Below are 72,089 nucleotides of genomic sequence, written 5' to 3'. Positions count from 1 at the left end.
GTACTTAAGACAGTCTCTTTAAAACACTTCAGACAGACGAGCAGGAAATGGTGACGGGTTCGATTTCTTCAGATAAATATCCAACTTAACTAAAGTTAACTGCATTTCTAATTTTATGTAAAGCACTCACTTTAAATTGAAACAATGCATTATTGTTCTAATGGTGAATTTTAAATTAAGAAGAAAGGTCTGGTTATTTTATGGGTAATCTCGTAATAATCTGCATATGGGTTGCTAGAATCTCATTATATTAACATGCATCAATTATGCTTAACCACACAACATGTAAATACATGTAAACACATATTTTATGAGTTAAAGATTATAAAAACAGCTTCAGCAAAAGTTTACATTGCTATTCAAAAGGTTTTTTTTTTTTTACTTAAAAAAAAACAGTAAAAACAGTCAAACTTAGAAAAATTATTACTATTTCAAATATCTGTTTTCTCTGGAAGCACATTTCCACCACTAAATCAAAAAAGGTAATTGCAACTTGTCATCTCATAATTCTGACTTTTATTCTCGCATTTGCGAGTTTTTACAAGTATTTATATACGGTAAGTCAGAATTGCGAGATTGCAAATTCACAATTACCTTTTATTTAAGTGCACAGACTTGTGAACTGAGACTTTTGTTGTGCAGAGAATATAGTTTTTCATGCTTTACACACCTAAAAACACTTAAAAATTAGGTTTTACTATCATCCTTTTAAAACTTTGATGCATTGCATTTGCTTAAGAACACATTTTTTGCCGTGTAACTCACTCTGTTCATATGAAACCACATCCGCGTCTCTGTGAAATAACAAAGAAGGAACAAGTCAGAAGTTCTGATCTGAACACAAGCATCATTTTTCACATTGTAAGAGACGAGGTTTCTTGGAGAAGAAGGGTTTAGCTGCTCGTACAGCACACGGGGAATGCCAGCAACTTGTGTTGGACAAAAAAAGACAGCGAGAGAAAAGGGAATACAATTTTTTGATAAGAAAGAGAGAAAGGAGAGGAAAGGAGCAGAGGAAGAACATGCTCAGTTAGCACCTCAGAGGAATATCATAAGACCGCAGTACAGCCGGCCGTTTCTCCTGACAGCAAAGCAAAAGTTATAGAGTTATTGAACAGCACACAAACTCTTTTTCTGTGTGTGTGTGTGAGAGAGAGAGAGAGAGAGAGAGAGAGAAAACAATAGCATTACCAGACTTACCAGACATTTTTGTTGGTTGCTTGGTTGTTTGTTTTGCAGGATGGAGTTTGGGTGAGTGACATCATGATGACTGAGGGCAGATTTAAGCAGTTCCCTTCAGTTGTGCTGGCCTCGCTTTTCTTTCTTTCTTTCGTTCCCATTTGCCAGAGAGTGAATGTGCTGTCTTGATTGCTCTAATTTACAGTCATGGCTCTTAATTTGGTGATATAGCTTCACATACGCACTGGGTGGAGCACGATATTGACGTTGGGGATGCTGAGCCCATTCACCAGCATTTTAACCGGGTGTCCCTAAATAAACTCATGCATCTTAAGGCTGAAGTTAAGTATATGCTGGAAAATGACATTGCACGACCATCATCTTCTAGCTGGGCGTCCCCACTCCTTGCTCTTCCTCGTATTGTGTTGACAGAGTTGGGTCTGAGATAATATTTGTCAGTGAATTCGATCTGCTCAAGGGCTATTGGCAGGTTCTGGTGACCCAAAGAGCTCAAGAGATTCCTGCCTTTATTACATCCGAGGGGTTATTTTCTTATAACGTTATGAGTTTTGGCCTCAGAAATGCACCTGCAACTTTTCGGTGAATTATGAATAAGATTGTGAGTTTTTGGTCAAATTCACATGCAAATTATTATTTTTTAATTATTATGTTTGACTCACTTTTCCTCCCCTTTGAAGGAATGAATAAATTTTTTTAATATATTCAAATGCAATTATTTAAAACTGTCAAATGGGAGCATAAGTGACTTCTTTCGAAAACAGTAAAGTACTGTATATCTCAGCACAGATTCAGATCCAAAACAAATGTCTATCAATTACTGGACACACCCCCTCTCTAACAAGCTTTGATTGGTGTAAACCAGTCGAGGAGCGATGACCATCAGCTGATTCACATTAGATTAATTGAGTTGAGTGAATCTTAAGGGTACCAGATCTCAAACTGCTCAAATTGCCAATATCTCAATATGAATTCAAACATTTCTCATTAAATGATCTGAGCTGCTATTAAAGCTAGAGCTCTATTGCATAACAACTGTTGACTCATTTAGTGAGAAATAACCTCTGAGCAATAACATTTTCCTCCAGCACTTTTCCATTCATGGTCTATTCTGTTTCCCATCATCCATTTCAGTCCAATGCATGGAAATAATGAGAACGACACAATTTCAAGGTGATGCGTTCATCAGAAAACAGGTAGGTTATATGATGTTCAATATTTAATAAATGCTGTCGCCGTAAGCACTTTGTTTAATGATCTTACGACAGACTCATTTAAAAATCGAGATCGGGCTTTCTGCTCCTCTGCATTTCAAACAGGTTATTATTGTTAACCAAAACTAAAATGCTTGTTAATCGAAATAAAGCTGAAATAAAATATAAAAAAATGTAGATTTAGAGAATATAAATATTTATTTAGAAATTAAGAATGTTTCCTTGGCAATTAACAAAACAAGTAAAAGAAAAGACTAATATTTCTGGAAACTAGAAAATAAAAGTAGAACTGAAACTGAAACTGAAATAAAAATTAATTAAACTTAAATGGTAATATTTAAAACAAAAACTAATAAAAATGACAAAGCACATATCAAAAATTGAAAAATAATATATAAATAAAATAGCAATAATTATAAATATTTATAAATAATATTTATTTAAATATAAATATAAATATTTATTCAAAATATTTAGTATAAATATCAAATATAAAAGCTTTTTCAAGGTAATTAATTAAAACTAAAAATAAAACTATAGAGAAAAATCATTATTAAAAATATAATAAAGTAAAATTAAATTAAATATATACCAAAAAAAAAAAAAAACTTAAATGTATTTAATTTCAGCTAGTTGCCAAGGAAACTTTCTCAATTTCATTTAGTTTAACCTGATGCATAACAAAACAAATAAAAAGCACAAAGGAAAAAAAGGACAAAAACACAACAAAATTACTAAAACTTACTAAAACTAACTAAATTTAAATGAAAAATACATTAATATATCAGTGATACTAAAATAACACAGCTGAGATCATTTATGTGGGCTATTTTTCAGGAAAAACATTTATTTCTCTATTTAATGTCAGTGCTCTGTGAGATACAATATGCCTTTGTAAACAACACGTCAAGATGAATAGACTCACAAACACAGATCTCAGAAATCACCCGCACATTCATCGTCGTCAGGGTCCATTACCCACAATCCATCAGCTGCAGATCTGGAGAGCGCACATATAATCACACGACATCGTCTTCATGAGCGATAGAAAGAGAGAAGAGCAAGTGATGAGAGAGAGAAGGTTTGACACTGACTTAATGTGTTTATTGTGATCTAAAATCTTGAATGTTGCAAATAAAAAATCTAAAATAACAATAAGCAAACAACAACAACAAAATATATTATTTGCAATCCAAGGTACTTTTTCTATGGACTATGTATAATGAAAGTTCTCTTTCTTCAGTTTTGTTTTTCTTAATGCACATAAGGCTTACATACCAAATAAATAAACGCACAGACTTAAAATACTGATTTGATTTAAAAACACTTTATCATACTTGCAGACTACTAAGAAAAAAACATCCCAATACTGGATAAAAACTTGTCTAGCAACAATATATATTTTTTTAATCATCAAATATATTTTTTTGCAATTAAAGTCACTTTTTCTGAGCCCTAGTTCCATTGTGTTCCTAAACGTTTTAAGTTTTCTCTCATGCAGAATTTTGTGTTTCTTATTGCACTTATTATATGACTACTTACCAAATAAACACATGGACTTAAAATATTGATTTGAATTTAAAAAGTGTAATCATACTTATATACCAAGCTGCTTCAAAGAAAAACAGTCTGTTACAGTGTAGCAACAAGACAAACTGCAAAAATATTAACAGATAATTTTAAAATATTACAGTATTTACAGTCCAAGTTTCTTTTTATTTAACAAACAAGTTACGTGCGTTATTATGTTTTACTTTCTCTCATGCATCTTTTTTCTACTTGCCAAATAAGTAAACATATGGACTTAAAATACTTTTATCATACTTGTAGAAAAACAGTCCAATACAGTATAATAACAGAAATATTACAAAACAATTTTATTTGCAACCAGCCACTTTCTATGCCCTAGTTACATGCTAACTACTACTAATAACTACTAATTTTATGCAAAAAAAACAAAAGCCCAATTGCAAAGATATTAGCAAATAATTGTATATATTATTTGCATCTCAAATTAGTCTATTGCCTAGTTGCATGTGTTCCTAATGCATATGTTTATAATTTCCTCTCTTCCAGCTCTTTGTGTTTCTTTCAACCGATGTTTTAAATTTATGTTTTTAGATTCCTGAACTTCCAGATATCCATTGAAGGATTTATTCCCCCACATATGTAAAAAATAAAATAAAAATGAAAGTCCTCCATTTTATCTAGTTAGTAGTTGCAGTATATCATGACATTTTCATGGAAGTGTGCGTGCATGAACTGATAAAAATGTAGGGCTTGGTTGCAATATGAGTCTCTTTGAATAAAAGCAAATGTGTAACTGAATGATGCCTTGGATGCCATTGCTCTTGTTGAAGTATGTTTCTTTGACAGGAACGCAGTAAGTAACATTGCTGGCCAAGAAACAGAATCTCAAAGTATTGACCAACATTTCAACATCGTCCACTCGGTTCCCAACAGTCGTTCTGATAATGACGGTGAAGTGAAACGAGAGCCAGAGAGACAGTTTCCTCAGGAGTGGGAGAGGACTGTGCCAGTTTTCAGGAATTCATTTCGACTATGGAAAGTATTAGAGAAGCAACTATCAGAACACACTGTGGCAGCCTGCAGGGAGACGCTCATAATATTGTGACTTGCTGAGATGAAATTTCTACCTCTATGGGAACCTGCCTAATTATGCTTTTCTAGTGCACTTAAAAATACATCACAAACACACACCAAACTCTTAACCTTGGGAAATAGTAAAAGAGTTGAGGCCGGTTAATTTGTGTTTTTGCATATATGGGAACATATGTCTGTCTAATGTTCTGCACTGTAAAAAATGACGGTAAAATTTAACGGTAAAAAACTGTGAAAATGCTACAGTGGTTAACAAAACGGTTAACTGTAATTTCCTGTAAAAATTATCCCCAGAATTCTCTGCATTGCATTTCAAATTTAGTTTGAATTTGATGGGTTTTTTTTTAAGTAACTATGTATCTTCTTATTTTTTTTCTTATTTGTTATGTTATTATGTTATTAGGGTTGTATGCTACATATAATGTTGTTTTTAAATTAATATTTATTGCATATTTCAGTTTAACGGTGTTTACTAGTGTATAACAAAGGTACAAGTTGGTACATTAACACTATATCAGTTAAATTAGGTATTAAACTGTAAATTTAAGGTTAAAAAGGTAAACCTGAAACTATATTTTTTACCTATTTTTTATGGTATGATTCTGGAAACCACAGCTTTCTACCGTATATTTTACAGATTTTTTTTACAGTGTGTTATGTTAAGTTTTACAGGGGTTTCTGTTTTGTAGGGTCACCATTGTGTGAAGAGTAGAGTCTGTGGTTAGTTTGAGGATGGCCTGCAAAACTTTAAGTTCCCGATCTGGTTTGCCAGCCACCCAAAAATCCCTAAGAATGAGGAAAAGAGGTATGGTGCATGTTGCTTAACTACTGAGCATCTGTGATAGTTAATCATTTGCACATTCTAGTGTGCTTTTGCAAACTAGGACTTAATATTTCATAATATTTCAGCATGAATTTTGTAGTACAAAATGCAAATTAAAAGTCCTCGAGTTAGAGCATAGAAGCATCATCAAACTTCCCAGAGAAGATGCCACCGCCACAAGATCTTTTACAGAAACTACATGAATGCTCTTTTCCATTGAGCCTTTGTTAATCGAATAAGAGGCCGTTGATTGATCATCATTTCTCTGTCTTGAATGCACTTTTAGCAGCCTTCACGTTCATTGGACCTGCTCTTTATAGTTGCAGTTACAACATGACATACTGGGAGAGAGTTTATCTGACAAACATATATCATAGCGGCATTCATGATCAACAAAATTTATTCTGAACACTTATTTTTAAAGCAAAACTGAAACTAGCCAAATGAAAAGCACGGTAAACTTGTGCTCGCATACCTCTTCCACGCGGCACAAAATCAAAAGTTTTATGTGCTTGTCTCTTTAATAAGTCACAACACTTTTCAGATGATAAAAATCATGACATATACCAAAAAATACTGTATTTATTCTCATTGAACCTATATACACAAAAAAATGCTGGGTTGTTTCAACCAAACTTTGGTTCAAATATGGACTTACCAATTTAATTTTTAATCCAAAAGTTGAGTTAGTCCGTATTTGACTCAAAGTTGGGGTTGAAACTGCCCAGCATTTTTCAGACTGTGTGAAAAAGCTTGACATATAGATGTTTATTTCCTTTACTGACATATTTATTATTAAAACAGAAAGTTGGGTTGGTGTACACTGAAAAGAAAAAAGGGGAAAAAACTAAAAGAAGCACTATGGGCAAATAGTCTCCATATTTAGTTAAAATAATAGCTAATACGAAAATGACAATTCTGTCACCATTTATTCACCGTCATGCAATTTCAAACCTGTGATACACAAAAGAAGATATTTTGAAAAAGTTATTTTTTTGGTCCCTACATTGAACAGAGATGTTCTTTTGTGTCTTGCGTTAAAAGGGGGGGGTGAAATGCTCATATTCACTCAATCTCCTGTTAATCTTGAGTACCTATAGAGTAGTACTGCATCCTTCATAACTCCAAAAAGTCTTTAGTTTTATTATATTCATAAGAGAAAGATAGTCTGTACCGATTTTTCCCGGAAAAACACGACCGGCTGGAGGCGTGACGTGTGGGCGGAGCTAAAGAATCACGAGCGCCAGTAGGCTTTTGAGTTGAGAGCGTTTGGAAGCTGACATTACCTTGAGGAAAAAAAACCATCATCCAAAACAAACCATGGCTAACAGTCAGATTCAGCCGTTTATTTATGATCCAGAATCAGATGCAGAGGCTGAAACTGAACGAGAGCAGCAGCAGCAACGACTACAGCAGGACGTCTCTATGTGGTATGTATTGAAACTGTATATATTTGCTTAGCGGTTTTGGAAAATGACTAAGTTCCACTTTATGTCGTCTTTTTTTTTTCTTTAAAGGTGTACAAGGTTTACTTGATGTGCTTACATGCAGATGGCTAAGTTAACAACACAGAGATATTTTAAGCAGTTTTACTCACCGCCTGTGGTTCCAACACACGATCGTGACCCTTTTCCGTTGGGATTACATCATCCTTAAGAAATAAACGATGTGCAAATCCAGCGTCAACCTGGGCCTTGTTTGTAAAACAAGCATCTTCGAAATGCAGGGAACAAACACAAACACTTGCACAACTCAGTTGATGCTCTGTAAAAATAAACTCCATCCACTGGTCCCTTAATGCTGTTTCTCTTTTGGTAATCTGTGCAGGGTTGTCTTGTCCTGGCAACCAAAAACACACTCCTTTTGTGACATTTCGCGACGCTTCCGGCAGACGCGCCCTTAGAACCTATATAGGGAAATTCCGCTCCATCTAACGTCACACAGAGCCATACTCGAAAAAAACGGAAGAGGTTTTTTTGGAACAGAAATACTCCTTCAAACGTACAACTTAATTTTTGAAACTTTGTCCATGTTTAGCATGGGAATCCAACTCTTTAACAGTGTAAAAAACTCAGTATGCATGAAATAGCATTTCACCAACCCCCCTTTAAGCACAAATGATGCAAGTAAGGCCTACCGAAGTACTGGCCTACGACCAAATTAAATAATCTGAAATTTACATTGCAGTTAAGGAAGAACTGCAACCTCGTGAGGAAACGCGAGCGGAGGCTTAAACGAGCTTTTGGGCTTCAGGTGTTTGGATCTGAGGGTGAACCGAAGGCTAAACTACTCTGTGTCTATCGCTAATTGAATTGATTTTTGTAAATGTCACAGTTATCGTTAACCCGCTGTTGCTGCAGAAGCTATTATGAGTTTGACTGTGGGGTGAATGTTCAGATTATCCTTTAAATTGATTTATCAAGGTTTCAGACAGCAAAACAAATAGTGTAACCACCCCAAAAAGAATATAATGGTGATCTTACATCATCTCCCAAACGATCCTGAACTCATTTTCCCTGTAACCAACACTATGATATGAAGGACAACGATGAAAAGGGTTTTAATGCTACAAAACCATTCAAGTTTAATAATGCTTTAAATGCCTTAAAATACACATTTTAAAAACTTGCATTGTAATGCACCATACATGCATTGTATGTTCTTAAAAATCACTATTACCACATTTATAATACATTATAATAAAGCTTTATATTGGTATTTTATATCGATTTTACTATATAAGTATAATGCATTAGAACACGTGACAAACAACCTTCAAATATTATAATGCATTTTATCCTTTGTTACTAACATATATATAAAAACGTATAATGCATGTTATACATAAACATAAAGGCTTTAAATAAGGTGTTACCAAAAAGTCAAAAGCATCATAAAGCACCATAAAATAGTCCTTTTGGCTTAAAGTTTTTTGAATGAACAAAGCATAATACTAAATCCATTATTTCAGTCGTATTGTATATTATATCTGCATGTTTAAATTGAAACATCAGGTTTGACTTTAAAGTAGCATATAAGAAATAAAGTTTGGAAAGACAAGAAGGTGACACTTTTCTTTAAAATAATGCTATTCGGATGGTTTTCTGTAATGTAGTTATGCTAAACCAATCTGTTATTTCTATGTAATGATTCAGGTAGTCCTCTACATATCCGATCTCAAAATAAAACCAAATCTAAATTCATTAAAGAGATGGAAAACATAAAATGAGCACTCAAAGTACTTAAACCCAAGCTGGTTTATGTGTGTTTGTGAGTGTATTTGTATAAAGGTATAAATATGAAACAACATTTCCCCCATTGGCCATAATTTTATGATTCATTAGATTTTATGCAATAACAAATCTAGCCGCTCAGACTCAAAATCGATCTCGGTGTAATCTGGAGAAGCATCAGATCCACAATCCTCCTGACAGCGAAGATCAAGCTCTCATTTAAAGTTTGTCGAGAGCATGAGGAGTAATTAATCACAGGAACTTCAGCAACAGCCACTTTCAACGGTTAGACTTAGACGAACAACAAACTAGAAACCTCGTCTCTGTGTGCTGAATACAAATATATATCTAGAAAAAAAACGTCTGATGGCGTCAGATAAAAAAGATGTTTTAGAAGCTGGGCAAATTATTACATTTTGATTAAAGGCATTAAAAAAAGAAATAACATGCACATCAAACACTCTTTTTCCTCAATAAACTCCAGACATGGTCATCTCTGATACTGAACACTTCATTCTCTGCAGTTAGCAGTGGTACTAGCTATGGTTTCCCAGCATGCCTTGCTGCTGCCATTAAGAGAAAGCTGCTAAATTAATTGTGTGTGTGAGAATGAGAGAGAAAAAGAGAGAGAGAGAAAGAAAGAGAAAGAGAATCCAGATTACAGTAAATAAATACAACTTTTATTTGTTTATAATGAAATGTATAATGTTGTACATGATTTCTATTTCAAATAAATGCTGTTCTTTTGAACTTTCTATTCATCAAAGAATCCTAAAAAATTTGTTTCCACAAAAATAATACATGTCCCAAATTTTGGTAAGAAGAAGACCGAGCGAGAGACAGTAAGTGGGTCATCCAGCCTACAGAGACTGAACCACTCACTGATGTGGAGCAAAAAGAAAAAAGTTAACACACACACACACACACACACACACTGGGCTGATGTTCACTGGTTGTGTGTGAATTGCAGCATGTTTCTCCGGGCGTCAGGTGTGTGATCAGAGCTAACACACTGCACAAACACCAAAACTGTTTCCAACATTGACAATAATTTAGAAATGTAGTAAATCATCATATCACAATGATTTCTGAAGATCATGTGACACTGAAGACTGGAGGAATGATGCTGAAAATACAGCTGTGCATCACAGGAATAAATGACAATTTACAATATATTCACACTTTTAAACTGTAATAATATTTCAGGTATATTACAGTTTTTTTCTGTATTTTTGATGGAATAAATGCAGCCTTGGTGAGCAGAAGAGACGTTCTTCAAAAAACAGATAGATAGATAGATAGATAGATAGATAGATAGATAGATAGATAGATAGATAGATAGATAGATAGATAGATAGATAGATAGATAGATAGATAGATAGATAGATAGATTTCTGTTTTTTTGACATGCAATCCTCCATCTGAATTAGTGTTGAAATTGTCTCCTCAGGGCCTTAAAGTTCAAAGAGCCCAAATAAAGTCTTTTTGTCTGGGGAAGTCGAGAAAGCCTAATTTTCTCACATTTCCACTTAAAAAAAAACTAAAAGAAAAAACAGATGCCAGAGGCTTCTGGAGGTCAACATAAGAGAGTAGCAGGTGGCCTTGAGTCTCAAAAAGCATGAATATATGTAGATGCAAAATGCATACAAGTGTGCATTCAATAAATTATTCATAAAGATGAAAATGAACATCTTAAATACCCTGTGGGACGCAGACGCATTAATGCACGCAGGTGTGAAGGTTTCATTTCTTCATTTGGTCCCTCGTGCACATGCAAGGAAAAGCACTGATTTCTAACACTGATTCATGTGCATCAAACTCTGGTAATGATTTCCAATACAGCCATAAATATACAGCCTACAAATGAAAATACAGTATCAAGTTATGAATCAAGTCGGTGGTTTTGAGATATTTAAAGAAATTTCGTCAAGCAAATCACTTTTACTATTGCTGGTATTTTAGTTCAAATTAAATGCAAACTTCAGCCACAACAAGATCTCATGTTTCAGACATGCATACAGTGATTCCTCAAAATCATGTGTCTCTTTGAGGAGATTGTTGTGCTTTTCTAAGTGATCAAACACAACATTTTAACCTGACTGACCACTAAACAGGTAAAAACCCACTTTGGATGTTCATTTTAGTTTTGAACAACACATGATAACAATTACAAGCAATTATATGTCAGTAATGACAATAAAATCATATGCAGCACATGCACACTCCTGCACTGAAAAAAATGGGTGTAGAAATTCATTTTAAACTATTTTCATGCAGAAATAATTAGAGAAACGTCATGTAACACATGAAATTAAATGTAAAAAAATAATAATAATAATAATAAGCAGAAAGACTGAAATATCGAATTTTTCTGTAAACCATAATTGAATAATGTTTTATTTACAACTTTGCTTCAAATGACAGGCAGTGTAATTATACATTGCCTAATTTTGTTCATTAGTATTGCATGCATCCTTCACTGAACGCACTGCAACAAGCTCAATTAAGAAATTCAAGAGAAATTATTTAATTCAATCCAAGTTTCAGCTATTTTCGAATAACCACCCCTGTATTGCAAAAGTGCATGATTTGTTTTGTTCAATACTGACCTGGTGTGAGTTTGCAATATAGTACTGTACAAAGAGTGTTTGTGGGTGAAAAAAAAGATATTTTTGCAAATGCATTTGATGAAATGAGTGGTTAAAGAAATTATACATTTCACTTTAAACAAAAACATATGGTGAATTATTGTGTGCCAAGAACATTTGAAATTACAGAGATGTTTAGAAAACTCTTAAATGGATCGATTTCAATATTCCAGCAGAGGTTTTTAATCAACAGAAAGTTCTGAGATGGTCTTGAGTCGCCACTTGATGTGCAGTGAAAATGATGGGTTCTGCAGCAAATCAAACTGAAGGCTCGCTCACATTCTAGAATCTCTTTCTGTCTTTTATAAAAGTCCCTTTAAAGCATAAGGAAGAGTGTCTGTGTCCTCATGTTTAATTCACAGCAGGTGGTGTTCTTCAGGAACAAATACACACCATCTGAAAGAGAGAGAGAGAGCGAGAGAGAGATCAAAACATGGCTGGCGTTAACCTACTGTAGCCTTCCTCTTACTCCTGCTGATACTTTTAAAAAACCAACGTTTGATGCAGCCGACAGAGGAGACGTCTTGCTGTAACGACACTCACTTTAATTGTCAAGAAGAGTCATTCCCTCAGCTTAACGGTCCCCGGCGTCTCTGCAGGAAACATTCAGGACGTCGAAGCAGATGTGAGCTGCATGCAATGCATTAACAAAAAGACAAAATAAGCAGCAAACGGAGCAATCAGCAGCTCTCAGAATAACTGCTCTTCTTCTGTCTCTCTCTCTCTCTCTCTCTCTCTCTGAGGAATATCTGCTATTGTAGTTGCTCTCCTAAAAACACCAGCCGTGATGCATTTCAGAAGAAGAGCCGTGGGGAACCTCAGTTCCAAAGCTTAAAGGGATAGTTCATCCGAAAACAATCCTATCATCATGTTCTCACATTTTTGTTTCATTTACTCGTCACTCCACATTTTTTTTTTATTTATTTAATGTAAAACACAACAAATGCTTGTTAAAATAAATAAATAAATAAATGCATACAATTAAAATAAATTCAATACATACATAGATAATTAAAGATTGAATTTAAATAATTTAAAATAAATAAATACACATGCATACATAAAAATACAATAAAATTTAAATACATTTAAATATTAATTACATAAATGCATGAATTAAATTAAAATAAATACACTTAATAAATAAATAAAATGAAACCACATGCATACATAAATATAGTAAATTGTGTTGGTGAGTTGTATATGGGCAAACACCTCTTAAAGTTTCTTTAAAAATTATAAACTATAGTTATTTTACTGGTATTACTTTGCATTTGGTGTAATACAGTGAGGAAAGGTCTAAAATAATATATTATAATCTACAATAATGTTAAAACAAGCTGACCACAATTTAAGTCATGATGGCATGTATGAAGCAGCTTGCTTTTCTGTAACAGAAAATTTGATAATTCAGTGAATAATGACTCAAATTTCCATTAACAAATCTATTGTACAACTTGATATGATGCTATTCTGGTCATTTTTAAAAACCTCCAGAATAACTATCACTTGTTCGGAAAACTTGTGAATCCCTTACATTTTTTCCAAATAAACGATTAGACTTTTATTTGTATAATATGACGTAAAGCGAAAGGCTCCACACAACTTGTCCTATTCCTCACAATTAGAATTCCAGTTCCTGAATTCCTCTTTCAGATTAAATCTCATCCTGTGTAAAACTTCCATACAGTAAGTGAGAGCCAGAATGGAAATGCATGCAAAACCACAGGGGAATGAGAACATCCCTTACTTACCGCTCATCTAACACTGACAACACTCAATAAGCTCTAATAGTAACAAATGAACCACCTGCACCTCAGCAGACGCTCCAAACTTTCCAGCCGTACAGTAATGACTCTGGCTCAGCAGAAGCCGTCCTGAAACTGGCTTCGGTGTGGAGCAGCAGTAGCTTTATGAGCTGTGAGAGGCCCGTGAGCTTAAGTCTTTATGATGATTAATGACCCGCTGGGAAACTGAGGAACCAGCGCAGGCCGAAACCGAAGCCAAGCGCACATACAGTAATCTGCACTCCATCTAATGCTGCTGAGAAACTCCAGAACATCTCCATTAATGAGTTAATGAGTGATCATTAACGAGTGAATTAAGCTGATCCATCCCAAAGTTAATACATCTCCATCTGAACGAACGACGGGGAGTAAATAATGAGGTGAATCTCGCAAATGTAAAATATGTGTGTGTGTGTGTGTGTGTGTGTGTGTGTGTGTGTGTGTGTGTGTGTGTGTGTGTGTGTGTGTGTGTGTGTGTGTGTGTGTGTGTGTGAGTGTGTGAGTGTGTGTGTGTGTGTGTTTGTGTGTGTGTGTGTGTGTGTGTGTGTGTTTTTTTTCACACAAAAATAAAAAAGAAATAAGAAAATATATTTTACATAATGGAAATTACACATATTTTGGAAACACCAATTTTATTTATTTTTTATTTTTATTTTTATTTTTTTTTAGACATTATTTTCAGGATAACCACATTTTTTAGCATAACAATTCTCATTAATGTAATGTCATCTCTGTATTTTGTATTTTATATACCAGTGTATATATATATATATATATTACATGATGGCAAATTATATATTTACCGTAGTATATATACACACATACACGCACACACATACATATTATATCTATTAAATCTTTTTGAACACTGAGAAGAATTCTTCAAAAATGTTTTTCACAGAAAACACATCCGCATATGGGTATGAAATCTGACAAAATCTTAATTTCTCTATTCCTTTCCACACACACTTGTGTTATAGTTCAGTTGTGGCTCTCAATCGTGATGCCATCTGTTCAATTCAGCAGGAGCAGAACAAGGCCAATTGCTTTTTTGTGAGTGTGTGTGTGTGTGTGTGTGTGTGTGTCAGTGAAGACCTATAATCACACACACACATTAAGAGACAGACAGAGGCTGATCCTTTAATCCAGCTCTGTCAATATCATGTCATGCTGACTCCAAATGGACAAGACTGTCTCAAACAGTGACTGTAAGCCACAGACCCAACATTCACACAACAGTCTCCAGCTTCATCTGATTCATGCATGCATCTGCTTCTATCATCAGACACGAGCCACGAGCTGGAAACAGCTGAATAAACAGCTACGAAATCCGTCGAGCGCAACCTGTGTGAGTGCATCAACACACACATAAACACACTCACACATGACGTAACAAACGTAATCCATACGGGTCATGTTCTGGTGGAAATAAAACACATACTGTATGTTTGTAGAGCATTGAATTATGGGTGAGTTTCAGGGCTCATGATAAATATCACAGATTAAATACTGACCAATTAACACTACTTTATATGGCAGTACCAAAAAGTGACGAACCAAACAAATAAATATATAAATCTTATTGTTGAACAAAATAATCTAGACAAATTTCTGAACAAGAATTTTTTACATTTTTTTTTAAACAATTAGTCTCCTCAAGTAAACTGAATTAGCCTTTAATTTTATATTTTCAGTTTTATTTTAGACACTTTTTTTCTCAACATTTTTAGTTTATTTCTCACAGTTCTGACTTTATTTGTAGCAGCTGAGCGTTTATATTTGGCTTTTTTTTTTTCTTCGAAATGAGAATTTTTAGTTTGTATTAAAGTTTAAGTCGCACAATTCTGAATTCAGAGATAAAAAAGTCGCAAATTTAATTTTATATTCCTGAAAAAAATAAAGAAATTATGAATATAAAATTCTTAAAAATATAAACTAAAATAAAAACTGAAAATATACAAATAAAACACAGTATACACACACACACACACACACACACACACACACATATATATACATATATATATATATATATATATATATATTTTTTTTTTTTTTTTTTTTTTTACTGAAATAAATAGTTGGAGTTGGAGCACTAAAATGACTAAATAAGGGGGGAAAAAATTTAACTTTTTTTGTTTTCAAAATTTCAAGTTTATATATTTTTGCTCCACCATGGAATAAAAATAAATAAATAAAATGGCAATTGTGATTTTTCTTCCCAAAATTCTGACTTTATTTCTAGCAGTTGAGAGTTTATATTTCACACAATTCAGAGTTTTATTCTTAGAAATGTGTTTATATCTCGCAATACTTACTTATTTCTCAGAATTTCAAGGTTATATCTCTCAAATATAAAATACTATACTTTTTTTCTTGCAATTCAGAACTTTAAATGTAGGATTCGCGATAAAATAAATCTAAATTATGAGATTAAAAATGTGCAATAAGCTTTTTAAATATCATGTCTTTCATATATGCATCTTTGAAAGACCTGGAACTACTGAGCTTACAAACTCTCTCAAACTAATTCAGTTTTTATAACCCTTAAGAGTATCTAAAGTGCAAAATGCGTTGAACGATCTCATCTGAGAGTAAGTGCACAACAACCACCAACTGCACACAAGCTTCATTTCTCAAATGAAAACAGCTGTGATTTTGTAAAGGTTCATTTTAACTTCTTTTGATTTCTGAGAGCCATACAGAAGATGAGCAAACTCATTCACACTTTTCATGTGTGTGTTTTCTTTGTCAGCTGTATTTTCTGCATGCGATCAGGACACAAGAGGCTGTGAATCGTTTTATCCTTTCATTCGAAAGCACTGATCCTCTAATCTCTCTTCTCTCCACCACCTCAGTTTTCATTCTTGACGGATGCACAACCGCAGGACGCCCAAGTGACAGGCTTTTCATTACACTTCCAGGCTGAGCCACGAATTAAAGACTTCATATTACCGCCCAACTTTACACACACAGGTAGCCATGCATGAACACACACATTCAGCATCAGTGCATTGAACTCTGTATCTGAGATGTTACAGTCAAATAGTATTAGAGCTTTCTGAAGCACTTTATCAGTTGGAAAGTCAAGGGAACTTGGTCTTTAGGGGACAGAATCCTCCTGTATTTCTATATAATCCTCCTGTAATGGCATTTGATGTTTTTTAACGCTTACAGAGCACTTTCAATACTGATACATCTCAATACATCTCTTGGGCTTACAGGAGTAAGAAAAAAATAAATCAATTAACAAAATCTGTCACGCACCAAAAGGACAAAAAATACCATTTAAATTCATACAATTTGTCCAACTCCTGTTTCTTAAAACTATTATTTATTTATTTATTTATTTGCATAAATTCAAATAAAGTGGAAAGCTATACATAACTAAAACATGAAAGACTTAAACTAAAAAAAAAAAAAAAACGTAAGTTTAACTTGAAAAGCTAAAATTATTATTTATTTATTTGCATTAAATCAAATAAAGCGGAAAAAAATATACATAACTATAACATCAAAAACTTAAAAATTCGTAAGTTTAACTTGAAAAGCTAAAATTATTAACTGGAAAAGATTTTTTTTTTTTATTAAAGCCGAAAAAATCTAAAATCAAATTAAACCTAGATATATATATATATAAACCATACTAAAAAAAATAATAATAAAAAAATAAAAAATAAAAACTGAAATAAAAATAAATTAAACCAAAATAGTAATACATATATAAAAAAGAATACAAATAACAAAAGAATGTAACAAAATGCAAAAACAACTAAAGTAAAAATAAAAAAACAATAAAAGCCAAATCATTTTTGATAAATTAAATATGAAATAAATATACATTTTCGATACAAATTTACTAAACTGAATCTGAAACTCAAATAAAGAATAAATGAAACCTAAGCATGAATATTAAAAAATAATAATTATAATCACAAAAGAACATAACAAAATTTCAACAAAAAAACTAAAACTAAACTGAAAATATAAATATAAAAGCCACAAATATAAACTTGACACCGCTATATGAATGAAGAACTCATATATTCAAAGTGCACAGGTCAAATCTATTATGCTTCTATGCAGTTAGTTGTTTATGATCACTTCAATTCAACATGATATAACAAAGAAGATTAGTTTTACTGCAACATCATTTCATCTTACTTTCTTCACCTTAAAGCATGACTGATCAAAATGTTCAAAAAAACAACACCTTCAAGTGTTTCAATCACTTCTAAATGATGCCATTTACCCAAAGCTGGTTTGAAAGACTAAACTCATGACCTGCACGAGCCTCAGGCGGAGACATTTACATCTGAACGACTTTGACAGGGTTTCGTTCCATTTATCAGCGGCTTGTTAAGCAGTTTGCAGAAATGCTGATGTGAGCGTTTGAGCAGGCAGTAATTACCAGTACACATGGGAACGCATTGGGTGAGAGAAGCCAGCAGATTTCAGAAACTGAGCTGATCTGTATGAGGTCTGTTCTCTCGTGACCAGCGACTTCAGCTGTCTTCAGTCGAGTCTGACAAACACAGAAGGATTCTCGCTTTACTGCTGAGAGGAGCAATGGTGGGTCATTCGGAGAAAATGGGGCCATTTGTGTGCCTTTCTAAGTTATTGTGGCTTACTTTTCTTAGAAATATCAAGTGATTTGCATGTAAAAATCTGATATCAAATATTAGATATTTTTGCACATATTTTTACCGCTAGAACAGGGTATGATGATGAATTATTAGTTAAAAAAAAATCATAATAATAATTTAAATCTAAATAAATAGAAGACATTTTTTTGCCTTTGCAACAAACTGAAGTTACATTTAAGTTGATGCACTGATATTAATAACTATAATAAATAAAATCTAAATATAATCCGGAAATAAAAATCTATTTCACCTAAATAGTAATTTAAAAAAAAACATAAATATAAGAAAAAGACTAAAAATTAACTTCGAACTGAAAATATAAACATAACACGGGATTGAAATAATGTCAAGCATTATTAATAAATGCTGAAATTAGAATGATGAATTTAAAACAGAGCAGATTTTACCAGAATTTTCTGCTAAATATAAATATTAGATAATAAAAATAAAAAAAATACATACTTTGGAACCAACTAAATTACTTCAAGTTGATGCACTGAAATAAATGAAAATTAAAACATACAGATATTTAACAAAATTAATCAAAACTAAATAGTAATAATTAATTAATAACTAATAAAAATTACTAAAACATAACAGAATTACTAAATGTAATTTATTTATTTATTATATATAATTTATTTCAAATTTTAGTAAAACAATCCAACAGTTAAGATAGCATTAATGGCAGTTTCCTGAGAATGACCCAGTTTTTGTGCATGCTATATCAGTATAGCTATATTATTAAATCAATCTCTAAATCATCACCGAAACACAATCACTACAAAAAGAAGATCAGCAATATATTACCCTTCTGACATTGAATACAAGCCCCTGAAGAAGCTGAACTAATCTTTAACCAAACGACAGATAATTGATCTGACAGCTTCACAGACTCAGCTGTCAAGAGAATCAATCAAACAGGGTTTCACTGTCACAGGAAGCTGAGCAGCCAAAACTTTCACCCGACAGGAAACTCTTCAAAGTGATTTTTCAACAACAATAATCAGAAGTAAAGAGCTTTTAACAGTTGTAAACCAATGCAAACTCAAACTGAGTCACAGCTTTCTTTCCAGACCCTTTAACTGTAAAGAAGCATTCTGCATAAATGCATGACACATGCAGTGATTCAACGACAAACAAATGTCACGTTAGCTAGCATAAGACTTGATTTTTTTAGTCTCTGGAAGCGTCTGCATGAGGAATAGCTCATAACTCACTCATATCTTGCCTTGCAATGTTTATTTTGGATTATGAACCAACATTTTAAAGCATTTGACAGCCATTAAATCGCTCGAGGTCAGCGAGACACTTCTGTTGGTTTCTAGAAGGTGGATCTACTTGAATGCTGTATCACCAGTGTTTTGAATAATTAATTATAAGCTTTTGACATTTAACAATACAAACAATAGTGGAGCTAAACCCAACGAACCTCTGAGTGAAAGCAAAAGACCAGAGCTCATATATTTTTGGACAAAACCAAAATAAAAAAGATAATGGTCAGTATTGTTATTGTTAACTAATGGTTAAAGCTGTAGTAGGTAACTTTTGTAAAAAATATATTTTTTACATATTTGTTAAACCTGTCATTATGTCCTGACAGTAGAATATGAGACAGATAATCTGTGAAAAAATCAAGCTCCTCTGGCTCCTCCCAGTGTCCTATTGCCATTTGCAGAAAATCCATCGCTCCCTGTAAAAAACAACCAATCAAAGATGCGGTCTGTAACTTTGTGTTCAAATGTAGAAAAATATATATAATAAGCGAGTACACCATGAATCCATTTTCCAAACCGTGTTTTTAGCTTGTCCTGAATCACTAGGGTGCACCTATAATAAGTGTTTATATTCGGACTATTTTAGATTGCTTCGGGGGTACCGCGGCGGAGTAACCCAGTACCTTTGTGATTCTTCATAGACATAAACAGAGAGAAGTAGTTCCGGCTACGATGTTCTTCCGCAAGACGCAAGCAGTTCTGTTTATTAACCGCTAGAGCGTCAAAAGTTCCCTACCGCAGCTTTAACTAAAGCTATTTAAAATAGTTTTCATTCATTGATGAATTAGAAGAAAAATTAAATAAATAAACTTTGGGGAAAAAATGGCAAGTTGAAATGTTGCTTTGGAAACGGACAGAAATAAAAGTTTAAGCTAAATATAAATATAAAAAAAAGATAAAAGCACATAACAAAATCGATAAATATTAATAAAAAAAATAATATAAATATATTAAAAATATAAACAATTATTATTATCTTTTTTTTTACAAATATATATTTTTAAATAGTATCTTGATACTAAAATAACCCAGAATAGTGATTAATCTTATGCAGATTTATATATTGATTCCTAAAAATGTTAGTAAATACTACAATAATAATATTAAAATAATATGTTGTATTATAGGTTGTTCATATAAAGCAGGTCAAACCTGACCGAAGCACAGCTACACCCTTCATTAGTGACACATTAACTGCTTTTCTCATACTGTTACATGCATCACATAAAGGTCTTTTATTAAGCTCATTTTTATTTAGCAGCACCCACATTATGTATTAATGAAATGCAAATACAAATCTGAACTCCCGCTCAAAAATTATACAATGAGACGGCATCATAAATGTGATTTAAGAAGGTAATCTCAGAACCCAAATGCTTATGAATTACTAATGACGCCTAATGAAGCTCGCAGATTCATTCGCAGTTGAAAATGACCCGAGAGCAGCGCTGAGGTCACAGTGGCTCTCTTTCAGCTCTGAGATCTTCAGTAAATCGCCACAGGACATGAATCTGAAGGGAGTGGCTGTGTGTTTCTGAAGATGCTGCTCGTTTAGAAACACTAGGGCTCTACTGCCACCTGGAGACCAACACAAACCAGTTGCATTTTCATTCAAACAAATCAATCCAGCATTTGCATGTGAAACTGATGTGCTAATGTAAACTACAAACGAACTGTGACGTTTTTCTTCTCATTAGATATTAGTCTGACATTTCATAGTGCTTTCATACAACAAAAGATTTACAGTAATTATCAACAACAAAGTCAGTCACACAAGTTTAGAGCAACAAGTAAATGCATTATTTTTTTATAAGACATTCGCACAAAGATAAAAGACTCTTTCTTAGAAAAAATGTAAATCAGAAGCACAAAAAAATCTTTATCATTAAGTTCTTTATCAACGGCATGAATAAGCACATTAAGTTAAACTAATTTAAAATGCATACACACACACACACACACACACATAACAACATGGTAACAAGCACATAGTCAAAGATTTCATGGTGCTAAATTAAATTTGACACTCAAATTGTAAAGCTGAAAATGACCCTTATTTAACAAAAATATATTGCAGTATATTGGAAAATATCATGTAATATATTAGGCATATATTCTCATATATATTAATTTTTTCCAATATATTGCAATATATTGAAAGCGGCAATCATTTGTATATTTTGCAATATATTATATAATATATGTATCATCAATATATTATTAAATGTATTCAAATATATATAAAATATTAGAAAATAAAAAGAAAAAATATATATTTTAATAAATATATTGGTAAATATATATTTCCTTTCGTAAGGAGAAAGATGACCAATTTTGCTTTTGAAAAAATGCAAAACAGAAGGATTTTCGCTAATGCTCTCAGATTTCTGTACTGTGCATTACATGAAAAGCTTGTACTATTCCACACACACATTGTATCAGATTACTTTCAGCTTGTTTGTCCGTGCATCATATATTGTGGACTGAGGATTACTGACACACCGGATTATTGCAGCAGTGACATCGAAAAGCACAGAAACGTCAAATACACATAAAAAAAATAAGCATTAAAACATGGCGTGTGCACAATATCCACACAAGCACCAGGGTCAGTGTGTTTCTGTACATGAAACGATCTGTAACTCAGTACATCGGCTCTCTAGAGGCTCAATTACTGCTGTGACATGCAGGACTGGACACTTACTGGCCACTACACCTGCCTCCCTACATCTGAAAAACACTGCTCATAAATCCTGCGACAGAGCAGGACACACACAGAGCTACACACACACCTTCAGCCCACCACGTTTGACTGAAACATACAGTGCTGTGTGCTAGGTCACGCTTTACTATTACTGTTTAGATTCGAACAAACCCCTAACACCAGTTTACTAAGTGATCAGACTTAGACTTTTTAAATGGCATTAAAAATAGGTCAATAAGAAACCACTCATAACACACTAGCAACTGCGTAACATGCTAAAAGCATGCGGATCTCCCTACCCACTCACATTCACTTCTATAAAATGTAAAAAATAAAAAATTACAAAAAGCTTTTATGGACTTCTGACTTTGAGCACAAACTACCAGGGGGTGTTTGTGACAAGTGATGAACCTCAGAGCTCCATGATATACAGTGCATATAAACTTTAAGACGAAGCATGCATGTATAAAACATCACAATAGTCAATTATAGACATAAAAGTGGCAGCAACCAGCCTCTTAAAAGCCTTTCCGGTTAAACTTTTCATTCACATGCTGTTCTGCCATGCATTTTGTGAAATTTAACAGGATGCGTGCAGCTCTTAAAGCAACAGGCGCCTAATTAAAGGGATACTCACTCTCATTTTGTCCCAAACCCGTATGAATTTCTTTCTTGTGCTGAACACAAAAGAAGATATTTTGGGTAATCAAACAGTTGCTGGTTCCCAATAACTTTGATAGAAGGATTTAAAAAAAATACTATTGAAGACATTCCATATTTTTTTACGTTCAATAGAAGACAGAATCTCTTCAGGTTGGCAGCTTTCTTAAATGTATCTCTAAAATCACATCAAAGCTGATGCATGATCACTCAGAAGTGCTGTTAACTGAATGTCAGGGATTGGATTTGGTTCTGTAGATAAAGCAGATGTTTATCACCATAAGCATTTGAGAAACCACACTAAAGCGTCAAGAGTTTTGCTGAAAGGCTCAGCGCCTAAATATCATCATTCTGAAGTCAGGAATTCTCTGGTTGCTTCAGGTCACTAAACCCTTCTAGAAATCCATCTCACGATGATAGCTGATCCACCAGCCAAAAAACAACCTGGTTTATTGTAGACTCAGGACCAGCTAACATGTTTGTTTAAACTTGACTTGTTGCCTGCAACTTGTTTTAGAAAGCCAGAATCGAAAGCATTAATCAGTCTGAGCACATACAGAAAACCACGACCCTGCTTTAGTGAATACAAATGTAATGTTTCTAGCAGATTACCACAGTCATCTGTCACTAAGCAGCACACAGCCATGATTAATAGTGTTTAAATCATGGTAAAAGAGCGACATCAATCAAACTGTGCATCTGCTCCACTAACCCTGCTGAACAGAGCAGATTAGACCAGAATGAATTTCAATCCTCATTCAATCTGGGTCACATAGATGTTGCACAATGATTCAGGTTCTATAATAAGCTCCATTGACAGCATTTATGGCATAATATTTATTGTCACAGAAATAGCCTGAAGAATAGAAATGTCTTTAGAGTATTTAAAAGCAGATTAACCTAAATATTTAAAGCCCTAAATAAATACACATTTGTGAAGCCTACATTTTTGTGTTTTATATATATGCTGCATTTAAAAATATTAATGTATTTTATATATTAGCTGTTATTTATTAATAATCTACATACACAAATTTCCAAATTATGTACATATGTAAAGCCAACATATGTATTTCATATATTAGTTTGTACTTAACAGTTGTTTCTATATACTGTACATACATAATATCTGTTTTGGTTTTATTTTATGCAAATTGTATTTTTATTCATTTATATTTTTAATGTAAATTTTAATTGGGATATTTTTGCATAAATCACATGATTGCCAGCTTTACATGGTCATGAAAGGAGTCATATTGGATAATGCACAGATTGGTGATTTTACCACAGTATTCTCATATTGTCAAGCATATTGCATGAGTTTACAGTCAAAACTGTGTATTTTAACATTATATATTGCACCATGTGTTTTCATGATAAGGGTCATAAATGCAACTGCAACAGTTTTTTAATGTTTTTTGTTTGTTTGTTTTTGCAGTCTTGTATTTTATTTAATTTGTTAAGGTATAGTTAAAAAATAATTGACTGTATAGTTTAACATTATACCACAAATGCTGTCGGTAGAGCTAAAACTTGCATTGCACCAGGTATGGTCCCTTAAGATATTCAACAGTCTGGGGTTGACAAGCAAAATAGGATTGCAGGCCACAGCCAATCAATCAATATTCTCATTTCTGGCATCAAACACAAAGTCATAAGCTTCATGTGTGCCTTATAATTGCCAGGGGCAGCAGACAGAGCAAAGACTGCTGCCTAATGAGTGATAAATGTGCTCTGCGTTTGAGAATAAAGTTATTTAGGATTTATGAAAGCAGTAATATGTAACAAGAAGTTGAGGGAAACACATACTCACATGGTCTGCAATGTCATTCAATGGTTGGCTTGTGCAATGCATTCTGGGTAATCCCTGCAGAAGGTCAGGACACACTGATCAGGTTCCTCATGTTTTGGTTTCTTGTTCATCAGATTGAGTCCCTTTGAAAACTAAAGGACTCATCTGTTTTTCAGATGCAATCGATGCATCAGCTTAAACTGGTTGCCCAGATCAAGCCATTTTCACTCTCCAGAGTTTCTTTTTGGGGTGAGACAACGTAATGGTTGTTTTTTTTTGGAGAACAGTGTCTCGTTGGCATTTATAAAAAATGCAGCAGTTTCACAGCTTCAGGGGAAGAACGCGGCTGCTTGAGTCTGTTCTGCTTCTGAGATAAAAGTTTCTTAGAAAAACACACTTAAGACGAAAGTTGCAAACAATTAGATGACGTAAACAAGCTCAATAACATATCAAAAGCTGGATCAAGGCCTACAGCGAGTACATTCTCACTGGGCAAGGCCAAATGCATCCACCAATCAAAGTTATCATCCAAGTTCTTGGTTTTGCTGGTTGCATATTCTAGTTAGTCCCTGCTGGTAGATGTCACAACTTAACAACACAATCTGGTTATATAATATTATATGGAATTATATATACACAGTATATAGCATTATGCATATAGTAAACAAACAATGCAAACAACATTAAGAAAGAGGACCAAAAAAAGCAGTAATTGTTTTCATCTCTCTCTCTCTCTCTCTCTCTCTCTCTCTCTCTCTCTCTCTCTCTATCTATCTATCTATCTATATATATATATATATATAAAATTAACTTTATGGCAGATTATGATATCATGTTATTGTGAACATAGTTGGTCATGTGGGTATTAAATGCATGCAGAGAATCTGCTTACTGTGCACAATGTGCATGCAGCAAAACAGCAAGAGCAAGTATGTTAATGTGCTTCTCCAAAAAAAACTGTTATTACTGATTATCTTCCACCTTAAACAATTTTATCTCTTGCAGGTCTCAGTTCAAATAGTAAAACATCTACTCGATCCGTCACTGCAGTGTGTGTGTGTGTGTGTGTATAATGACATGGGTATGACACAGGTATTACAAGGAGAGGGTGACTTATCACATAACCCATGTCCCCATTTTTCAAAACGCTTATAAATCATACAGAATGAGTTTTTTTGAGAAAGTAAAAATGCACAAAGTTTCCTGTGAGGGTTAGGGTTAGGTGTAGGGTTGGTGAAGGGCCATAGAATATACAGTTTATATAAAAACCATTAGACCTATGGGATGAACACACTTTACACAAAAACAAACGTGTGTGTGTGTGTGTGTGTGTGCGTGCGTGTGCGTGCGTTTGTGTGCCTGTGTGTGTGTGTGTGTGTGTGTGTGTGCGTGTGTGTGTGTGTGTGTGTGTGTGTGTGTGTGTGTGTGTGTGTGTGTTTCAGGTCATTTAGTGAGCGTGTGTATTGCTACAGGCCAGTGTTTCCAGCCTGGTCTCGAGGGAAGTGCCGTCTTTTTAGTTTTAAGGAAGAACTGACAGCAGCAGAAATCTCCACCTGTTCTTTCTCCACTCCATTTCCTCTCTGTCCATCATCCTCCTTTAATGACCCCAGATGTCAGGCCTGCTATACTGCATTTAATACCTGTCACATGACATCTTTACCCATGAGTCCCCTTACAACTCTTCACACCAGCTTCAAGCCTCAGCAGCACAAATGAATCCCATCCTAAGATGCTTTTATACATCCACTGGCTTACGAGCTCAAACCATGAGACTGAAATCTGAATGATCATTAGGACATTATACTAGTACTATTTTTATTATGTAAGGAACCAGCAACCAAAAATTGATGCCTAATGAATTTAAGTGAACTCAATGCAGTACAATTAATGTTTCTGGAGCTAATTCAAAAACTTTGATTGCATTTAGTCAATGCACACAAAGTTCCTTCATACGGCCATCATACTGCAATGTCGAATTATGAGCTGTAAGTCGAGAAAAGATATATGACAAGTTAATGTAATATTAGGTTCATTAAATGTCCCTTAAAATATACATGAAGCACAGAGGCTTTATGAATCACATTCGCTCGGATATTTATCTAGGGTGAGTTGTACACCATGCATAGACTACAATCCATGCGCAACACAAGACACTGTGTCTCATTAAGTACAAAAATTAAATACTTTACTGTTTTTTGCACAGAGAAACAATTCACTCTTTAACTGTTTAAAACTCTAACTGACAAGGTTTAATGCTAGAGCTGTTTTAACTGAGAGAAACTTGTACTGGTTGACCCCTAAAATACATCAGTGCCCTTGTTTTGTCTCAGGATGCACACCGGCATGTTTATAAAAATTAATTAAATGTCCTAATTGAATTATGGCCTAATTCTGGTTTAGGCTAATATTAGTCTATTTTATATATATTTTAAAAAAAATGCATGTATGAATTACAAAAAAAATCTATTTTTATAACACAGAAAATAACTGCATAACAGCTAATTAAACATATAAAACTGATTGCAAAAGCAGCTTTCTGTGAGTGTGCATGTGTAAGATTTAGATACATATATTTAGTATATAAACTACTGTATACATAATTTCTAAAATATAAATATTTTTATTAATAACATTAAGATATATATTCATGTATTATATTAATCTCCAAGGTTAGTCTACACTAGAATAACAATAATCTATAATGAGGGCTTGATTTAAGATAAAAACACATAAATAGTGGATGAAGAGCATAAGTGAGTCTGAAATGTTTCACCATTGTGCTTTAGAGCAAGACAATGAATCACAGAATTTATCCCTTTTTTTTTGTGACGAAAAGCTTCTGCTAAATAACATAAGTAAACTCTTCAGGCAGCTTAGGTTTTTTTATGCCAAATATCAGATTTGGATTTCAACGATGATGAATTGGCCAGAAAGAGAGGTTCTGGAATAACGAATGTGAGAGGCTAATAATGCTCTTTTTTGCTCTTCTGTAAGCCAAATTCAATAAAACATGCTACAGCGGGTGGAAGAGAAAATAACAGAGCCAAGAAACTGTCCTGAACTAGATCTGCATTTCCCAAAGGAAATAAAAGTGCTTTCAAAGCATTAAAAGATTGTGTTGAAGTTTTAAATAAGTTCGGGTTTCAGTCTTTGAGTTTCTAGGTTAAAAGAGCCACTTTAGTTCTTGTTTCCTGTCAACTGCATTTAAAAACCAATATACTTTTGTCAGTTGTGGAAAGCCTGGAAGTCAGCCAGGTTTTATATGAAGGTGAGTAAATATTTCTGAGTGAACTGTTCCCTTAAAAAGCAACATTATGGAAACTTTCTTCCACTGGTTTGTCATTATACGCTGAAAGAGAGAGATCAGTAAACCACAACAACGCCAGAAGCGACATAACGCTCCAGGAAAATGTCAGCACACATCTTTAAAAACTTAAAAGCCAGCGGCATCCCTGAAGGTCAAACCAGACACATCCGAGAATACTGAAATTGACATTTTAACAGAGGAAATGTTGTCCCCTGAAACTCTGAGCTTAGAAACTGTGATTGGATGAAGGAATTGAAAGCGAGTTGTTGATGTAGAAGAGAAAAACACAATCTCACAGTCTGGATTAGAACCTAATACAAATCTCACACATGTATATATGAACAGAGGCTGCACCGGAAACATGCTGAAGACATCCAGAAATTTAAGTTGCATGCTTTTTCTGTCATTATCAGTCATGCAATTAACACACATTTAATAATGTTGCTTGAAAACACCTCAGACTTACACTGAAGCACAACTAAATGTTTTTGTTATGTTGGTGTCACAGTAAAACACTGACAGTGTGTTATCAGCTGAAGGTGCAGCCAGGCAGCTGTCACTGATTTGTCAAGTAGATTCCTAGCAGACGTTCCACAATGTTCCCTCTATCCGTCTCAGCAGGGTCATCTAATCCCCAACACTCGATACAGGCTTCAAATGCAATCATATGCTGCTCTACACACAGAGGTTTAGGTATTAGAGATGCCTGGATCATATGAGGAAAGGACGAAATGCACAGCAACTGCATCAAAACTTCATAAAGTTTAGTTAAAAAATGTGTTTTTAGAGTCACTGTAGAACCAGTTTGTGTTTTATATTCTAAGTGTGTGAAGGCTGACTTTAAGATCAGATCAGTGCACGGTGTTCACGTTCTCTACCTCTGATATGAAGAAACTGGAATCCCATATCACATTTTCAGAGAGTGCAATCATCCGTCACTCCAGAGACAATCTGTGCAAACTATTGCTTCTGTCCTCAACCCAGTCCAGCATGAACAGGTCGTATGTGCTGTTTGACCAAAGACATAATAATAATAATAATAATAATCAACTACACATATCTACAGTTATTCATTATGCATATGCTTTTGTCTAAAATGACAAAACATTAACACGTATGGAACCAACAAGTAGTGCAAAAATACTATATTTCAAGAGCAGCCAAGAATAAAACAAGTTAAATTATTTCTTTGCAGTCTCCCACTGTTGTTTTCATATTTCTTTGTCAGTCAGCTTGATGCAAATTAATGCATCTTGCAAGGTCTTTGTTAAATATTATTCATTTCCATTGTCTGTTGATTTTGCAAAATCATTCCCAATTTTGGTGTTTCTGTCCATGGAATAACATTAATAGAAAGATGCTCTCCATCAGTCTCTGCCACACCCACGCAACAAAACAACAAAACGACTCAATGGCATCATCTACTGGCATTTATAAACATTTACAACTCCACAGTGTTCATTAGTGGGGTTTCATCACTGTTGCTTATGCTAAGGTTAATCAATTTTATGTAAACTACTGTGTACCTTTCAGATTTGCACCCATGGATGATACAGCTTGCTAAAAAACTAAACAAAACAAAACAATAAAAAACATCCAGAACACCTTTAAAAAATAGAAATATATAGTTTTGTAAAATGCAACTAATCACAGGATGTAGCTGCATATCCCGACTGATCTGAAATCAGTTTTATGGTTTATTTGAAGCAGATTTGGCTTATTTGTAGTTAGATTATGTCAACCTAGACATGATGTCATTCCAGCGGATGGGCTGCTCCCATTTATCTATCACAGATCATTACACACTCATGATTGATTATTGGGGTTGATCTTCTATGAGAAGGAGAAACCCGTCTAGAACGCTTTCCGATATGACTCCCGATGCCTTTAACCTGACAATGACAAATGATCCCTGTGGCACAGTTACAGGACCAAACTACTGCAGAATGTCATGATTCGTTCAGCTTGAAGAGTGTAGAGATAAAGCAGCAGCATCATTTATCATATTCACCAGCAGAACACTTTAGAAACTCACACGAGAGCTTATAATTAATTGTTAGGCTTTGACAGAATAGTGGATCTGATAGACCTACCTGAGTATGTGTGTGGGTGTGTGTGTGTGTGAGAGAGAGAGAGAGAGAGTGTGTGTGCATAAAGATATCAGAAAGGGAATAGGAATAAGTTTACAAAAGAAAAATATTTTTCAAAACAATTTATGGACACTTTTAATAGTTTTATTAACTTTTATTTACTTAATTTTTTCCTCATATTTTTGTTTGTTGGCCTAATTTGAGGAATTTTCAAAAAATTGAGAAAAAAAAAAACGGGGCCAAACGCAATTTATTTTAATAAGTCTTAATAATAATAATAATAACTACAAAACGACTTATATTGACAGAATTATATATTTTTTTATTATTTAAATTAGTCTAATTTTCAAATTGTTGGTCGTAAAAAAAAACATCTCAGAAAAATGTAAAGAGGTTTCAAATCGAAATATGATTTTTTTTTTTAATATCATGGTAATATTTCGATAGCTATGATTTTTTTACTGCATGCGTCATATGCAAATGTGGAATCTCCAACATTATTGGGTAATTAAACTTTAATTAATTATTACTTTAATGAAAAGTAAACAGTTATCAGTATAAAGACCTAAATTTTTCTGATAATCTGAATATTTTACACATAAAAAGCACTAAACATATAAGGAAACCATTCTATTAGTCATATCTAGTTTGTCTAATGGACGTTTTTCTCTGAAACGTCCTTTAACGCGCGCATAACGTTAGGTCTGCCGTCACGCGCCGATTCGCGCCACTTTAACATTCAAAACTTAAATAACGAATATAACGAAGTAACCCTAAACCGCTGTCTGCTGATGAGCTTCTCGGTCGAGATGAGTGAAAGTAACTCAAGTGGCCCGAGGAAAACACGATTTTCGGGCCTTAAAGATGTCCTACACGGAAGACGAGCGGTGAACACTAGAAGGAACGAAAATGAAGAGAAAAAGGACGTTCAAACTTCTCGATGGGTGATTCATCCCCGGAGTCGCAGCAGGTAACACGGACTTAACTAACGTTAACGTTACTCTTCCTCAAGTAAACCATTATCGTGTCCACTACACTTTTTAATTATTTAACATATGCTATTTATAAATGTGATCGTTTGTGATTGATATGTTTTCAAAATGAATAAATAATACGCCCTCTATTTTTATTTCCAGGTCATTAAAACTTTTTTTTTTTTTTTTTGAGGAATGATCACACAACATTTCTTCAATGTAAATCCCTTTTGTTTGCCAAAAAAAAAACATTTCATAAGGCTATTTTAAGAATAAATGTGAATAAATAAAGTTGTTTTTATGCATTAAAATAATTAGACATGCTGCAACACAGAATTTGGTAACAATAAAACATATGGTGAAAATAAAATAAAAGATTTCATATGGCCCTAAACATGTCATTTTTATAAATCTTTTAATAAACTGATGTGACATCGTATAATTAATTAATTACATGATTAATAACATGTAATTTATCCATTAAAAAGGATTCTAGAAAATTTTTAATGGAATTTGGAAAAAATAAAACAGATTTCATAGGGCCCTATATTTAACACACAATTACAATAGTATATGGTTTGTATGTTATTTTTTTTACAATAAAGATGATCAGAATGGTACAACCTCCACCTTATTTTGAGCCAGGAAAAAACCTGTTTTGCCATTTAAATTACATTTATAATGTATTTAAATGCAAATAATGTATATAGATGCTGTAAATTAATGTTTATAATGCATATAAATGCTCACCAAATGTTGCAATTGCTACTAATGATACTTTTATATTTGGGAGGCTACTAAATGATCTTCATATACCATTTTATTTGCATGGTATGGCTTTATTACTAAATAAAAACCATGTTGAGCATGCATGTCATTGTTTCATTAATGCCATCACACTTATACTTAAAAATGTGTTTGCTTTTTTCTGTCTTACAGGCACTACTATCTTACGTTCATGGTGATCTTAACATTCGTGAACCTTATAACAATTCCTCTAGACATGGCATTTTCTGGGGATATGCAAGAGAGTGGCCACAAATACTGGGTGACCTTCAATGTGTTCTCAGATGTCATTTTTTGTCTTGATGTGGCCGTAAATTTTCAGATGGGTATTTTCAGTGACGACGGTCAGGTAGGAATGTGTCTTCATTTCCTCTATATTATAACGTTAGTTATAAATGGCTTTCCAGTTCTAAAATATTGTTGACTATTAAAATAAATACACTGCAGACCTGTTTCTGTCTAGGCCATCCTGGATCCAAAAATAATAAGGCAGGATTATTTGAGAAGTTGGTTTGGTCCGGATGTGGTGGCTGCCTTTCCGGTTGACATTATCATTATTATTGTGGTAATTATATTCATATAATCGGTTAATATCGCTCACACTGTTCATATTGTAGAGATACTTAACTTCTCACAGTACAGCCTCCAATGAAAGCACGTCTAATTGACCACAGGAGCACTATTATCATGCCGACACTGATGTACTGATGGCTTCGAAGCTGGTGCGGATACTCATGTTCGCCAGGATTTTCAGTTTGATCCGTTTACTCCGTGTGCCGAAGCTGCTGAGATTCTGCTTTGAATTGGAAAGCGTAAGTTTCAGTATCATGTGTCTGCATGAAATGATCAATGGCAGTACTGTTTTTTTTTTTTTTTTTGCTTTTAAGAATATAGTTCGATAAGATCCCCAAGATGAATTTAAGAAGACAGTAGATATAATTTTTTGTAGTGTTGTCTTACATTTTTCCAGTTAACCAACAAGCAACATGTTGTAGTTGTATGAGATTTGAAGTTCTGACATTGTCTGTGTCATCGGTCATTCCAGGTCACTGACATACAGCTTGAAGAAGTCAAGAGGTTTTTCAGGGTGTTTTTCATGTTCCTGTTGATGATCCTCATTTGGCACTGGAACACATGCGTTCAGTACTTCATATCTCAGCTGGAGGAGTTTCCCCAAGACTGCTGGGTCATGCAAGAGAATATCAAGGTATGTCTCCATTTGTATTGTGCATATGCAGCCATTTATCAATGTGATGCGTAACATTTGATCTGTTTTCTTTGATGTTTTGCAGAATGCCTCAATTGGGGAAAAGTACTCCTATTCTTCCTTCAGAGCTTTCTCTCAGTTGGCCTGGATTTCAGCTAAATCAATTCTACCACCAACACGTATATCACACAACATTCTTTCAAAATTGAGCAATTTCGAGAGAAGATAATTCAATTTTATAAATAACTCCTGAAAAAACTTTAATTGGGGCATTTTGCTATCAGGATTAGGGGTAAAAATAGCAACAAATGAACTGGTAGCTTTGCGGCTTCAGGTTTTGCATGAGCAAACACCACCAAATAAAATGCAAAAATGTTGTTAAAATGATTCTCTTTCGTTTTTTAGGCATGGCAGAACGGTGGACGGCTGTGGTTAGCATGGTGATTGGATATTTAATGTGTTTCGGTCTTATTACCTGCTTGATCTCAACAGTCGGAGGGATGTCTGTGTCTGGCAATGAATACAAGAAAAAGGTGCTCTTAAGTTATTTTTATTTTTTTTAACTAAAGCTGATATTTATTCTACAAATAACTACATGAATTAAAAGCATGATATGTAAATATTACAGATCAGCCAGCTACAATCCTCCAAAATGTTCAAAAAGCTTCCCAGGGCGTTGCGTCAGCGCACCACTGCCCAGTGCAAGTGGCAGTATGATAAGAAGAACATCCTTGATCTGGTGTCAAAACGGCTGAGAAAGGTTTCTAACTCATTCATATGTGCCTAGAATAAGCAAAGGTCAGCACAGACAACGTACATGTACCTCAGTGTCACGCTCACTGGTTTACTCATATGAGCCAATCAGTGTCCTGTTTGGAACTAAAGAATCTTTTAATATAGAAATCGTTCTAATAGTGCTCTGTTTTCTCTTTCAAAGGATATTATGGCAGATATGTGTCCCAACCTGCTGAGCAAAGGCTCCATGTTTATAAAGCACGACAGAGAATTCACTGAAGCCATCTTGGTGAAGTTGGAGTACGAGTTATTCAACCAAGGAGACATCATCATTCATCAGAATGCTAAAGCTGACCACATGTTCTTCATCGAGCATGGACGGGTGCTCGTGAAGAATGAATCCTTCCAAATGGAGCTGCGCGATGGAGATCATATTGGAGGTGATGTATGAGAAACCTGCTGGAGTATGATTCAGTCCTCAGTTCAGTTCTGCCTTTGAAAGAGATATCAGAGTTACCATTTGATGTGCCATTTAGCGATGGTTTTATCTGAAAGAGATGTTAGAACAGCTTTAGACTGGTACATGGAAAAAATCTAATAATTAATGTAATGGTGATGATATCAGAAATTCACTCGTGATAAGTAAACACTTACAATCAAAACCGTTCTTCTTTCTTTCAAACCTAAGGAATTTAGAACAAGTATTTATTTTGCGACCATTAAAAAGTAGATTCGATATAATAGTGTATGTCATTATAAACGAAATCTGGACATCATACATCTGCCATGTTGTCAAGTGTCCATCAGTTGCTCTCAGGAAGTAGCAGGTCATTCTGCTACATTTCGCCTGCTGTTTTCTGAACAGCTACTATCGTTTCAAACACACCATTTTCACATGTTCTTCAAATTACTGTATAGAAGTGACCCAGGGCCAGTGATTAGTTCAAAGATGATCTTATTATTGAGAGATATCGAGGTCCATGGCTCTACTAACTTTGCTGTGAAACTCCCATGTGTTTCAAAAGGGAGTAACCAGCCACAAAATCACAATTTTAAGACCTTGTGTGTTTCTGCAGAGATCAGCTTCCTGTTCGGTGGAAGGCAGTTGGCCACAGTTTCTGCTCTGACCGCCTGCAGCCTTTTCTCCCTGTCGTTACAACAGTTTCAGAAGATTGAGGAAGAGTTTCCGCATGTTGTGAACGAACTGAGAACAGCGGCTCAACAGCTTAAAAATGATCTTGAGGGTAAGTCTAGACATTACTAGTTGCTTTCATATAGATGACAGAAACATAAAATGCTCTTCACAATTTCACTTCTGAAATGTTACATATTTCCAAGAGAAACTGGATTTTAATACTACCAATGGGTTTAACATTTGACTATTGAAGACTAGAAAGAAAGACTAATGATTAAGTAAATACAGTGCATTTTGATTGCATAATGATTTTAAGACTTTTGTTTATTAAAGGTGTTGAGCTGGAACTTCAAGTTACATCGACATCGAACCGTCTGTGAGACCACAGACCAGGCCCTAGTGTTTAGTCAATTAGTCATCTACTGAAGAAGATTATAAAAATAATTAAATACAATTTTAACTGGGTTTTTATATTTTTATGTATAGTTTCAACGCTTAAGGTGGTGTTATTATATTATTTAAATTATATAATATTTATTTGAATGATTAATATACTTGACAATACAATAATTTTAAATAAAATTAAATAGAATAAAATTTTCAATACAATAAATTATATGTATAAAGTTCTGTATAAAGTGTATAAATGTTCTCATTCAGTCTATTTCTGTATTATCACAATAAATTATCAGTGTACTTTTGTGTTTAATCTCTTTATTATATCCATAAAGATATGACACAAAGAAGTCCAGTGAGAGATGTTAAAGGAATATTTAAAAAATTCATTATTTGCTAATGACCTTAAGTAACCACACGGTCCCCATCTGTCAAAAAAAAAGGACAAAACAAAACAAGCGGACAATAAAAGTCCTTATAACTTGTCCACTATTCTCCAAAACATACATAAACAGTGTGAATGCAAGTCTTAAAGCCAAGATGTTTTTACACTGTTTGGTCCATTGAGATGTTTTAATATAAGGGCTCAAGTGTGAAAACGAAGACTACATTTTCAGCAAAAGACAGAAATCAGCTCCAATAATCTGTAAAACAGATTAAATCTGCTGTATTCAGGACTCTGGGTCTGTGATTAGTTCATTCTGACCAGAGTAAAGCACCAGGTTAGTAATAATATATAGAGAGAGAGAGTTTCTGTGGCTCAGTGGTAGAGCTTTCCGTTAGCAGCACAAAAGGTCATGGGTTCAATTCCCAGGTAGCATATATACTGGTAAAAAAAAAAAAAAAAAATTATAGCCAGATTGCACTGTAAGTTGCTTTGAATGAAAGCATCTGCTAAATACATAATATATGCACACGCATTTATTATTATTATTAATCAAGTAAGCAGAGAAAAAAAAAACGTAACAAGCAGCAAGGGATATGAAACATTCTATCCACCTATTCTTTTTGTTTTCTGTTATTCTGGTTGTCTTAGATGGAGACAAAAGGATAAAGATTGTAAGCGCATTGCTAAACTAAAAACAGAAGCTTTTAGTGAAGCAATCGATGCATTATGAAATAACAACAAAGCCAGGGTCATCTGAGTCTGCTGCAATTTCAGATTTCATCAGACACCAGTATTTCAACACGTCATCTGAAAAAAGTGCATGCCACAATATCATAATAAATAATAAAATAGATTTATTTTTTCAAATAGAGTTTCAGTATTTGGCACAAAGACAGTGTTTGGCACTGATTCAGTGTTACAGGCAATACAGTAGAATAAAGCACTTTGGAAATGATTCTGAAAACAAACCCAAAATGTCCACAGAAGATTAAAAACATTCACTCAAAACTCATCTGCTTTGCTTTTTGTTAGACTATAAAGAGACGAGATGAACAAAATCTACTGGCACTGTACAACCAATTATTTTTTTTTTTTTTTAAATATGACCATAGTTTATATTAGTAGTATAGATGTGGATATTTAATCTAAACTACATTCCAAATTAAATCCTGTGTTTAAATGCCAATAGATCTACGCAGAAAAACCACAACCAACACCTGGTGAATGTCTAAACAAACGTACAATACAAATCAACCACTAACCTACAAATGAATACAATAACAGCTAAATTCTTATTTTATTTGTCTCGGACATCTACACGACTACAGATAACACAGTAACACTTAAAGTGTTAACTAGTAACTAAAAAGTGTTAAATTCTACAAACTTGTTAAAAAGTGGCATAGAAGTGCTATTCACCATCAGTCCACTAGAGAGGGACAACCAGCACAAATTATCACAGGAGCAGATTTTAACCTTCATGCCATTTCCACTATAGATGGTTTTTTTGTTTTAGTTTTTGAGAAAGTGACAGGATCTTAATATTTTGCGTGTATATATGTGTGTGTGTGTTTAAAATATAAACATTTGAAACAAATATTTAAAAAATATCTAACTTTTTTTTCTTTCTTTTTTATCAGATTTTCTGTGATATAATGTGTTTTTTATTTAGAAATCAACACAAAACTCTAACAATCAGAGAACTGCAGTGATGCATGCATGGGTCTAGTTTTAATAATAGATGTGCACTAATAGTGAAACAGTGAGAGAAATCAAGCCCTAGAAACATCTGACGCATTAAGGCTTCTGAATGCAGGATTGGGTGTAAAGTGCTCTCAAAACATGAAGACTTGAATCTAGGTGGCTTCAGCCCATCCATTCTGAAAAACAACAACAACAGTTTAACACGTTGAGGGTCTCTTATCCTCTTTATCCACTGAATTAAACTGTAAACTAAACTAGTACTCATTAAAAGGATTCAGAGAGCCTCGGCTACGTCTTGAATGGAATGATTCTTACGGCATTAGCAGCCGCACTTGCTCTGCTCGGCGTCACGTGGCTCTGCCAGGTCGCTGGTGCTGTGGCCGTTGGTGCGAACCATCCCGTCAGGGATCCAGGATTTGTCCACACATCTCTCCATGCGCTTCATGATCAGATCCAGCAGGACCTCCACGGCACGACTCACGTTCTCACCGTTCGCAGCGCTCGTCTCGAAGTACGGGACTCTGGAAGAAGAGAATAAAACAGATTAGAACACAAACCACAATTCCAATAGAGTTTTGGGCACTAGCTAAACCATTAATGCAATACTCGATGCACAAAAATGTTGGGTAAAATAGTCAATTTATCATTAGCCAGCTGCTTTCACTGATGCATTTCATTTAGTACTAAGTATATTATTACACATCTCAGAATAATTTTCTTTTAAATGGCTGTAAATGATGCATGTGATAGAAGACAGCATTGGTTTGCTGCAGAACAGCCTCCGCACTCACTGATGAGCACTAAAATGTTGCCTACATAGGTGGCAGAAATCGGTCTCATAAACTTCAATTCACCTGCTTTTACATGCTTCTCTTGTGATCACATAAATACTCAGCTTATATAGTAAAAAAAAAAAAAAAATTAGTAGTTAAAATAAAATTCTAAGCATTTTTATATAGCTAGTAGTTAATTTTATTTTTTAATATTATTATTATTATTATTATTATATGATCAACTGCTTTGAGTTGCTACTTATATATATATATATATATATATATATATATATATATATATATATATATATAAAATATGTGTGTGTGTGTGTATATAAACACACACACACACACATACATGCATATATAATTTAAATTTAAAAAAAATTATTAATCATGTATAATATGATATCATTTATAATAATTAGTAGTAGTAATAGTATTAGAAAGTAAAAAAAAATTAATTGAATGGGAAAATTTGTTATATCTACACTTCCAGTATAGAAAGTCTGGAATAAAGAGGTCTCTTCTGCTCACCAGAGCTGCATTTACTTGATCGAAGATACAGTAAAATTGTGAAATACTATTATTTAAATTAACGGTTTTCTATGTGAATTTAGCTGAATTTTCAGCATCATTACTCCAGTCTTGATCGTCACATGATCCTTCAGAAATCATTTTCTGATAATCATCCATTTTTTTAATCAATGTTTGTACAAAGACACACCTGGATGAGTTTAGTTGTGAAGATCAGTCAACAGAATATAAACAATCTGATGACATTCAATGAGTCACTGCAAACTTACTGAGCAAATATTTTACCTGTCAATCTCGTAAGACCTAACGTGACAGAATCACTCTTCATATTAGCTGAGCAGAGCATTTTCATGTAATCACACTGAAGTATTCACGAGGCCGAAACCTTTTTAGTTGCCTCAAAAGACTGATTCTGTCTAAACTGAAGACTCACATGAACAGTCAATATTAGTTTTCAGCATACTTACCGCATCACATTTAACAAGAGCTGTCCTCATCTTAGGCAAACACACTACAAACACTGCCCTTAAAACAAACATCCTTAGAGTCGCCCGCACCCTGAGACACGCGAGAAGAGACTCCAACAAGCCAGTGAAACCCCTCACCTGTAATGTTATGCTAACAGTTCTACAGTAAATATACTGATATATGTCAGCACAATCTGATGACGTCACAACTATTCCTCAGCAGCTGAACTGAACTGAATGCTTTGAAACAATATTGAGGTATTGCCCTGATTTTCAGGGGCAGTTGAAGTCATCTTCAGAAACATACACGGACACAGGACCAGTCTCAGGGGAACGCCGTTTCTTACCCGTATTTCTCCGCCAGTTCCCGTGCATTCACCGCTTCCACCGCACGCTGGTCCTCAAGGTCTGACTTGTTTCCGCACAAGACGATGTCGGGATTCTCACAGTACGCGTGCGTCTGCAGCTGACCTGTCCCAGACATTACAGGAATAAATAATTCATTATTATTATTTTTTTAATTATTTATAATAATCAAGCAGCCTAGTGGTGTGCCTAACTATTAATAATAATAATAATAGTAATTATTATAATTTTTTTTTTTTGCTGTTAATATTTTTAGCTGAGCAATATGTCTAAACTGCTAGGCAAAAAATTTACTTGTTAATTTTAAATAAAAAAAAATATATATATATATTATACTGGCAAGCACTATGCTTGCTGCTGGTTTAAAATGAAAAAAATATTTAAAATAATATTAAATAATTATTTCAAAAATAATTTATGATTGTACAACCACTGTATCTACTATGTTATATATATATATATAAACAAATACTCTTATTTTATTTTAGCACAAGTAGTAGACCATGCTAGTTAAATAATAAAATGAAATACAAATAAAATAAAAAAATGAATTAATATATATATGTATATATATTTTTAGGTGCTATTTAAATATAAAAAAAAAAAAAAAAAGTTGTGGCAGGATAATTTGTGCCAAGACAGTCAAATACAATTTATGAACAAAATATACATGGAGCTGTTAATTAAAAATGGTAACAAAGAAATCTACATAATGAATAGCAACTGTATAGAAAAAAATGTTCATTACGGTGAATCTGGACTTACTCATCCAGTTCCGCACATCAAGGAAGCTCTGCTCATTCGTGAGGTCAAAGAGTAACAGGAAGCCCATGGCATCCCTGAAGAACGCTGTGGTCAAACTCCGAAATCTGCATTTAGAGGAGAAGGCAGAGAAAACATCACACGAACCCTCTCAGACTCAGATTTGAATGTTATAAAGCAGAGCTGGTCTGTGTCTGACCTCTCCTGTCCGGCCGTGTCCCACAGCTGAATGTGAATCCTCTGTCCTCTCCCGACTGTCCCATCAGGACCGTTGGATTTGTACACCTTAAAGGAGGACAGAAGACACCTGAGCCCCTAAAAGACTATGTTACTGTATAACCGTGCATTACAGTGCAACAAATTTCCTGCCCTTCTCTGCAGGCAGCATGAGGTTTGGTGCAAAACATGCCACCACAAAGCTGCATTGGTTTACACTGGAGTGGTTTGGTATATAGTTCCAGGAAACCTGAATGTACTTTTCACACAGTCAAACACACTTGATGACAGAGTGGCAAGCGTCTCGTTAGCAGCACGACCCTAAACCATCAGTGTTTGTTTGACGTCTTAAGTGCTCAAGTGTTTGTTCTTAAGGAGGGATCCCTGCTCTGTAAGGACATATGATCCTGCGTTCATCTTTCCATTAAAACACACACACTATCATAACTCCGCCTGCTGATGCAGTTTCCTCAAAACAAATGTTCAATCTGTTTTTGTTACCATGGCAACTGTTATTAGCATACAGTATTCAGTGGGGGGTGAAGTTCAGATACCCTGATAAAATATTACTCCAGTAAAAGTATTAAGTACTTGTTTGAAATATTATCTATACAAATATAGATACTGAATATCTATGTATCTATATTAATACATATCTATCTATCTATCTGTGAATACATATCTATCTATCTGAATATCCATCTATCTGAATATCAATCTATCTATCTATCTATCTATCTATCTATCTATCTGAATATCAATCTATCTATCTATCTGAATATCCATTAATCTGAATATCAATCTATCTATCTATCTATCTATCTATCTATCTATCTGAATATCAATCTATCTATCTATCTGAATATCAATCTATCTATCTATCTGAATATCAATCTATCTATCTGAATATCAATCTATCTATCTATCTGAATATCAATCTATCTATCTGAATATCTATCTATCTGTCTGAATATCAATCTATCTATCTGAATATCTATCTATCTGAATATCAATCTATCTATCTATCAATCCATCTATCTATCTATCTGAATATCAATCCATCTATCTGAATATCTATCTATCTGAATATCTATCTATCTGAATATCAATCTATCTATCTATCTGAATATCAATCTATCTATCTATCTGAATATCAATCTATCTATCTGAATATCAATCCATCTATCTATCTATCTGAATATCAATCCATCTATCTATCTATCTGAATATCAATCCATCTATCTGAATATCTATCTATCTGAATATCTATCTATCTATCTATCTGAATATCAATCCATCTGAATATCTATCTATCTATCTATCTATCAATCTATCTGAATATCTATCTATCTATCTGAATATCTATCTATCTATATCTGAATATCAATCTATCTATCTATCTGAATATCAATCCATCTATCTATCTATCTGAATATCAATCCATCTATCTATCTATCTGAATATCAATCCATCTATCTGAATATCTATCTATCTGAATATCTATCTATCTATCTATCTGAATATCAATCCATCTGAATATCTATCTATCTATCTATCTATCAATCTATCTGAATATCTATCTATCTATCTGAATATCTATCTATCTATATCTGAATATCAATCTATCTATCTATCTGAATATCAATCCATCTATCTGAATATCAATCCATCTATCTGAATATCAATCCATCTATCTGAATATCAATCCATCTATCTGAATATCAATCCATCTATCTGAATATCTATCTATCTGAATATCTCTATCTATCTGAATATCAATCTATCTATCTGAATATCAAGCTTTCTGAATATCAATCTATCTATCTATCTATCTATCTGAATATCAATCTATCTATCTGAATATCAATCCATCTATCTATCTATCTATCTGAATATCAATCCATCTATCTGAATATCTATCTATCTGAATATCAATCCATCTATCTGAATATCAATCCATCTATCTGAATATCAATCCATCTATCTGAATATCAATCCATCTGAATATCTATCTATCTATCTGAATATCAATCCATCTATCTGAATATCTATCTATCTGAATATCAATCCATCCATCTATCTGAATATCTATCTATCTGAATATCTATCTATCTATCTGAATATCAATCCATCTATCTGAATATCTATCTATCTGAATATCAATCCATCTATCTGAATATCAATCCATCTGAATATCTATCTATCTATCTATCTATCTGAATATCTATCTATCTGAATATCAATCTATCTGAATATCAATCCATCTATCTGAATATCAATCCATCTATCTGAATATCAATCCATCTATCTGAATATCAATCTATCTGAATATCAATCCATCTATCTGAATATATATCTATCTGAATATCAATCCATCCATCTATCTGAATATCAATCCATCTATCTATCTGAATATCAATCCATCTATCTATCTGAATATCAATCTATCTGAATATCAGTCTATCTATCTATTTATCTATCTATCTGAATATCTATATACATACCTAGCAAAGATATAAAGTCGACTCTTGTTGTAGCATGTTCCCAACAAATTAAGCAGCCTTAGGCATCGAACTGCTTTCAGGAAAACCATAATTACTCTGCGCACGTCTGTTTGCTTTTGCAGGCACACAGCATTCTGCGTGTGTTTTTCCTGCATCTAGTATTCATGACCATGTGCAAACGAACACTTGTATATCTGCCTGCATCTGTGGCTGCGATTTACACATGAATGGCTGCTCTTGACCTCTGGGCAAGTTTCCATGTGCAGGTACAAACTAAGCTGAACAGGACCATGGGATTTTACAGTCTGGTAAACCCCGACCGGGACTCCACAACAATAAACCTCTGTTACAAATCAACCAGGAAACATCTGAACCAGTGAGACTCGATCGCACTTTAAATACACCATCATAGTTGAACACTCATAAATAAATCAGTTAAAATGTCAGCATATAAAAACCAAGGCATGGAACTCTGCTTGTATACTGTACACTGGGGAAAACATCAATAAAATTCATGAACTTGTAATAAAATATCACTCACCACTCGTTTTTCTCTGAAGTCTATTCCAACTGTGGTGATGAATTTGGAGTTGAATTTGCCATCCGTGTACTGGTACAGGAAGCTGGTCTTTCCCACCCCAGAGTCCCCCAGCGCGAGGAACTTGATGAGGTAATCATAGTCCCCCTCGGACATACTGAGAGCTGAACAAGGACCTGTGATCAACAAACACATTAAAAAAAAGATATGGACTCACAATTCTGTTTTTTTTTCTCTGAATTCTAAGTTTAGATCTCAATTCAGATTTTTTTTCCACTCTGAATTCAGAGATAACAATCACAATTCTATTTCTGGTCACAGAATAAAAAATAAAAAGTTAATTTTAGTACTTAAACTAAAAAAAATAGAAATATCGCCTTGGTACCGAACCAGTTTAGATTTTATTTAAGCCAATGTTTAAAAATATATATGGATATATGAATGATTTTATATATAAAGAAAAGTACAGAAAGTATTCAGACCCTTAAATTTTTCACTGTTTATTGCAGCCATGTACACACAGCACCCAATATTGACAGAAAAACACAGTTGTTAACATTTTTGCAGATTTATAAAAAGTAAAAAATAATAAAAACTGAAATATCACATGGTCCTAAGTATTCAGACCTTTTGCCGTGACACTCATATATTTAACTCAGGTGCTGTCCATTTCTTCTGATCATCCTTGAGATGGTTTTACACCTTCATTTGAGTCCAGCTGTGTTTGATTATACATATTAGAGTTGATTAGGAGAGCCACACACCAGTCTATATAAGACCTTCCAGCTCACAGTGCATGTCAGAGCAAATGACAATCATGAGGTCAAAGGAACTGACTGAAGAGCTCAGAGACAGAGTTGTGGCAAGGCACAGATCTGGCCAAGGTTAAAAAAAACATTTCTGCTGCACTTAAAGCTGCGGTAGGTAACTTTTGACGCTGTAGCGGTTAATAAACAGAACTGCTTGCGTCTTGCGGAAGAACATCGTAGCCGGAACTACTTCTCTCTGTTTATGTCTATGAAGAATCACAAAGGTACTGGGTTACTCCGCCGCGGTACCCCCGAAGCAATCTAAAATAGTCCGAATATAAACACTTATTATAGGTGCACCCTAGTGATTCAGGACAAGCTAAAAACACGGTTTGGAAAATGGATTCATGGTGTACTCGCTTATTATATAAATTTTTCTACATTTTGAACACAAACAAAGTTACGGACCGCAGCTCTGATTGGTTGATTCTTACCGGGAGCGCATGACTTTCTGCAAATGGCAATAGGACACTGGGAGGAGCCAGAGGAGCTTGATTTTTACACAGATTATCTGTCTCATATTCTACTGTCAGGACGTAATGACAGGTTTAACAAATATGTAAAAAAATATTTTTTTTACAAAAGTTTCCTACAGCACCTTTAAGGTTCCCAAGAGCACAGTGGCCTCCATAATCCTTAAAAGGAAAACGTTTGGGACGACCAAAACACTTTCTAGAGCTAGCTGTCCGGCCAAACTGAGCTATTGGAGGATTCTCTGGTCTTTTTGGCATTAATTCTTAGCCAGTGGTCACCAACTTTTTCAAGCCTAAGATCACATCCAAAATCCAAATGTAGACCAAGATCTACCACTTCCCAAAAAATATGAAAAAACAAGATCACAATGTTAAGTTCTACTTTGACATTCAACTTACTTTGAACGAAGATTGCTCTTTAGCGTGTGTGTATCTTTGAAATTGGGGTGGATTGTGTTGTGGTGCCCCTCCACTTTACCCCTTTTGCTAGCGCAACAGCCTGGTGACAAATCAGGCAAGTTTTTTTGTCCTTAACTATGGTGAATAGAAAATCATGTTCACATTCTACATGAAAATGATGTGTTTTTGCATTTTCTGTTGTGCCGGTTGTGCCTTAGCCATCGTTAGCTTGCTTGCGTATCGTTAGCTTGAAGTGAACATAGTAGCGTGAAGTGACTGAGCTGTAAAACCTTTACTAAATACTGAGCAAAGGGTCTGAATGCTTAGGGACAAGGGATTTTTCAGTTTTTCTTTTTTAATAAATGTGCAAAAATGTCAATTCTGTGTTTTTATGTCAATATGGGGTGATGTGTGTGTACATTTAGGGGAAAAAATTAACTTAAATGATTTTAGCAAATGGCTGCAATATAATAGAGTGAAATATAAAGGGGGTCTGAATATTTTCAGTACCCACTGTGTGTGTGTGTATATATATATATAGTTTAAGTTAACATTAATAACCCTGACACAATCACTCTTACAAACAAAACACTACCAACAACAACTACCAACAACACTACCAACAAAACTTTTTCACAAATTAACTTCCACAGCAAGGCAGGATAAATCCAGGTTCATGCTGACTTTAGAAAGAAAACCGAAATGAACCCATTAATATATACAATCCAACCAGAGCAGCAGTTAACCAGCATTTCGGTTAAAATGAAGAAAGACAGCTATTTTAGTGATGCAACAGTGCTAATCCAGTAACAGGAAACAAAAAGAAGAATTTGAGACTATTGCTAAAGTGTTGCATTTCTATTCCTGAACAGTAAATATTCTTCTGAAACCTATTTTGTCATTGATCATGAAGTCCATAAATACTGGAGTCTAAATGAGGAAACATAGCAGCTTTTCATACTTGAATGCATTCACATAACAGCTTTTATTTCCCCCTCACATTTCTCAACTCAAGTTTTTTTTTTTTTTACTGCGGCTACAATACAGAGACTTTCATCAGTTAAAAATTAAGCGTTAAACTCAGAGGATGCACTCGAGACAATCATTATCTGTCATTTTAGGCTTTGCAATGCTGTCATGCTCTACTTTTATCTGTCAGTAAAGTACCGTAATGCTTGGTACTAAAGCATTTTTATTTTTAGACATTCTGTGGAAAGAGCTTACGTCAAGTCTGATGAAGCACAATGTTTCTTTTCATTTTTGTTTCTGCTCTCACATTGTGAAGAAGTCAATGTTTTGTAATCTGGTCTCTATATTTAAAAAAAAGACACAAAACCTCACTTTAAGTCCTGAAAATTACAGTAAGTTTTTACAGCACATCTCACAAAATCAATGAAAGCTTCTCAAAGAAAGCTCAAAGAAGTATGAGAGCTTCTAAACCTGCTCTATGATTTCATAATGTCTGGATACACATCTTGTCTTGACACGTTCACAGAGTTAGGGAGAGGAAAGTGTCCCTTGATGGCTCAGCTGTAGCTCTGAGTTTCTCAGACCGCATTAAAGCAGATCATATGGTGGATGGTGGAAAACAAACATGTTTGAAAAATAAAAATTACATATGCTTTTACATATTATATTATTGCGGAAGTCTCTTCTGCTCAACCAGGCTGCATGTACTTGATAAAAATAAAATAAAAACTAATTTCATTAAATATTATTATCATTTAAAATAGCTGTTTTCTATTGTAATACGGTGTGCAATGTAATTTATTTCTGATGCACAGATGTATTTTCAGCATCATTATTACTCCAGTCTTCAGTGTCACATGATCTTCAGAAATTGTTTTATATAAATTATTTATTTATGTATATAGATTAGAAAAAGCACATGCATCACCACAAGCCTGTGCAGCTATTTTAATGAGAGTTTTCCTGCCTTCACGGCTGAACTAAAGTCAACAGAGTTACAAGTATTGCAGTAAATCTTTCCATTGTCTCAGGAACAAGATTACCCAGAATGCATTTCAGTGTTTAGCACAGATGAAATCAGTCACTTCATTATGTCGTGTCTGAGAGGAAATGTTCAGTGTGTTTGTCTAGAAGTTTTGCACTCTATTGTTATCTTACACCATCTATACACCAGAACTTATAATTGTCATGAAACAGATAGATAGATAGATAGATAGATAGATAGATATGTTTTTAACAATGATAATAATCAGAAGTGTATCTTGAGCAGTTAATCATCATATTATTCTGAATTCTGAAGATCATGTGACACTGAAGACTGCAGGAATAATGTGAAAATACAGCGGTGCATCATAGAAATAAATTATACTTTACTATATAATCACATAGAAAACAGTTATTTTAAATTGTAATAATATTTCACATTTGTTACTGTATTTTTGATCAAATAAATGCAGCTCTGGTGAGCAGAAGAGACTTCATTAAAAAATAATAATAATAATAATAATAATAATAATAATAATAATTGACCCCTTAAATTTCAAACAGCAAACAATTTAATTGTAGAAAATAAGATGGAATTAAAATCGGCGAAGTTACTTATTTAACAGCATTAACTTATTTCGCACAAACACGAGAAGTGTATTATTCATTAATATACATTTACTGGTAGTCTGAAATGACCACTTCTGACAAACCGAGCATCTCAGTTAAATATCTCAGGGCAATATCATCCAATGCTTTTAGATTAACATTACAACAATCTGTTAGATAATAACACTTTCACTTCTGCATGATTCCAGCGCTCAAAAGACTACAAAAACAGAATTCATGAAGCTTGATTTTAAGTGCATGCAACAGCTGATCTTCTTGATCACAAAATCACATTTTTATGAGGACAAATCTCCTCAACTTTAAGACTCTTGTTGTAAAAGGATCAAACCTAGATTTATGTTTAGCAACTCCTAAACACAACATTCCCTTCTGCTTCACTGTTTTTCCGTACATACTACAGCGACAGGAAAATAACTTGAAATCAGATGCTCGTAAAGAGAAAGTGCACCAATTTACAAAAAATGTACGCATGAGCACACAAACCCAGTGTTAGATACAAGCGGCGAGTGTTCGGCTGCATCATCTGACACATCTGAGATGGTCATCTGACACAACATGAACTTCTGAAGACTTCAGTTAGACACATCTAAATTTAACTGGCTTTCACTTGCTTTAACAATCACTAGCCGTGTGCAAGAGCTCAACCAAATGCCTGAGCTTTGAGTTCAGCTTCCTGTCCATCCAAAACAGCCCCGAGGAAGACGAGGAGAAACACTTTATCAGACATTCCCAGCAGAGCACCACCCTGGGCGGCACGCCAACGCTAGCGGATTCAGGAGCCAACACACACTTCTGCATTTCACACCAGAAGTCAAGCTCTGACAAGCTGGGTTTCTTCTCTCGTCCACTTCCCTCTTCTCAAGCTATATGTGTGAAACACAAAACGGCCATGCAGACCTAAAAACAACTCATTACCTTTGACCTGATGCGAGAAACATTACAAGACCACGTTTTCAATTGAGCAATAACCCTTCAGTTATGCATGAATGATGCATACAGAAAAATAAATATTATGTTGAAATAGTCAAATCAGCTCAGAAAGATTATATTTTCAGGCTGAAAGCACATGAACAACACCATAAAGTGGTAATTTTAGACTTATTTTAGGGCATATCGATGAGAAAACATGGCGGTCTCAATGGATGCAGTGTCAGTAAATTTGTTCAAATTAAAGATATTTTTGTTTTATTTATAATAAAACTAGCCTAGTTGCGTGCACAATATACAACAGCATTTATCAATTATTATCGGTTTACAGCACCTTCATAACATTTAAAATGTTAAAAACACAGCTTATCTTACGAATCTGAAATCTCACAAATCTGTTTTGTTGTTTTTTGACATGGGAATAAAAATAAAAAAGGTAACTGCAACATTTTATTTCACAATTGTGAGTTTATATCTCGTAATTCAAACTTTTCTTTACATATTTATATCTTGTAATTCTCAGAAAAAAAACTGAGATATAAAAGTCTTAAATTGTAAGATGTTAACTCGCAAACTCTTAATTGTCAGAAGTCTGAATAGATAGATATAAATTTGCCATTGCAAAAAAAATAAAAATAATAATAATAATAATTCAAGCTCGTTTCTGCCATTGAATAAAATTTTTAAAAAAAGGTAACTTTCATACCAAAGTCAGGATTATTTTTTTGTATGTGGTTGAAAAAAAGTTCACACACATTTCTACATTTATTCCTTAATAATAAAAATTGTTTGGTTTTTTTCAAGAAAAAAAAAAATGGCTTTTGTGCGTTTTTGATATCTCAATGCTGACTCTATATTTTTATAAGCCTGGACTGTGAGATATAAAGTCACAATAATTTTTTTTTTTTACCCAAGCTAGAAACAAGCTTCCACAGATAACGGTGTCTGTGATGCAAATTGTACTGATAAGACTTCATCCTGACCACTGCAGATGTGTGAAATAAAATGACCATCCAATGGGCTGAAAACATTCTTCATTAACTAAATAACATCCCATATCAGTTTTGCCACTGTGTGGAAAAGCAACAGAGTGATTTTAGCCATAGCGAGCATAAACCGACACACTACAGTCCCATTGACAGCTTAATAAAGACTCTTTTTGGGCTTTCAGAAGAATGTGGACCATAAGATTTGGCTCATCTAATACCCATCAGCTGGTGCTCATGTGCTCTCGGCATCCTGTCATGTGACCCCCGATTCCCAGCCCTGCTTAAATCACACACACACACACACACACACACTCGAGTCTATGTTCATATAAATCACTTTCTCTAGAACAGACAGGAAAAAGCGATAAGGGCATTTAAATGATCTGAGCTCTGGAAAGTTCTTCTCAGGAGAGATTTCTCTCCGGAGATAGTTAAAGGAATAATTAAAACCCCAAATCTCTCATTCTCATGTTCCAAATGATTTTCCATGCAACACAAATCAAAATGTTTTGCACAGTCTTCTAACTATTCTTTTCCATGCAATCAAAGTGTACAGGGATGCAAAGCTCCCAAAACACAGACTTGCGCACTATATTCCCAGTCTTCTGAAGTTTAATGACATGTTTGCATGTGACACCGACTGATATTCAAGTCAATATAAATAAAATGTATTGAAAAGCTGTCTCAAATTACATTGCATTTATTAAAATGTCAGATTAAGGCATTATTAGTTTATGAATGCAACTGGTGACAAATCGTCATTGTAGTTTGACGTGAAAGACATCTGATCAAGTTACCTTTGAATTGCATCGATATAAACATGACAATCACAGATTTGGGAAGACATGAGATGAAAAACTCATTTTTGCGAGTGGAAATGTTCCATGAAATCTCAAACTTAAGGCAAAATTTTACAAAGAGTGTCAAATTCACACCATTGTGATTGTGAATAGTGTCACAAACATATGTCTTACAAGCTACTTTTACAGTATTCCCCCAGTTAAGCAAGAAAGAAATGAAATTTGATCATTCACAAGGGGGAAAGATCCCAAAACCAGACCTTCCTGACAGGTAAGCAGATCTGGGAGTGAAGCCAGGTGAGGCTGGTAAACTCTCAGGTAACTTCTTCTTTTTCTGATCAGATTGAAGTCACAGTCGTATTGAGATGATTAGATGTGATCCAGGATTGAGACACGTGTGTGTGTACAGATACACAAACCCCTGAACAACAGCTGTCTCTCACTAAACACACACACGTTTAGAGAGACACACAATATATGTAAGATGTATATGAGCGGAATGTCGCATATTATACACGACTGCATTATAAAAACGCCAAAATGAAAGGGTTAATTAAATGAACGCGTTGAGAAGATATTACCAAACTGTTAACATCACATGCATTTAAAAAAAATTTACAGAAACATTCGCACTTACCGACTGAGTTTTCTGAACGTTTGCTGATCTCTTTTTTGGATCTCTCTCCAGAGAATATCAAACCGAGTGAGAACAAGGACAAGTGTGTGGCACTTTTCGAAGCGATGGACACTTTGTTTCCTAAAGTTGCTCCCGCACCCACATGAAGCCCCAGTGCGTGCACGCGCCTGTTAGTGACGCAATACTTCCCGTGCTCCGCTTATGAATATTAATTAGGCAGCGCTGACGTTTCTTAAAGTCCTTTCTGGAGAGACCACCGTGAAAGTAACGTAATTAATAATCATGAGCCCAGCCTCCACCATGCAAATCGTCTGCCTCTCAGCCAATCAGGAAGGATTGTCGGTTGAGCGTCACGTTGCGTGCTTAATATTCATGAGCTAAGCATTCGCCATAGTAGGATGAGTTCCTTTGCACAAATTCTTCTCTCGAGAACGCACGAAAAAAGCTTTACATTGATTTAACTAGTAGTTTCTGCATATTTTAATGTTGTAAATTAGGCACAAATTGTGCAACAGGTTGAGCTCTTTCAAAGCTGTAAGTGAGTGTGTACTGACATCTGGTGGTGTAAAATGTCAACATGACAATTTACATTGTTAAAAACAATCTCTTTGGTTCTTTATATACTGGGTTGTCTTCTTCCACATTAATTGATGTTTGCATATTATGTTAGAGATAATTAATGAGTCTCAACATCATATAAACACTGTTGAGAAAAGCTCATGTTATACCTCTTTATTAATTTTATTTGTTTAATTATACTGAAATAAAAATTAACTATCCTTTTTTTAATTTTATTTATATTTTTAAATTAAATTGTAATGGATTTTTTTTTAATTATATCAAAATGATTTATTTTATAATTTTTTATTTGTTGATTTTTAAGGGGATCCGATTTTCATTTCATATTTGTTTATTTAAAAAAAAATTATATATCATTTTCATTTTGTGACTTTTTATCATTACTTTTTACAAAATTACCATTACTTATTTTATTATTTTACAAATTGTTTTAATTTATTTTTAAATATTAAACATCTCGCAGATTCAGATTTTTGCAGACTCAATACGGCATTTATTAAGGATCTTTTAGTGACAGCATTTCTCAAGAATATGGAAATAACAAGCATTTAACACAGGCACATTCAGACTCCTGCACAGACTCTTGTTTGACATCAGTTTTTGGCTGCAGATGCATCTTGCTGTGCTTGTTGTGTAGTTTCCGCTCTCTGCTCCTCTGGGTCAGACTTGAGGTCTTGATCTGGTGCAGATGGAGGTTTTCTGGGTGACTGTATATATATATATATATATACACACCTACCACCTCTCCAACCAGAGTAGCAAATGCAATCTGATTAAAGTTAACCCTTCTTCCAGACATGATCCTCTGTCATGAAGACTCAATAAGAGAAACTAAACATACCACTGATTGAAAAGAGAAAAGACTGTACTCATGGCATTTTGTTTATCATATAGTGTTGTATACATGCTGTTTACAGTCTTTTGAGTATGTATGCATAAATGAACTGCACAAATACAAAATATGGATGACGAAATTCGATAAAATTCAACACGTGTATAACTTAATTTATTGTAGCTAATTAATACCACAGCAACTCGCGCAAGACAAATGCGACTTACATTTTCGCATTTCACTTTTTTTTTTTTTTTACATATGCTTATAACAAGACGGGTCAAACACCATTTATATAAATCCTGAAAAACCTTTAAAATTATTAACTGTTTAGCGTTAAAATTCTGTTGTTATGTACTCATTAAATATTCATGAGGTCGTGCGCGACGTCACCACCCAAACCCGGAAATAAACCTCGTTTCTTTCCACATTCAAGTAACAACTGCTCCCATTAAATGCGTCTCAAAATGAACAAACGCGGTTCGAGTTACTAACAGAAAATAGAATAAGGCATGTTAAATTATAAGACCTGTAACATGATTATTCAAATAAGTACTGTAATTTTCTTAATAAATTCTGTGTACACTGTGTTCACCCAGTTGAAATGACTAAATGAATCACCAAACAGAAATAAAATACTGTTCAGGTAACCCGAAATCAAAACATATGTATAACAATGCATTTTATTATTCAGGATTATTAAGATTAAGACATGATTATTATGACGATTAAGTAGATTCTACTCACAACATCCTAATTTCCACGTGCTAAAAAAATTTAAAAATATATTTAAATAGTTTTATTTCAAAATGAAAAGTTAAACAGCATTATCTAAATATAAATCAGCGTTATATTGGCCATCATGAGTACTGACAGTAGCTGGGGATTCCCCACCGAATGGTCTTTGCATATCCTTTTTCATGCACAGAGCTGTAGAATTCATTTAGCTTGAATATAATACTCTGCAAATAAGATCCCTAACATATAACTCACTTGGACAGTATGGACAAGATGAAAATCTTAAAGGAATGGTTCACCCAAAATTGAAAAATTGCTGAAAATGTACCATCCAAGAGTTTCTTCATCAGATCTGGAGAAATGCAGCATTGCATCAGTGTCTCTGCAGTGAATGGGTGCCGTCAGACTGAGAGTGCAAACAGCTGATAAAAACATCACAGTAATCCTCAGCACTCCAGTCCATCAGTTAACATCTGGAGAAGACAAAAGCTGAAACAAATCCAGCATTAAGACGTTTTTAACTCCAAACCACTGTTTCCTGCTGAAATATGAGTCTATATTTTTTTATTAAATAAGTAATGAGTCTTCTTTAAAAAACATTAAAAGTCTTACTGATTCCAAACATTTTGACTGGAAGTGTATACAGAGATAGCATTAGACAAGCATTTTATTTAGCTCATTAAATATGTTTTTGCAGTTTGCTTGCACACAAGGAGCTTTGTTTTGTTTATCCAGTGCTGCCATTCTGTATGATATTTAGCAGTGAGTGCATGAACATTTAGCCATTTTGGTGTGTTTTTGAAAGCCTTCTGAAGGTCTTCTCATATTTGCATTGACAGGCGTGTATTTAGGGAAGCTGTAAGTCATTTTTGGTATATATTAGGCTTTTATAGCTCATATAGTCTGATATCGGGAGAATATGTAGTAAAAACATGATATGTAAAAATGTATAGCCTGAATGCACTGTAAGTCGCTTTGGATAAAAGCGTCTGCTAAATGCATAAAGTTAATTTAAATTTAAAAACATCTTACTATTATTCAAAGGGCCAAACTGAGCAAAAATATGCAATAAGGTGCAGGTGCTGATATTTATATTGGTTTATTTATATGGTGGACGGTAATGCATTATTAAGGTATGCATGATTTGTTATAATTCATTATATCTTTTCATAATTAACTATTGCAATATTTAAAATGCATTTTAATATCTGCAGATTCCTTTGTTGAATCTGAAATTGGTTGTTTGTCAAATGCATTATACATTCTAAAGGTGAGAAAGTGATTAGATAAGAATCGTGATGTATTTTAACTGTAGTTATTATTAATTATGAGACCGTACAATGCATTATAAGGTGCATAATTAATGCATTAAAAATTAATTACAATGCATTATATATGAAGGTGTCAGTTTCAAAATATATGATGCAGTGCAATACAAAAAGTTATTTTAAAAGCCTGATGATCAGATTTAACACTCACTGATTTTTCCAAAACATGATTGATGGAGAATCAAGTGAATTTAAGATGCTTCAGTCCAGTAAGTGTTCATCTGGAAATATTACTGCAGTTATTCTGATGTTTATTTGATAAAAATCAGTCAAGATTTGACATGAGAAGCTTAAGATAAAGCTGGACGTTTGTACAATTACACTTATATAAGATCTGAACTGAAGACTACATAAAGTTGCATTTTTTGGAGCTGTACAACCGATCTCAAACTTAAATAAAGAGTTTTGTTTTGTTAATCTTTTTTATTTCACGCTCACCAGTGCTTTGTAAGATCTAGGTCTATTTCAGCTCAAAGCAGGAGGACAATCATCAGTGAAGCAGTGAAAGACTTTTATTCTAGACTTTTAAGTGCAACATTAAGCAGCTTAAGTGCATTTGTGTTCAATTACATTAAAGACGTTTCCAAACAAGGAATGTAATTAAGCTGAGAGCAACACAGTTGAGAAAAAGAGGGGGGAAATAGTGCACTAACTAGTGCGGATTGAAACTAAATCTTAAATCACACCTTCTACTGATTTGCATGTTTAAATAAAACCGCTACGGCAGAAACTCTTCAAACAAGATTACTTCAAAGGTATTTTTATAACAAAGAGCAATGTTTTCAACTCTTTCAAATCTACTGAACTTTTGAGATGAAAAGAATTTCAATATCATGTTTTCTGATTGGTTATTTGGTCCGAAGCAAAATTAAACACATCAAGTTTTTTGTTTAGAAACATTAATAATGAATTAAAATTGTGTGTGTGTGTGTGTGTGCGCAAGTAATCCAAATCAAAATAATTTAAACATTCTTATATTAACTTCCAAATCTTTTTGCATAACTTCAGGGAATGGGAAACATAAATATGCCTCAATAATACCTAGAATTAATTCTAATCTGCTAAAAAAATCATTCAACCAGCATTGGAACATTTACACTGTGCAATAAAAATGACTGAAAAGGTGAAACCAAAGCTTTCTCGAACCTTCTCCTAGACAAAACAAACAAATTAGGAGCCATATTGAGAAGAACTAAAATGTTTCTTCTAATATTTGGGATCGAAGGGCATGGGACCCAGCTCTATTTTGACATCTGCGAACTGTCGGTTGGGGTCGCGTCCTGATTGGCTCCATTTCTTGGCTCTTTGAGGGCGAGGGCGGGGCTGATGTTGCTTCCTCTGTAGCCGCTGACAGTGACGCCACGCCTTGCCCTTTGACCCCGGCCCTTTGAAGGGTCGACTGCAAATTTACAAACAGGACATTGTTTAGGGTTTGCCACAAAGCCTCATACGTGGTTGACTCATGCGTGTGTACATGCAGACTCTACTGTTTTTCAGACCTACAGACAGAGAAGCAACAGAGACCAACAGGGTTATCAGACAAGCTTTTACATTTTAATATAAGTATATATGTCTGTATACATGTCTATATTAGGGTTGTGACTCCCTCTTTTCCTCTCTTTTAAATAACTTACTAAGTATTTAAATTATAGCAATCCATTGCTTAAATGGACAAAAACAACAAAACAGAACTTTTGTTAACAAACCGAATGTAAATACACCATGCTACGGGCCTAATATAAAATAAATAATTTACACAAAGTTTAAATATATTAAAAAATAAATAAATAAGAAACTGAGAATGTTTATTAGCTAAATGAATATGTTTGGAGGCTCGGCATACACCTTGATGTAAAATAAAATAAATAAATTACGCTAAGTTTAAATACAGTAAAAATCAGGAAACACTGTCGGACCAAATAAATAAGAAACTAATGTAAAAAAAAAACTTGCAAAATTCAAAATCCAAAATATTGGCAATCAAAAGCTACTGCATTTAATTTTGAAACTAAATCTTAATATTTAATTGTAGTGTCTGTTCTCGAACTGAACTAAATTAAAACTGGTGTGTGTTTTAATCTTAAAATAAATAAATTAGCCAAAATGTAGGCTAATTTATTTATTTTAAGATTAAAACACAAAAATCATACCTATAGACATAGCTTGCTGTGATGTTGCTTTGAAAACTAACTAAAATAAAGTCATTTTAAGTTGAAGAATTATTAGAAATAAAAAAATTTTATAGAAATAAATTAAATGATATTTTGTAGAATTTTACAAATGAAATAGAAACGTTAAATAGAAATGACAAAAGCACAAAATTACTTAAAATAGAAACAGAAAATATTGAATAAATGCTAATTCAAAATGTTAATAAATACAATACTATATAAAAAACACTAAAATAAATAAACACTAAAAGTAAATCAGTAGTGTTACTTAATTTAATTTGCATGTGGATTCAGATCATTTAAGTGTTGATAATTATTAAAGTTGCCATAGGGAATGTGTTGTAGATAGTGGTGCAAAGAAGTGGAAAAGTTTCCAAAACTTTCAGGAAAATCCTGAAATTTCCACACAAAAAAATCTTGTAAAGTTTCCAAAATTTCTGGAAAGTTTTGGAAACTTTCTTGAAATGTTCCGCCTTTTTTAGCATCACTAGTTCAAGAAACGTTTAAAGCACATCACTGCATAATTTAACAATGTCTTTAATTTAAAAAAATAAAAATAACATGAATCAGGCATTAGTAAATGAGGGGCGGAGCTTAATTAAGCATGAAGTTCTCATAAATAAAATGAAATCATATGCAAATTATGCAGAGTTAGATTATAATTCCACTTTCTGGATCTCTAAATAAGATTATTTTGACACCACAAAACAGCTTACCTTGGCCCAAAGTATTTTAAATAGGTATCTCCGAATATGTGGCGGTATATGTAGTCGTCCAGGTCCTCGAACACATCGTCGCTGAGGCTGTGATACTCATCCATTTCCTCGAGGTAATCCTCAACGCCACTCACGAAGTCCGTAAACAGCATCTGGTCGTGAATGAAGACGCCGTTATGGAAGAAATTCTCGATGAAGCTCTCCAGCTCCCTCCAGTGGTGGAAGTGCACCACTTCTTTCTGCAAATAGCTTCGCAGGAGCTCGTTGAACTCGTCGGCGCGGATGGGATCCATGGCTTTGTTGAACAGACTCATGGACTCCTGATAGGCGCAGTCGAACACTCCCGAACAGCCTTTGGGCGGCGTTTTCTGTCCCATGGTGCTGTGGTCTCTCTGAGCGCCGGGTTTGCGCGTGTTGCGATCGGCGTGAACGCTGGAGTCGCTGGTTGATTTGCGAGGATGTAAAGGTTTCTGCGGCTGCCAGTCTTCGGCGCGCTTGTTTCCTTGCTCCTGGTGAAACGGGTGATGCTCGGGTTTGGCGTCGTGAAACCTCTTGTGATGCCTGAAGACATTCGAAGCGGAGTCTTTAAAATGTCTGAACGTAGATTTAACCGAGTCGGAAAACTTCCGGAGGTTTTCCTTCACCGCCTCTTTGGCTTTCTTGATCTGCTCCTTGTGATGGTGCACAAACTCCTTAGTGGAGTTCTTCACAGCGTCGAAGGTTTCCTTCACTTTTCCCAACATCCCGTTCTTGGGAATCTTGGTCTTCACGTCCCGGTCGCCCTTCGCTCTCTCCTCCTTCGATTCCACGTACAGTCTTTCCCAAAGATCGGAGCGCTGCTGCTCGAACTTCAACTTGTTCTCGAGCTCATGAAGTCGTGCCTGCAGTTCTTCGTTCTCGGGATCCGTCTTGCTCTCGATGTCCTCCTCTTTCCTAATTTCCTCCAGTTCCTCCTTCAGCTTGTCCGTCACTTTCCGTTCCCTATCGAGCTCTTTCCGCAGCTCCTGGGCTTCGGCCATCAGCGCTTCCCGTTGGCTCATGAAGCTGCGTGCTTTCTGTTTCTCCTCCTGTAGGTGGCCCTTCAGTCGCTGGTTTTGGGACAGGATGGAGTCGGCCCCGGCTCCTCGCTCCTCTAACTCTCGTATCTGTCCCCGCAGAGACCTCAGCTCCTCCTGAAGGGCCGAAAGAGACGCTTCTTCTCGCTCCAGAGTGATTTTGAGATGCTGGTTCTCCGTGGTCAGGTCTTTCTGCCGAGACTCCATTTGGCTTTTGGTTTGCGTCAGTTGCACGTATAAATCCTGTCTTTGGGCCTGCGTTTTCAAACAGGAAGCTGAACTGTTACTGTGGCCATTTCCCATGAATTTTTAAAGTATGCACTTTATGTTAGATCGTGGAATTATGCTATTATTTTAATGTGCTTCCGACTTCCGATTCATTAGCTTTAGGTAAATAACTAAAAGCATATCATGAAAATAACACGATAAGGCAGCATAACGTACTGTTTGTGTACAAGTAGAATAACTAGAAGTCTCGCATATTCACCTGCTCTTATATTAACAATAAGGTAGATACAACCAGCAGGGTTATTAAACAATAAAAAATTAATTAATGAATATATCTTACTTCAGCCAGTGTTTTTTTAAATATAATTGAGATAGTATTATAATTGTATATATATATATATATATATATATATATATTTTAGTAGTTTTGAATTCGCATTTTTGTTGCGTGCTTTTGTCATTGTTATAAAATATTGCTTTTTTTTTAATGTCTATATAGTTGTTATAAATTTGTTTTCAGTCATTTTAGAACATCGGATTAAACAAAATGAAAATGTGTAATGTTCTTTTATATATTTAATTTTTAAACTAATGTTTATTTTATTTAAACTAACAAAAAAGCAACACTTCCCCTGTTTGCTTGATGTACTAAAATAACTTTAGTGGAATAAAATCATTGTCTAATAAAACCAAGGAATACTACAAAATATACATCTATATATATATATATATATATATATATATATATATATATATATATATATATATATATATATATATATATATATATATATATATATATATATATATATATATATATATATATAAATTAATTCATGAACCCGTTTGGGAAACCTGTGATAAATTATGTCATTTCCTGAAGGATGTTTTTTTTTTTAAGCAGTCTACAGTTACACTTTTTAAGTAAACTAACTATTCTGAACTCAATGATACTAGAACAACACTGACAGATATAATAACTGGTGAATTTTGTTTCCGTCGCTCCCCTTAAACATTTTTTTGAGATTTTGAGAGGAAACAATAATGCATTCAGGTTACCTGTAACTCTTCCTGTTTGACTCTGAGATGCTGGTTTTCTTTAGTTATCTTATCCATGACGTTCATGAGGGACATCACCATGTCTTGCTTTTCCTCTAGGTCTTCCTTGAGATTCTCAACCACTTCCTAAACGTATGGAGACTGACGTGAGAACGACGCCCGGGAAAAACCTCTCTACTCTTCAAAGTCGGTAAGACTTGTTTAATGTTTGTTAAAATCTCTTCTGGTCACAAAGGCTGCATTTATTTGATCAAAAGTGCAGTAAAATAGTAAAATATTATTAAAATATAAAATTACTGTTTTCTATGTGAATATATTGTAAAATTTAATTTATTTCTGTGATGCAAAGCTGAATTTTCAGCAGCCAACAGAAAGTTCAAAAGAACTGCATTTATTTGAAAAAGAAAACTTTCATAACTTTACTGCTTTAAATCAATTAATGCATTCTTCTTTGATTAAAAGTATAAACTGCTTCAGAAATAAATAAAATCATATGCAATGCTCATCTAAAACTACATAAAACTAGTTAAGAATTATGAAAGATTAATCATTTGGAATAACAGACTGAGCCAGGGAATGTAAACAAGCCCAACAATGATTTAAATGACAAAACAAGTACAAACGTAAGACAAAAGACACTGAATCGCAGCATCTAAAGCTGAATCTGAGAGGAAATTATCATACAGGACAATAAAAGCTGAAAGAAAGTTCACCAATGAGAACGACAGGAGAAATCAGAAAACACAGAGAGCAGTGAAGAGATTGTGATTGATGGACCTTACTTACAACATCCAGCTCTCTCTTACACGGCGCTTCCAGCTCATTTATGCGACTCTTTTCCACGATCCTCTGCCTTTCCTGGATCTGGACTGTGCCTGGAGTGCACACACACACACACACACACACACACACACACAAACAAACACAGACACACACACAGACACAGGTTCAGTAGGAAAATCACAATCTTCAGGATACTCCTCAAATTCCACTTCAGATCATTTAATCCCTTATAATTCATTTATAATCTGTAGGTTATACAATTTTTGCATTCCAGGTCTGATTAAACACAGAGGACTCATTGCATAACTTAATATTTTTTAACTAAAACCATACTGTATCTGATAAGCAACTTCTCATTAAGTTTTGAATGTTACCATGTTTTTACTGCCGTTCATTTTTAAATAAAAAGAAATGCATTGAAATTTAAAAATTACATATGAACCAAAACACAAAAAACTATGAAGCAAAATACATAAATATTTTTTTCAATATTTATGAGAAATCTTATTTGAATATATGCCCGTATGAAATTTATAAGAACATATAAACTGAGAATTACCTGTATTAACCCATTAGAATGAATGCAATTTAACTCATGGTTGCACGCACACCCCACATATTAATAAAAAAAAAGTAATAATAAAATCAAAAACAACATAAATGTTACTCTGAAAAGTTTTTGACCCAAATAAATTCATTTTACTACAATAATCTGACACTTTCAGATGAAAATAAAAATCATGCATTAATTCAGCAAAATTCAGTCCCAAAAGCGTGAGATATGAGGAAAAGGCTTAATTTATTTTACAAAAGTTTTGAAATCAATTTGATTTAACAGGTAATTAATCAAAGGTTTTTGCAAAGTTGACACCTACATACCATAATGATCCAAAAAATGTATTAAATGGTTATATCTCTTAAAAGATCATTGTAAAAATGATGTTCATTTTGAGGGTTAATGAGAAGAGCATGTGAATAAGACAGACGAGATGTTTCTGCTCACCATAGAAGTGTCCGAAGCCCATGCTGATGGCGATTAGAAGTGCTAGCAGGATGCATTTGTTCAGGGTGCCGCTGACGGGACCCAGATCGTGCCGAGCAGCACGGCCCTCCGGATGAGCTGCGACCCCCTCAACAGCCTGATGGAGAATTACATGCAGTATTTCAGCACATGCACGATTAATGCTGGGGCCGACTAACATTAATGAGCTTGTGTGGAACATGCCAGAATGATTTCAGAAAATCTTGGCTGAATAGTGTTAACAGGTTTAAACAAATGAGTGATGTGTTGCATCAAATATGTCCATCGTTTCCAGCCCAATTTTTTTTTTTTTTAAATAAAATATACAATATATAATGTTATCTATTTACATTAAAAACAGTGCAGTACACACTGTTATTTGTAAGCCATTGTAATAAATAATCATGAGTAAACCATAAATCATGAATATTTATTTTATCATTTAACGGAAATCTAATAAAATTAAGTTGTCTAGGGAATATTTCTCATTTTCATTTAGTTAACTTAATGTATTAAATTAAGAAAACTGAAAAAATAAATAATATATATAATTACAAAATAAAAAAATCTACTAAAGATACACTAAAATCTAAAATTAGAAAACAAAAACAAATTATTGAAAAAAAATGTATACTAGGATTTAGGGCTGCATGATTATGACAAAAATCATAAATGTCAATAATTCCTTTGAAACTGTAATTGGAACAATTAATTTTGATTAAATGAATGATGTTTACACCTTTGTTTAAAGCAACTGCATGCCATATTTCTATATGAAAATAACAAGCTCAAAACTCTAACTGAAAAACTTTGAATGCTCTTCTATACTATTAAGCCTCAAATGTTAACTATACATCAGCTTTGCTTCTTCTTTAAATAAAAAGGTAAAAATATGCATGGTATTATAATGTTATACTAAAACTAAACCAATGGAAAAACCCTTAATATAACATGTAGAAAGAAAAATAAGCATGCAGAATAACATGAGAGGACTTTGAACGATTAATCTCTGCTTTGAAGGATTACGAAGCTTCTGTAATTGTTCTCGCGAATAGAAATTCGATCAATTGTGCAACCCTACTATGATTGTTTTTCAAGTGAAAGCATGATAATGAATTCATATCTGTCATGTAGTAACATTATCAGATGCAGATTAATACACCTAAAGTATTATGTTAAAGTAAAATGAACGTAATTGTATTGTGGTCCTCTCGGAGCTATATCTGGTTTGTAGGGAGTGAATGCTTGGATGATGAGTTGTTTTGAGACGCAGCACCTCCTCTTGTCTCCTGTGGGGCCCCTGAGGGTCTCCAGGCTCTGAGCCAGCGGTGCTCCTCCTCACTCTGCGTCTCCTCACCACAGGACTGACCTTCACCTCACCCTCCTCATCCTCATCCTCACTGCTGCTGTTACCACCGTCTCGCTGCACGGGCTGATCCACTGGGAAAACTGAGTACAGATAAAAACACACAAAGCCCAGAGGAATTAATACACATACACTCACACACACACACACACACACACACACACACGCATGGTGCTGACGTCTCACTGACGTCTGTTGTTCTTAAATGAAGCTAATTATAATTACCACCGGGAAGTGTGAAATAAATAAACAGCGGTAAATAACAAATATAAATAAATAAATTGCCAAAAGTAAATAAATAGCAATACATACACGGCAAAAAAGTTAACATATAAGTAATATAACATTTAAATAGTAATCGATAAGTGAGCAAATACATAAATACATGCATATAAATAAGTAAATACATAATTAAACAGCAATAAGCAAATAAGTAAATATATAGCAATGAGCAAATAAAACTAAATAGCAAAATGTACATGACTGGATACACAAATAACAATAAACTAGTAAACTAAAGTTAAACAGTAATACATAAATAAAGAGTAATATATATATATATATATATATATATATATATATATATATATTAATAAAAAAACTAAAGTAGATAGATATAATAAATTAATATTAAATTACTAAAATAGAGATAAATAATTAACAATAAGTAAACAATAAAAGTAAGTTAATAGATAGATAGATATGAGATTTTGAGACATTATTTAGTCATATTCATTATAGTGGCTCAGCAGAGGACCTGCAGTGAAGGTTATGTGAGGTTTTACTTTTTTTTTGTACATTTTCAAGAACAAATAGCAAAACCTGCACATACACACACACACACACACACTTTCTGACAAACATTGTGTGCAAAGATGTTCCCTGTAACTCACTTCTGCTCACTCACAGCAAACACATGCTCACAATACACATATTTGACATGCAGAGCTGTTTACACTAGCGTAACGAGCTAATCGACCGGACTAGCACATGACTGCTCCAAAAACACAGCTGCAGGACTAACACTGTGAATGTCTGCTCTGTATTCTCTATGAAGCTACTGGAAATACTTCATACAAACGGAGGAAATGACTCGAGCATACTGGAAACACACCTGAAGGAACCAAGATCCTACAAACACTGAGGATTATTTACACCTGTTTTATTGTCCAGCAGGTGAAAGTTATGCATCTGATCACTTAACGGTCATTTTGTGTCAAATCAACCAATATTCAGCAAATTTTTGATTTTGTTATTTTATTTATTACTTTAGAAAGACTGCAGCATAATTATGTTATTTTTCCAGAGAGATCGGTCGATCTATTTGTAAAATCTGTTGATCTTAGCAAACTTTGTTGCATTATATGCCAACAGTGACAAAAAAAGGCTCTCTCCAAGTTTTTTTCCCCCCAGAGTTTGCATTTTTGTAACTCAAGAAGTATTAAATATATCTTAATGCCATTTTAGATTTTTGGTCTTAAGTTAAGAGCATTAATAACACACTTTTATTCTCCATTTTTCAGACCCTATATGGTTCAGTTCCAGAGATACTGGGATCTCAATATGGTTGCAAGAGAAAACTGTTTAGTTTGGACGACTAAAAATGGGTGAAAATGACTTCTGAGTCACATTGACATCCCCAAATATCTGGAATTGAATTATTCAGGGCATTAAAAATGATAATTACAAAAGAAAAATTTATTAAGAATTAAAATCTAAAAGGATACTATGATACCTTTAATACTTTTCGAGTAACACGCACGCAAACTTTGGAAAAATGTTATTTTTGGCACTCCGACAGGTATGCAACTGTTTTGATAGAGAGAAAGAAGATACATTTCTAGTTTCCACGTGATTTGTTCTTCAGAGATTCCTCTTTAAAATAAAAAAGTAAAGTATCAGCCGTATGCACAGTGACCCACATTTGGTCCACTGAAAATGTATACAATTTAACAATTTACTCAAGGAGCAAATTCTCTGCAAATAAAGCATATAGGGCCTTCAAAATTAAGATACCAAAAGAAAACATTGTTAAGAGCTGAAATGTAAAATACTTCTTGTGTTACAGACATGAGTTGAGACAGAATGACCCAAAACGAATTAGTTCACAGTCTGGATTTACGACACATTTAACAGCATGCAGAAATGTAGGTCAAACAAACACATTAATGTGGCTTTTTCACACCATTAACACGTTATTTACTCTCACAGCCATTGGCTGGGCATTTCATCAGCAAGGTTAATGTGGCAGAACCTATTTTTGCCACATGGCTCACAAACACGCTCTCGGTCCTCAGAGCTTTATCAGCATGCTGATCACAACACGCTCACAGTCTCATGTCACAGCACCTGAGAGAGAGAGAGAGCTGTGCAGATGGCTGCCGAATTCCCACAGCGTCCTGGAAAATCCCCATCTGCTCCAACACCAGTCTGCTGCCGCTCCGGGAAAGAGACTAACATGTCTTTGTGTCTTATATTAAGGGCATGAAACTCATAAAAACGTGTGGGTCATATTCGGCCGCAAAACAGAATTATATTTTGCAATAAAATTAAGAATTACATTATTACGAATTATTAAGAAATGCATGGAAGCTTATTTTTCGACATGGAAAAAATAAAAAAAAGGAACGAAAGGAAATTGCAACTTTTTATCTCACAATTCTGACATTTTGAAAATTGTGAGATTGGAACAAACTGAGACTATTTATCTGAGAATTTAGATATAAATCATAATTGTGAGAGACAAACTGAGAATGGTGAGATCAAAAAGTGTCAATTACATTTTTTTCTATTTTAAATGCCTTGGTGGAAATCAGCTTGACTATTTTCTCAATTGCAAGTTTATATCTCACAGTTCAGACTTTTCTTCTTATAATTATAAGTTTGCAAATGTTAACGTCTTATATTTCTTAATTGCAAGGAAAAAAGTCAGATTTTTTTTTTTTACATGGCAAAAACAATCAGGACTTTTTTTTCTCGCTTATATCTCACAATTCAGTGTTTTCTTCTTAGAATTGCACATTTGTATCTACATACAATTGTGGGTTTTTTATCTTGCAATATCTCATAAAAATTTTTTTAAATCATAATTGCAAAAACAAATAGAAAAAAAGAATAACAATTACCTATTTTTATTATTATTCTGTAACTGAAATAAGCTTCTGTCCACCTTTTTTATAAATGTGGAAGTAAGCTGTTTTCTGTGAATGAGTAAGACTTCCGGTTCATTAGCCGCTGAAGGGAAATAACCAGAAGAATAAAAACATGAAGTAAACGGTAAAACTGTTTGCTCTACAAACCAGTCTGTTCATAATTAAGATAGATAATTCATTAAAATAGCATGGTAAGACATACCAATTTGCAAAATCAAGCATCAAAATTAGATTTTTTTTTTTTGTGCAGCTAAAAATAGTTGGAAGCAAATGACATCAGATATTCAAAATATTAACACTAACATGTCATTTCTGAAATATGACCCAAACATTTCTTTATGAGCTGAAAACACGGTGGGACAATCAACACATTGGGAATTTCAGGACATATTTCTAGGAAATTCTGAAACTTTCCCACCACGGCACCACCCTTTTTCAGGCAGCTTGGGAATTCACCAAGTATTTTCAGGATAATGGCAAATGTCAGATGGATGTCAGAGGTCACATATGTGTAAAATAAAATTAAAAGCTACTCTTTCCAACTTCGGAAACTCTGTAAATCGTAATTACCGTGTAACGTGCATTCAACTGATTATATTAAATGGAGAAAAAAAAGGCATTGTGCAATTTCATATTTCATTTTTTCTATTCCACTTATTGACAAATACAGGACGCTTGGTACAACAAAATGAAGGGCAAATTATGTACATTTGAAATGTGCAATTGATGCATATTTGATCTTTCTTGCACTACCAAAGAGAATCATGGGAAGTGTAGTTATGTCAGACTTTTTTACAAAAAACTGTTAGAAAATATTTAGATTTAGACAACAATTTTATTATTATTATTATTATTATTATTATATTATTAGTTGCTAAATAAAAATATTAAACCAAATAAGAAATATCACTAATGTAATATTTCACCATTAAGACCAGATCATAAGATGCTTATATAGATCAGAAGTCTTATTTTAATTTGGGGTTTTATTTCAATTAATCATGCAGCCTTAGTTTTGCTAAAAAAATCTAAAAATCTAAACAAAAATCAAACTCAACACCGATCATCTTCCAACATGATTCTCTTCTTTAATTCATAAAATTGAGCCTAAAGAAAATCCCACTGCTAATTCAGACATTCATTTGCATGTAAACATCTTTTTAACTCACTTGTCTCCGACTCTCTAAACGTGTACTGGCTGCTCGACGAGCTTCCGAGATAGAGCTCCTCACTTCCTGCTTCCTCCTCCGTCTCCTTAGCAACAGGCTCCTCCCACGTGTCAATCTCCGCCTCCTGAGACTCCGCCAGAGTGATGATGTCAGAGTTCTCACTGGAGGAGCAGAGGATCACATGTTCTTCTCCAGCCGCCTGCAAGAAAACACAAATGCCATTTCTTTAAGCAGGATTACTGGAAAAGTCCTCTCTGCAGAACACTAACACACAACAGGAGGTCATTCTCAGGTTTAATCGCACCTCTCGGGCCGGCTCCGCCTCCTCTTTCAGCGTGAGGTCTAGTGAAGACTCTCCCAAACTCTCCTCACCTCGCTTGGCTGAAGAAAAACACAAGCTCAAATACTTCAAACTTGTTTGACCACTCCTGGATTTACACATGCATCCTTTCCCTCTTGTGTGCGGATGACACACGTGATTAACCACACATTAACCCTTCACTCTACATCAGATATAATCAACAGAATCAAACCAAACAACATCAATAGTTTTGTGTTTATTCATTTAACATCCTCACCATCAGATATGTCCAGAGCATTGCCAACCGCTTCATCCTCACACTCTCCGGCGTTATACGGCCCCAGATTTTCAATATCTGAACCCTATAAAACACACACACACACACACAATGGGTAAACTTTAAAAGTGTTAAGCTTTTAAGAGTAAGTATTTGTTTAAGAAACAGTATAAAAAACAGTGAAGTGAAAAACAACATGCTTCATTGACATGAAAAAATATAATTTACATATAAATGTATAGAATTTATAATTTACTATAATTGTACTATAATACTATAACTATAATTTTAATCAAGTTACAATTTACATCATTTAAGTGTTTGTATATTTTTATCATTTTATCATTTATAATCATTAAATTATTGTGAGTTAATCTCACAATCATATTTCAAAATAATTCAACCCAAAATAAAAATAAAAAATATATAATAATCTAATGAGTTTCAATCAATAAAAAATATGTAAATATGCTCTTTTCACGAAAATAATGCCAAATTGCAAAAAAAAAAAAAAAAAGGTCCTAAAAATAGGCTTTGTTTTTTTATGCAAAATATAATGTATTATTATTTCTATTTTTAGATTTAGGAGCAAAATATGACCTAGATGTGTTCTTCACCCAGCAGAGGATTGTAACAGAATAACTCCCATAAAGCATTCACACTGAGATTAAAAGTAAACCCGATGGGTAAGGATCCGAGCAATAAAAGGTGAATCACCTCGTTACTAATGACTGTCCATCCACAGGACGACTCTGTGTCACTGGAGCTGTCCGACATCTCTCAGCCAGCTACAGGACAGAAATAACCACAACAGAAACATGGACTCTTACTGACTGTTACTTACTTTTACTGAGAGAGAAACACACACATTCGGCCATGCAAAGTTTGCAAACTGCATTGTTTCAAGTCTCATCTGATGTTGTTGTCCTCAGTAATAAATGCTCATTTATGGGATGGCAATGTCAGGTTGACCCTGTCACTGGTAAATGATTATTCATCTTTTGCAAAACTCCACAAACAAGAAGAATCACAGACACAATAAAGAAACTCATCTGAAAGTAACACTGAAATCTGATGCATTCTTGTTTAACATTGAACTTTTTTTAAACCCATACACCATTGCATTCAATATGCAAGAGTTCATGAAAAGTCTGTCACAGTATGTGTAAATAATGTCAGAGCTTTCATTTCGGGGTGAAGCATTTCTTTAACAACCACAGATCTGAGTCAAAACTATCATCTGGTTGTTTCACTGGTTTGTTTTTCAGGAAGAGCATGCAGAAATAACACACTCTGGTTTGTTAACCATCCAAAAAAGCAGAACAGAGCCATTGCACACATATCACATCATCCAAACACAACCACTGAATACGGAAATGCTTTGACAGATCTTAATGAGTGCAAAAGCGTCTAATTCATGATATTTAGGTGCTTGTTAGTGTTATAGATCGAGACTTTCTAACTGACAACAATGGAAAGATGTAAAAATAAATAAATAAATAAAAAGAGGGTCCATGGAAATATGTAAAATACAATAATAATAATAAATACATAAATAAATAAATAAATAAATAAAAAGATAAAATTAACTCAATTTGATTTAAATAACTAATTAATACAAATAAAATTTTATTTAATAGGCCTTCATTTCACAGTACGGTGCTAAAGAGAGTAGAAAAATATAATTAAGTAATATAACAGAAAGTAAATATTTTCAAGTAATATTTTACATTTATTTATAAAACCCTCTGTTATAGATTGATGGATGATGCAAAAACAAAATATTCTTTGATTTTGTTAAATACAACGATAATCAGGCAAAAACAGATAGCTACGTAAACACAGCAAGTGTGTGCGATTATTATTGCAAAATACGTCTTAGTTGATCTTATTCAGGCAAATAAAATAGTGGCAGGAGATTTCCATAATCTAAAATTAGATTTATAACGCCCAACACTCAACATGTGAACTAACCTGAGGTAAAATACCAAACATTGACTCTAACAATCACACAGCAAAACATGAGTGAGTCTCTTTAGTCTGATAAAGATGGATTTAAACAGCATCAGTTGCATTATATGTTGCACTTACCTGTTTTAGCGGTATACTGCAGCGAAAGTAAAAGGAAGAAGGCAAAACGTCCTCTGTGTAAATCTACCATTAAACGTAACGCCTCTCAAACTGAGCCAAAACATCAACATAGAACTACACGAACATCAACACGGCGGCGGCTGCTAAGAGGAAAATATATGGGAGTTGTAGTTTTACACGTCATCATCCCCTGCTTGCGGCCTTAACATTCTAGAACTGTGAAAACTACATTTCCCATGACTCCCACTGGTGGCTAACGCATCCTGTGAGTGACTCAGAATTTTTTAAGTGTCTCTATTTGCGTGTCTGCTGATTTTTTTAATCCGTTTAATCTAACTCCGAAATTGAAATTTAATTTCCGAACAAATCTAGTCGCTTATAGGTTTAAATGTTAGTTTCGTGTGCTTTTTTGTTTATGCCCAAGCGCAGTTGACGTCACCATACACTGCCATGGAGACCAACTTGCTGTGAAACCTGTTAATTATTATTTTTTTTTAATTTACTTTAGAAGATCATATTGATATTTTTCATTGTTATCTTATAGTGCAATTGCGCTTAAACAGCTTGAATAAATTATTAATATTACAGTTGAGTAAATAAAAAATGGATAAAAGCGTCTGCTAAATGCATAAATTACATAATTAAAAATAAAAGGATTAAGGGGTTACATACAATTAAAAAGGGTTAAATATGTTTGCAGAGCTAAAAGTGGAAAGTTTAAAGAAAACCTGTGTGAAGATCTAAAAAAAAAAAGTTTTTAATAAAATAAAATTATGATTAAATTAACTTTATATCAAACTTAATTTGATTAATAAATAAATCCAACTTGGTTTAAATATATACTAAATAGAGGATATTTGATTAAAATAAATACATTCAAAAATCTGTTAAAATAAACATAAAATAATAAATGCATTTATTAAAAACATACATAAAATGAGATTTAAATAAATATGTTTAACTGTACAGTATATAGTTATTATATAATTTATTGCAAAAATAAAACAGGGTTAACACTGTGCAGTTAAAAAAAGAAAATTGAGTTAAATTCATTTGCATTTCCAAACTATAAATAGTAACGTTTATAAATAAATAAATAACAGAGATATCATTTATTTTCAGAGTTTATTATCTGGATTTACATTCCTAAGGAGAATTACATTAATTATATTCTTAAAATCATATTTTTAATATTCACTCAGGATCTTGTTTTGTGGTATTTGCATCTGAAACTAACAGCTGTAACAATAACCTTATTAAATAAAATATATGCTTCATGTGTTAACAGAATATGGACTTTTGGTGTCCTATTGAAAGAGTTACTTTACTTAAAGGGACAGTTCACCCAAAAATGTAAATGTGCTGAAAGTGTGTTCACTCTCAAGACCATCCGAGATGTATATGAGTTTCTTTTTTCATCAGATTTGGAGAAATGTAGAATTGTATCACTTGCTCAGCACTGGATGCTCTGAAGTGAATGGGTGCCGTCAGAATGAGAGTCTAAACAGCTGATAAAAACATCACAATAATCCCCACCACTCCAGTCCATCAGTTTATGTCTTTAGAAGCCAAAAGCTGCGTCTTTGTAAGTACAGTAGCATCTGACGGCACCCATTCCCTGCAGAGGATCAATCAAATCTGTTCCCATGAAGAAACATGTTTTCAGTTTGAAAATCCAAATAATAAACAGTATTTTCTTTTTAAAAAATACATTATAAAATAACAATAGAGCGACCATTTATTAGAAGTTAAGTGTTAAGTGTGGTTATATTAACTGTATTTATAATTGCTGCTTAATATTAGAATAGTTTATATACGTATAAATTATAGTATATATATATATATATATGTGTGTGTGTGTTACATTACTGCTGGGAATAGCATGATCAAAAAAAAATCCTTTATAAATAAATAATTCCGTGGGAACACTGCAATGTACAATTATCTATTTGTTTCAAATGGTGGTTTAGAATTAATGTGTTATATTCATTTCATTTGGAGTCTTTGTGGATAATGATTTGTTATTGTGAGAGATGTAAACATCATTCCATATAAAACAAACCAAAGCTGTGCAACACAAAATATTTAATGACACAAATAAATGACACTGCATAGAGA

General features: G+C 33.9%; 3 protein-coding genes across 7 annotated transcripts; 1 reads left to right on the top strand and 2 right to left on the bottom strand.

The window, feature by feature from the left end:
• Positions 1-30,793: 30,793 nt before the first annotated feature.
• On the top strand, positions 30,794-35,669 carry LOC127934643 (potassium/sodium hyperpolarization-activated cyclic nucleotide-gated channel 1). The gene is made up of 11 exons (XM_052532157.1): positions 30,794-30,970; positions 31,914-32,109; positions 32,224-32,325; positions 32,435-32,572; positions 32,806-32,967; positions 33,053-33,146; positions 33,373-33,500; positions 33,596-33,727; positions 33,905-34,142; positions 34,779-34,946; positions 35,171-35,669. Exons 1-11 carry the CDS (start codon positions 30,810-30,812, stop codon positions 35,215-35,217), a joined length of 1,566 nt encoding a protein of 521 aa, XP_052388117.1. The 5' UTR covers positions 30,794-30,809; the 3' UTR covers positions 35,218-35,669.
• A 786-nt stretch (positions 35,670-36,455) lies between these two features.
• On the bottom strand, positions 36,456-51,281 carry LOC127934644 (ras-related protein Rab-27A-like). 2 transcript variants are annotated; one of them, XM_052532158.1, is made up of 8 exons: positions 51,106-51,258; positions 50,729-50,910; positions 43,492-43,664; positions 40,430-40,515; positions 40,234-40,337; positions 39,450-39,573; positions 37,641-37,846; positions 36,456-37,501 (listed from the first exon to the last, which is right to left on the bottom strand). In XM_052532158.1, the coding sequence occupies exons 3-7, from the start codon at positions 43,642-43,644 to the stop codon at positions 37,645-37,647; spliced, it is 669 nt and encodes a 222-aa protein (XP_052388118.1). In that variant the 5' UTR covers positions 43,645-43,664; positions 50,729-50,910; positions 51,106-51,258; the 3' UTR covers positions 36,456-37,501; positions 37,641-37,644. The 2 variants fall into 2 exon arrangements, with proteins under 2 accessions (XP_052388118.1, XP_052388119.1); XM_052532159.1 differs by lacking the exon at positions 50,729-50,910 and having other exon boundaries at positions 51,106-51,281.
• A 3,795-nt stretch (positions 51,282-55,076) lies between these two features.
• LOC127934171 (cell cycle progression protein 1) lies at positions 55,077-70,125 on the bottom strand. 4 transcript variants are annotated; one of them, XM_052531376.1, is made up of 12 exons: positions 69,972-70,125; positions 68,598-68,668; positions 67,881-67,965; positions 67,607-67,683; positions 67,303-67,501; positions 65,331-65,414; positions 62,892-63,064; positions 61,598-61,733; positions 60,598-60,686; positions 59,812-59,937; positions 57,470-58,779; positions 55,077-55,981 (listed from the first exon to the last, which is right to left on the bottom strand). In XM_052531376.1, the coding sequence occupies exons 2-12, from the start codon at positions 68,655-68,657 to the stop codon at positions 55,789-55,791; spliced, it is 2,532 nt and encodes an 843-aa protein (XP_052387336.1). In that variant the 5' UTR covers positions 68,658-68,668; positions 69,972-70,125; the 3' UTR covers positions 55,077-55,788. The 4 variants fall into 4 exon arrangements, with proteins under 4 accessions (XP_052387336.1, XP_052387337.1, XP_052387339.1 ...); XM_052531377.1 differs by having other exon boundaries at positions 65,331-65,411; XM_052531380.1 differs by having other exon boundaries at positions 55,838-56,081.
• Positions 70,126-72,089: the final 1,964 nt, after the last annotated feature.

The sequence above is a fragment of the Carassius gibelio genome, chromosome A18 (genome assembly GCF_023724105.1).
Source record: "Carassius gibelio isolate Cgi1373 ecotype wild population from Czech Republic chromosome A18, carGib1.2-hapl.c, whole genome shotgun sequence".
In the NCBI taxonomy this organism is placed as follows: domain Eukaryota; kingdom Metazoa; phylum Chordata; class Actinopteri; order Cypriniformes; family Cyprinidae; genus Carassius; species Carassius gibelio.
Note: the sequence above shows the minus strand (reverse complement) of the source record. Positions and strands in the feature narration are given on the sequence as shown.

Bases quoted from the DNA above. Each gene is read 5' to 3' on its own strand.
- LOC127934643 (XM_052532157.1), top strand. From the start codon at position 30,810: ATGAGTGAAAGTAACTCAAGTGGCCCGAGGAAAACACGATTTTCGGGC. The intron at 32,326-32,434 runs GTAATTATATTC...AATTGACCACAG, and splicing joins ACATTATCATTATTATTGTG to GAGCACTATTATCATGCCGA. The intron at 33,728-33,904 runs GTTTCTAACTCA...TCTCTTTCAAAG, and splicing joins TGTCAAAACGGCTGAGAAAG to GATATTATGGCAGATATGTG.
- LOC127934644 (XM_052532159.1), bottom strand. From the start codon at position 43,644: ATGTCCGAGGGGGACTATGATTACCTCATCAAGTTCCTCGCGCTGGGG. The intron at 39,574-40,233 runs GTAAGTCCAGAT...TGTCTGGGACAG, and splicing joins TGATGTGCGGAACTGGATGA to GTCAGCTGCAGACGCACGCG. The intron at 37,847-39,449 runs GTAAGAAACGGC...CTCTTCTTCCAG, and splicing joins GAACTGGCGGAGAAATACGG to AGTCCCGTACTTCGAGACGA.
- LOC127934171 (XM_052531376.1), bottom strand. From the start codon at position 68,657: ATGTCGGACAGCTCCAGTGACACAGAGTCGTCCTGTGGATGGACAGTC. The intron at 63,065-65,330 runs GTGCTGTGACAT...ATCTGTACTCAG, and splicing joins CAGCTCTCTCTCTCTCTCAG to TTTTCCCAGTGGATCAGCCC. The intron at 60,687-61,597 runs GTGAGCAGAAAC...TGTGCACTCCAG, and splicing joins GGGCTTCGGACACTTCTATG to GCACAGTCCAGATCCAGGAA.